The sequence below is a fragment of the Vidua chalybeata genome, chromosome Z (assembly GCF_026979565.1).
Source record: "Vidua chalybeata isolate OUT-0048 chromosome Z, bVidCha1 merged haplotype, whole genome shotgun sequence".
Lineage (NCBI taxonomy): Eukaryota > Metazoa > Chordata > Aves > Passeriformes > Viduidae > Vidua > Vidua chalybeata.
This window is the reverse complement of record NC_071570.1, coordinates 18,842,374-18,901,346: the sequence shown is the minus strand read 5'-3', so window position 1 is coordinate 18,901,346 and position 58,973 is coordinate 18,842,374. Positions and strand designations below refer to the sequence as shown.

General features: G+C 38.4%; 1 protein-coding gene across 1 annotated transcript; it reads right to left on the bottom strand.

Moving 5' to 3' along the window:
• Positions 1 to 204: 204 nt before the first annotated feature.
• Positions 205 to 57,728, bottom strand: FREM1 (FRAS1 related extracellular matrix 1). The gene is made up of 36 exons (XM_053932728.1): positions 57,501 to 57,728; positions 52,318 to 52,412; positions 51,469 to 51,770; positions 50,772 to 50,968; positions 49,812 to 50,135; positions 48,320 to 48,428; positions 46,383 to 46,514; positions 44,504 to 44,848; positions 43,764 to 43,906; positions 43,000 to 43,196; positions 41,817 to 41,907; positions 40,646 to 40,813; positions 39,895 to 40,103; positions 38,999 to 39,092; positions 38,360 to 38,612; positions 36,395 to 36,592; positions 34,993 to 35,178; positions 33,802 to 33,998; positions 32,780 to 33,008; positions 31,066 to 31,210; positions 28,614 to 28,755; positions 27,111 to 27,306; positions 26,119 to 26,383; positions 20,656 to 21,070; positions 19,313 to 19,514; positions 18,717 to 18,861; positions 16,468 to 16,597; positions 14,969 to 15,041; positions 13,928 to 14,077; positions 12,495 to 12,733; positions 11,732 to 11,779; positions 11,312 to 11,470; positions 10,995 to 11,120; positions 10,209 to 10,324; positions 2,909 to 2,994; positions 205 to 1,521 (listed from the first exon to the last, which is right to left on the bottom strand). The coding sequence occupies exons 1-36, from the start codon at positions 57,726 to 57,728 to the stop codon at positions 1,322 to 1,324; spliced, it is 6,534 nt and encodes a 2,177-aa protein (XP_053788703.1). The 3' UTR covers positions 205 to 1,321.
• Positions 57,729 to 58,973: the final 1,245 nt, after the last annotated feature.

Genomic DNA, 58,973 nt, shown 5'->3' with positions numbered 1-58,973 from the left:
TGTTGAGAGGAGCTTTAATTTTTTTTTTTCTAGGAAGCCTGTGCTTGGATCTTAATTTAATTTTTGTTTGGGTTTTTTGGGGTTTTTATTGTTTTGGGGATTTGTTTTATTTTGGGGTTTTTTTATTGTTTATTTCTTTTTGGGTTTTTTCTTTTTTGTTTCTTTTTTTGGTTTTTGTTGTTTTTTTTTTTTTTTCTGGTTGGTTGGTTAGGTTTTTTTTTTTTTTTAATTTTAAGGCTGGCAGTAAAAATGTCCAAAACACACTTTTGACAGGTCAACAAAATGCTTATAGTGCAACTGTATTTTTCTAAAATAATAAGTTCTGGCCAGCTGTTTTTTTCCTATTAATTGCTGAGTTTTAAGCCTTTCTTAGAAATAAATCTGGATTTTTAAAAATTATTTTTAAAAGCCTCAAATCCCTACTAAGGACTTAGATTAATACTTTTCAAAAGCCATAGCTGCTTTACTGCAAAATATGTCCCACGATTACATTGGTTTATGCACACATATAAATCCTATTGATGTTCATGTATCAGTGAATATCCCCAGATAATATCCTAGGATTAAGTTTACATTTTTTTAAATAAATCATCATTTGCTATAACATTTGATTTAGAGATGTCCCATTATTTAATTACACTAAAAATTACAGTACCATCCTGCAGTTCCGGAAAAAAAAAAGAAAAATTTTGCTTAGGAATGTGAAACAGATGCAACTCTGTGTGGGCAGATCCATTAGGTTCCGAAGCTGACCTTGGGAGGTAGAAGAAATACAAGGCTTTGCTCTGTCACTAGGCAATGTCCAGCCATTGGTATTTCTGTAAGATGCTCTAGGGCATCCACCAAAGAAACTCCAGTGCTTACGTGACACCACTCACATCATCACCCAAAAGATCTGGTTTTAGACAACTGTCTACCCTCATTTCCAACCCCAGCAGCATTCCTCTTCTTGTGACTGCAGAGTAAAACTGCAGTTCATAACCCTTCCTTTAAGAGCAAAGCAAATCAACTGGCATGGTACTTTCTTTAAAGAAAAAGTACTTTTACATGGAAGTGTGATGAAAGCCTTGAGACCAGGCTCTTTGGTATAAAAATACATATGGGTAAGTGACAGATCAAACTCTTTGGGGAGATTTCAAAACCTTAACCTGGGCTTAGTTTTTGCGGCTGATCTCTCTATACCTTGATTAGAGGCCAGTGCATCTGCACCTCTGGCAGCATATAAAATAAGCCTTGCTGATAATTAGAACGGTTTTCTAACACAGCTAACAAACTGAAATAGCATGAATGTCCGCATGCTTTCAGAGGTATCCTCCATCTATTACAACTTTCTTGAACATATATAGCTGTTTGGTTTGACCTTCTTGCAGTCAGTTGCTTGCCATTTTCCTCGCTTCTGCACAAATACACAATTTCTTCCCCTCACTGGAAAGTGGTAGGAGCCTCTTCTCCAGTTTATGTAGGTTACAGGTTCTCCTCCATTCCACTCCCAATGTCCGGGATTGACTTGGTCATTCAAACCTGTGTGAAATCAGTAAGACCAAATTAGCGATGTTTATTGTGACTGGAGCCAGATGCCAAGAGAGTCATGCTGTTCTATTAGTTGTTCTTCATTAAAAAATGCATACAGTTGCATGCTGAGAGAAAAAGAAAACATCTGATAGAACACAAGCAAAACACAATTTAGGATTTAATTAGTCCACTTGAATCACAGTTAGTGCCATATGAATAAAGGAAAGTACACTTTTCTGCAATAGTGCGTATCTAAAATGTTTTCTTTCCCTTTCACCTATTACATGTCTATCCCCTCACAGGTTTTGCTTTTGATACTTGAAATAGCAAGGAGTCTCGGCAGCATCAGATGCATTCAGATTTCTTCTGAATATAAAATTCTGCAGATCTTTGTGGACCTGATTTACACTGTTTAAATTAACAGTTGTAGAATTAGTTTGTGTTAATTAGTACAATATAAAACATATCTTTTCCCCTAGCCTCTGAGTTACTGAGACCAATAGGCATGGCATAATTTCAGACATGACCTGCCTTCTTAGGAGAGACCAAAATAAGAAAATTGGCATAACAATCTTGTAGCCTTTATCATTGTCAAACAAGTTTATTTCTTTTAAGTTAACAGAATTATGATACCATTAAACATGATCCAAAACTAACTGTATTTTTTGAAATTAATTTAGTATACCTAGTAGGTCCATCTCAGCAAATTACTAAGAGCTGATAATTGCAGTTCAGAATCAGAGAAAAAGAACACCACTGAGGACAGTATAGCAGAAACAAGAGGGGTTAGAAAAAAAGCAGTAGCACTAGTGTATGAGCTAAGGCTCATTCACAGAAAGGCGGTACTAAGAAGACCCATGCAAATTCTTTCCAGTTCTCATTAAATGTAAAGTGCCTAATAAGAAATAGCTAGATCTGAAATTATATGCTGAAATGTTCTTTAGCTTATCATCTAAATAATTCATAAGATTTCTAACACAAGACGATGCCATTAAATTAGGAATAACCCAAATAATTATCTAAGTTAAAACAAAACAAAAGAAAAAGCTAAATTAGGGATAAATAAAAGAACAGTCAAAAGAAAGATGAGATAAACAAAATTGTAGGAGCTGCACAAGAACTATTTTCATCAGCTTGTTTCAAGAAAGATTTCAAGACAAAAACAACCCAGCAATAGATATCATGATAAACACATCTTTTTGATAAAGACTTATAAAAGTAGCCAGATACATTATGGCTTTTGGTTTATGCCTTGCACTGAAATAATAAAAGCAGCAGAAATTTGAGGACAACACATCGTTTGAAGACTGGGCTTGAACTGCTGCAGCAGTTTCTGCTTTTCAATGTGTACAGGAACTGCAATCTGCAGAGGGGGGCTTGCAGCCAATATACTTGCCTATCCAAAAGGGCATCTTCCCACTGAAGTCCCACAGCCACTGCATGTGTTGTTCATTAGCCACACTTGTTAGACTCCCCAGGTACCTAGGCTCAACAAGAGAGGGCAGAGCAATCAGCATTCCACAGAGTGAGAGACAGCTTCAATCAACTTATCAACAACGGGTGTTGATTCTAGTATAAAGCATATAAATAATGAGACAAAGGAAAACCACAACTTACTGGCATGAAAGAATAATTACATGAAGATGAAGTCCTAAAATTGTGGATTACTGGAGAAAGTCCTAGTCTGGTTTTTCTAACAGAAAAAATTCAATCAACTTGGCAACTGAAGGAAATGTATACAGGAAATATGTGCCTCGTACTCATACTGTGATTTAAACTATTTGCACAATTATTGATACCTTATTTTCCATAAAATAATAAACTTCCTACACTGAAATCCAAGCCACAGAAAGATGGCTACAACTTCATTTGTTTGCTAGTAGGGCAGGAGATATCTTTTTAAAATCATGTTTTGACAATACTGAAGTTTTGAATAATTTATTTAAGTGGTATTGTGGTTCTGAGAAGTAATCATAGAATCACAAAATCGTAGAATGTCCTGAGTAGGAAGAGACCAACAAAAATCATCAAAATCTAACTATTCGCCCTACACAGCGCAACCCCAAGAACCACAAAATAAGCCTGAGAGTACTGTCCAAACACTTCTTGAACTCTGTCAGGTTGGTGCTGTGACCACTTCCCTGGGGAGACTGTTCCAGTGCCTGACCACCCTCTGAGTGAAGAACCTTTTCATAATATCTAATATAAATCTCCCCTGTCACAGTTACACACACATCCTCTAAAATCAACATTCAGGCTGTTAACATCATTCCCCTCCTCCATTTCCTTCCTCTCCTTCTATCCCAGCTCTTTATTTTTTGCATTTTCACCCTTTTCAATTTTGGGGGTCAGCTGAGATGTTCTGGTTCTTCATTCTCCTTTGAACCTGTACTCAGTAAATGCAGGTATCCCATGGATTCCCCCAGTTGCTCATCACAAGAAATTTGGTATCTGAAAAGCAGCGCATTCTTCAGAGGATTGTCTGCAGTGACTAAGCATTTAGTTCAGATTAGAGAGAAGTTGTGGTTTGTATTAAAGCAGACTATTTTTGAATTAAGTCAATGCTCTGCTCTGCATTTGTTCTTATAGTATACCAGCTCCAAAGGAGGATTTGCAAACCCTAGCCACTGAGTGGCCTTGCCACTGACAAGTCTTCCAACCAGTATCAAACATACAAGCACCAGCAGGCTACTCTTAAGCCATTTAGAGATCAGGCTAAATCTTTAGACATTAAGAGATAAATGTCTTTCTTCACATTTGCTGGGAACTGTCAGCCATCAGTGGCTCCACTTTCTTATTTATCCATCTTTGTGTCTGCGTTGATATATCACCTTTTTACATGTCACACCTGGTGTTGCCATCCCTTTGATGCTGAACCTCTGGTGCTGACATTTCTTTTGTCCCGTATTTCTGACTGCCACTCAGTCTAAAAGTGATGCCAACCCCTTCAGCCTCCCAGAATATCCTGGGTGATAGCTGATAGGGCCAGAGCAAACAACATTGTTCATAAAAACATTTTAAGAGAGCAAAAAAACTTTTCTAATATCAGAATAAGTAAATGGTATTGTAAGGATTTTACTAATTATGTTGCTTTTGCCAGATAACAGAGACAGAAGATCACTATTGCTCCAGATGAAATGACAATTGTCTTCTTTAAGAGCTGGGGCAGGAACCAGGCCTGAAGAATGGCATGGCAGACTTGAGCTCACTATGGAGACCACGAACAGATGTTAGAGTGAAAGCCCACCATTAAGCATGCTGCCTAGTTAGAGATCCATGTGTGGAGCTCCGTTCCCGTTATTGCCGTGTATGTCTTCTAAGAGTACTGATCCTATGGATTCCATATGATGCCACACAAAATAGAGAAGCAGGAAAAATTTACATGAGAAGAATTCAAAGTAGTAGTCCACAATATTCTGCACAGTCCCTACTGTACAAAATCTGGACCATTCTTTAGACTGGGCCCACAGGGCCAGGATATGAAATAAATTCATTGTGTTTCTGAAGGGGGATACTTCTGCTGCAAAGTCCTTCTCCATCATCATTGCAGGCCAACCAAAGCAGCAGGGGATGGAGTTGCCCTCTGCTGCAGGCTGGATGGTGGATCTGCCAAGGCCAGCAGGTCAGCTGGGTGTTAGCCCTTGCTGTGCAATCACAGCTGCCCTGGGGCAGGCACTGTGCAGTAACAGCAGGCCCATCAGGGCATTCTGAGTTCCCAGGCCACCAGAGAACAGCGTGGAAAGGGTCACAGTCACACTGACATTTGTGTACACTCTCCTGACCTAGAGGCGTGGCAGAACAGCCTCAGAACTGTCTGGTAAGGATCAGGATTGTGCACCCTGATTGTGTGGTAGAGGCCCCCAAAACTGCACCCAGTGAAGGTGTCTGCAGGGCTTCAGCTGTGCCTCCCATCAGGCTGTATGTCCCAAGGGTGACAGGCTTCCACCCTTCTGGGCCAATCTGCCAGGCACAGAATCTCCAGTGAGCTAGGAAGCTGTTACACTGACAAAGACTGTTGGAAATTTTCATACTCCATTTTCTTCTACAGACAGAGTCCAGGAAAGCAGGCATAGTTAATTCAGGGTGTCCTCCCAGGTTAACTGCTTCAGCAGCTGGATTCCAGTCTGCCTCCCAGTGACTGTGGTTGCACTGACCAAATGGACCTGAGGTTTGCACAGCAGTTTCTGTGGTATCACTATTAGGTGAACAAGAACAAAAATAGAACATTCTTTCTGGCTTCTGCTTAAGGACACTCAAAACCCAGGAACTAAGTAATTTACTTTAGGTGAGCATATCTTCTGATTATTCTTGAAGATGTGAAACCAAAAAGCATCAATATGTGTCAGTAACTGTTCTATCTTTTATGACATACAGGCATAGTCTGAGCAACAGTTTCATACTTCAATCCATGTACCAGGGAGAGACTTCATCACTGTGAAAGCACTACAATAATAATGTAATCTAATCTTTTCTCTATAGGAGTGCTTTCTAAGTACAGCTTCAGAAACACATTACTGAGGAGACAACAACTGTTCTAATTGTTATACCTGTTCAGAGGGGTTATATATTTTAGGGAAATGACAACCATCCTGAAAGAATATAGCACTGAAATAACATAGCACTTCCATGATGTTACTCACTGAAACCTGAGGCATAGGATCAGACACCGGAAATTACAAGATAATGTTATTTATGGAGTGTGCATCTATCACTTCCTAATGTAAATTAGTCAAGATAAGGGGTTATAATGCTTTATTAGGGAAAGAACCCAAACAAAACAAAAACAAACAAACACCAACCAAAAGAAGCCACAACAAACCCACACATCATTTTTTTCTGTGCTAAACCATCAATTTAAAATTGTTCCTGCATGCTTTATAATTTTTGTTATTGATTCGAGAGTATCCTTTATCTTGGAGCAGTTGTACAAATTAAGGAAACATTTTGGGTAGCTATTGACTTTGAAATAATGCACGGAAAATACTTAGCACAAAGACTTTACTGATTTTCCCTTAAATTGTCTGATACATTTAAGAGTCTTGTACCATTTTGGTAAATTTGACATCAGCAAAAGCACACTTGACTAGGTATGAAGGTCTCCATGGAACATAACATTTTATTTGAGCTGCTGTAATAAATCTGTGTCCTATACTGATGTTGAAGGGTGTGGAGGGTGACTGAAAGACTGCGCTTATCTCAGTCTTTTGTTTGGTCACCTAGGGAGTTATTCTGATGCCTTGAAATAGGTGTCTAGTGTTGCTTACAACACCTCCTATCATTCAGAACATTCAGATGAGAGTGGCAGACATGACGCAGAGCTTGCAGGAGCCCTGCACTTCCAGACTGGCAGTTGAAAGCCAGACAGCATACACAAGGCCTTTAAAATTACTCTAGGTACCGGGATCCCTCTGCTGGAGTCACACACAGTAATATGAGTTAAAACTGTCACTTAGAGAACCTGTACTAGAAGAGGGCTGCTGTCCTGTTTTACACTAGGAAACACTGAGCCATCATGAAGGATCTAATCTATTACTTTAGATGTGGTTCTGCCTGTAATTCCCAAGGACTAAGGCCACATGTAGCTGATATAGTACCATCAAACAAAATAACATGTCCTGCCTTACACAGCTAGCAGTAAAGGACCTGAAATTAAATAGTATTTGAGCTTTGATTAAATATTCAACTTCAAAAGAAGATAAATATATAATATGACTAACAAGGCAAACTTCACAACTGTGGGTTCCGTCTATGCAGCTCTTCCATCCCTTCAGTGGCAGCAGTGAAACCATCTCACACACAAGTCAGCCCTGCTGTACTGGCCCTTGGGGAGGACATGTTCCTATTGGATAAACAAGAGCTGTGGCATAAATCATCAAAATTGCTTCTAAATCAGACTGCTGCGGGATCACTCAGCCATAATATCCCCCAGATGCTTCTCTTCACGTTGCCAAGAGTCTCTTCATGCATACAAACAAAGCTAGAGAAATGAGTTCTTAAACCACCTTTCTCTCCTATGAATTAGAGAAGGGTTAGAAATAGTGAAAGATTTTCACAGCAATTAACTGAGATTTTCCTGTCCCCCCATCCCCAGTTTAACACTGATATATAGAAACTTGTGTCAAGACAAGCACATACTTTTGTCTGCTTCTGCCTCTGCACATGGAAACTAAAGAAAAGTTATACCACCTGTAACAGATGGATACAATGTATGTCAACAGAAACTCAAATAGGCCTGCATTAGCCCATGTATATGTAGTTATGTCCAGACAACAGAACACAATAAATTGATAGCATTACTGTGATGGAATAGAATCATAGACTATCATGTTGGAAGGAACTGCAGGGATCATCTGGTTCCAACCTTTCTTGGCAAAAGGACAGTCCAGACAAGATGGGCCAGCACTCTGTCTAGCTAAACCTTAAATGTGTCTGATGTTGGGGAATTTATCATCTCCCTGGGGAGAGTTTTCTAACGGCTGATCTCATGGTGAAAAATATTTCCCTTGTGTGTCCTTGGAATCTTCCCAGGAATAACTTGTTCCTGTAGCTGTTGATCTTTTCTATTGACTCCTTGTAAAAAGGAAGTCTCCATCCTCTTCTTAGCCACCCTCTAAATACCAAAATACAGTGATAAGGGCTCATCTATGCCTTCTTTCTTCACATGGCAGTCTTTACTGTCCTTTGTTCAACTTTGTGGCCCTTTTCCAGACACTTTTCAGCCTGCCTACTTCTGTATACTTTTTGTATAGCCTGTTCCGAAGTTCATCAGCTCAAGATTGCAAGGTTGTCTCAAAAAGGGTAGGGCAGGAGACTGTTAGTGAATCAACTTCAACAATGCTTGGGATCTTTTCCCTGTTCTGCATAATAGAAAAAATCTAGCAAGACAAAGTAATAGGGGCTTAAAATTATGGCATTTTTGTAGTAGTAAAAAAATTATTCTTTTTTTTATGGAAGTTGGCTGACTTACTGAAAGTCAATTCTGATATTTTCATTTAATATCTAGTTTGTTTGAACTATTGAAAATTGAGGACCGACCATGGTAGTTTTATTTCCCTGTTGGAAACATTTTAAATATCAATAGAATCAGTATTAATAACTGAAACACCACAATTAGTGGTGGTGATGATTGTCAGAGGAGCTGGGGAAAAGCAAAAACTAAAATGTAATATGTTCTTGTACCACATTTTAGCATGTTCCTGGAGATGTACTTTTGTAAATCAGTTCCAGATGGAGGCAAGGAGTACTCCATTTACCAGGATAAGTCTTCCTTAGTCTATGCTAGTATGACATCAATTGAATTAGCACTGCCCTAGGATTTATTTCCTTGTGGATTCAGTGATATGCCTTGATTTTCTGTGTAGTTTTTTTAACACTGTCCTTTAGTTACTGTTTTTTACATTTATTTACTTTTATTCAATTTAATATCCATATTGCAAACTATCAAGAACCTACCACCTACAAAAAATATGGGTCACAAGGACCACATTCTTTTAGAAAATGGGAAACACCTCCTGAAAGAGTCACATATGGTTCCAAGAGATCAATTCACTGTTGAAGCCTTCAGGAAAAAAAATATAAAACTATTCACAATTTTTAGCTTTGTTTGTTAACAAGTAGCATAATAAAAGCAGATAATAACAAAAAATTTCAGGAGCTGAAATTGTAAGTAAACCAAGTAATAATATAATATCTGGGGTCAGCTCACAAGAGGACATAACATTTACATTTTAGTAAAGAATATCTTCCATCAGCTGGGAGGTAGTGCTATCAAGACTTTTCTTTTCATGTTACCAAGACAACATAATCTGGCATAACTGAGTGGAATGAATCAGTGCTTGTTTTGCACGCTTGGCCAGGATTCACTGTTCAGCATGTCTTTCCACTACTTATGGAATATATTCTGTTTCTATAATTTCCAACTCTTCCCTGTTTCAATTTTCCTTTGGAGTAATGGAGAGGTCTGGAGTAATGGAGAAGTTTGTTTAAGCCCCTCCTAATTTTCAGATTGGTTTTCAACCTGGTGCTCACAATTCAGGACAAACTACAGAGCATGCCTAGCCTTGGACAAGCTTCATGATACCATGGCTAACATTTTTTCCAGTGCTAATCAAATACCCCTAAAGCCAAAATCTTGAAGCAAGTATCCAGAAAATAAGACTGGCAGGTTTTTTTTATCTCCTACTTTGAGACAACTATTATTATTGTTGTTGTTATTATATCCTTAAAAAGTCAGAAATGCACTGTTAAATTGAATGGAAAAGTTTTCAAATAGTTACAGAATCTTCAAAACTGCATCTTCAGAAAAATACAGTGAGGCACACAGGAGCTGGCAAAGTTTTACTATTGCTATATCAAGAGGAGGTAGTGCCAAGGAAGTGGGTAAGAGAGGATTAAATTCTGAGTCTCTACTTACTCTGAGTTTCTCTTCTCCCACACTAACTCTCCCATTAGGAAGGTATCCTCACTGCAGATATACAGCTTTGGGAATTCATGCTATAATTAAGATAGCATCACCACCTGAAGCATTATGAGACTAATATTTCTATCGTCCACTGTATTTGAATCGCAGGATTTGTGCAATTTTTGGGGGGGCTGTGCAGAACAGCCAAAGCTGGGCTTATCCAAATAAATTTGGTCTCAAGAGCAGCATTTAGCTCAGCTCAGCAGTGCACAGCCAATGCATGATGGTCTCTTACTGTTCTCTGCAAGCCCGAGCAGCAGTGTTCCAGGTGACCTTGTGATTCACTACCAGGAAGTAGCAGCTGCCCTCATGATAAGTCCATCCAGAGGGACATTTCTTCATAGTTACCTCCTAAAATAAAAGAGGAAGAGGTAAAACAGACTTCTGTCTGTGCACAGATAGTCTGTGCACTAGTGTTCAGAATTAAACCAAGCATGAACTTTGGTGTCTATAAATAAAGCGACAGCATTGCTTAAAATATTTAAATAAATGCCTGACAGAGAATCCTACAATTTGTAATTAGTAGCTTTAATGGTGATGGTAGGATTCCGTTCCAAAAATCCCCTAAAGATTTTGTATTAGTTTGGACACCTTTTTCTGTCTCCTGTACTCTGTACAGGGAATGCATTAACAAAATTCAGCATGAATTAAGAGGTGGGAGGGAATGTATGTTTACAGAATACCTAAGTAAGCTTATTTTACTAAATTTCACCTATTCTCCCACAGACTTCCTTCACTGACTGTGTTATGCCCCCATCGTCACAAGCACCACAACACTAGAGCTCATGTAGTTTGTCCAGGAGCATCTGTGGATGACAGAGAGGAAAGGCAACTGCAGCAGTCAAGTCCCCATCATATTCCTGGGAAACCTTTATTTCTGCTGAAAGCAAACCTGAATCTGGATAATATTTATGCCCTGTCCAAGTAAATAACAGTTGCAGGAAGGTCCTCTGCTTTAGGATATCACCAATCACAGACTCCATGCTCTGATGTAGATACCTACACATTGTTACATTTTTACCTTGCTTTGGGAATTCCAGAATTTCCATGATATCCCATCACACTGAAATAACTTCTGTGTGCTTTCTTCATAATGCAAGAGACCCTTTAAATCGGGTGTACAAGCCTTTTGAAAAGAGTAAAAGTCCTGGAAAGAGAAAATGTATTTGAACATTTGAAGGAAAATAATTGCATAAAACAAGTGAAATGAAACAGATTAATTAGGTCTTATATTAAAATTTGATGCCATGAAAACTCTTCTAGGTGTTAAATAGTTTTGGAAAACAACATGACTGAAAACAGATGGTGAAAATGCCCGTGGAAAGAAAGGTTTCACACCTTATGTCTCGATCTTGGTTCAGCTGCAAGTTCTGCCTTATCAGCCAGTGGTATTTCTGTTTTCCTAGAGGAGATGACATTTATCTGTGGTTGTTCCTTCTTGTTGGTTTCAGCTGAGGAGGTGTCATCCTCTATTTTGAGTGATATCTTCCCATGATACTTCATTTTACAGTATCCCACAAGAACAGGAGAGGAAAAGAGAGGGTTAGTACATACAAGCAGCTCTTAAATAAACTAAATTAAAAATAATAAAAATTAATTATTTTACAAATTATCGTAAATCAAGGGAAATTACACCAAAGAAAAAATAGAAAAATAAAATATTAGACATAACAAATCATTTACAGTGATAAAGCCTGGAAAGAGCAGAATCAGAAAGAAATCATGGAAATGTCCAACCAATACCCATAATACTCTTACTTTGAAAACAATATCTGTTTCATTTCTAAACACAGATGAGGGATGAACCTGAAAAATGTAGAACAGCAGAATGAGATGGGTATATTCATGTATTATAAAAACAAGAAGTCTTTATGTAACATTTACTAGTAGATTATACATCATACAGAGCATGTCTTGGTTTAGTTCTTTCTCTTTTAGTATAGAAACATATCATTTATGAAAGGAGCCATTAAAAAGCACAAATTTCAAGTGTAATGCTCAGTGTTCATAAAAACAGATTCCAGTAACTTTTAAAGTCACAGTAGCAGAAAGTTACTAAATACCTAGCTAAATCAATATAGCTTAAGCAGGAGAATCAGTGGGCAAGGTTTAAATAACTACTCCCTGTTTAAGCTAAGAGTATTTTCAGTTTTATAACTTCAATACCATATGTACAGCTTCTATACCTTTGCCTGGTTCCACCAATTTCTAATTTACCCATAATTTTTATAAGATTAGAAGTTTCATAGTTGCTGAAGTCGCTCCATACCTGTTTCCTCCCCCAAGTCTGGATTTTATTCCTCTCTTGCATACATGGATCCTCAAAATGTTTGGTTTGTTTTTGGCTTTTTCCTTACAGTTTTTTTTAAATAGCCCCCAGATCTGACTCAGAGCAAACTCATGTAGCTTATAGTTATTATGTGGTCAGATAGAATTGCTACAAAAATTTCAGTTAAATGAAGATATCACATCACAATAAATTCACAAATCAGTCCATCACTGAACTACAGAAGTGTCTTACTATTCTGCCATTTCCAGTTACTCTCAGCCTGGTCCTTGACCGATTCGCCAAGCTGTGCTCCTGCCACAGATCTCTTCCGTGCTCTCTCATCCCTATGGAAGGAGGCAGTGGGATCCCTTCCAAGGAAACATTGCCAGGCCTGGAAGGTGATGAGGAGCCCGAGGAAACTGGAAACAGTGTGCCTCTCCCCCAGAAGTCATGCTTCCTTTGGCCAGAAGAACGGGAATAGCTACATTGACCTGAAAGTATAAAAAATAGCAGATGGCCAGCTCAAACTGCATGAGCAAATAACTGGTCATGTTGACATGGGCACATAAACAGCTTCTCCTTAAAAGTTTAATGATTATTTCACTTGAAGTAGTTGATTTGCTGTTTGTTCAGTCACCTTTGTTTCTGGGGTTATTGATGACTATAACAGCAACTACTATCTGTATAAGTAAGATTTTATATGTGATGCATCTGTCTACCCACAGGTCAGAATTTCAACCATGTATCTGCTGAAAACACAAGCTTTCATTCTTATACTGGCCTTTAAAGTGCTGGGGGTTTTGGCCATGAATGTACAGGTATCTTTAGCTACCATTGATGATACTTCCGCCATACCCAGAGAAGCTTCTTCTTGGAAATCCAGGATACTGTTGTTTCAATGAAGTCACTGCATCAATTAAGTCCTGATTTACACTATGAATGTTTAGGAGAAAACAAATCTGAAATTTTAAAGGAGCTTTTTGTAACATGAAGCCTAATTCATTGCAATGTGGATATTTTAAATATTGTTTCACTAAACACCAGAAGAAAAAACACTCTTCAGTGGTCTCTTCAGAGGATGCAGCTGCTTTTCTAGTTATTTCTATTTTTCTACAGTTTTCCAATGTTTCTGTTTCTACAGGTGCCTCCTTTTAAGTCTGATTTTAGACACACCACATTTGATCACTGAAAAACATAATGATAATGCAGTCTTCAAAGACTAAACTGTTTGCTGTGAAGTTGTGGACTGTGCTTTTAAGCATTGGAAAATATATTGCTAAGAGATGGGTTAATTTGCTACATTTCTTTTTTGAGAAGAAAGTAAGTCTCTTTTAGAGGGTGTATAACAACTAAATAATAACTGGAAAAAATCTAATGGATCTAAAACAAATTTTTCCCGCTTTAATAAATGTGAACTGAACTCATGTTGTTATGAAAAGTGGTTTCTTTCCTCGCACTTTTCTCATTTTGTACTCGTTGCTTACCTCATGCTGTGTTTCCTAAGAGGATGCATATGATTGTGTGAGAGAATAAAGGGCCTGCAACTGTCAAGCCTGTTTTCTATAAAAATAAATTAGGCCGTATGGTCTAATGGTGAATGTTAGGAACAACTTGTGGTTGAAAATAGGTAGCTACTCAGCCAAGATTGTCCCACCTTCTTAGTCACAAAAATTAAAAGAGAATACCTCCTTTGGAGTCCAAAATTTTCACTATAGCTTTTGTCCGTGTGCCAAGAACAGCATTCACAGGGGAGTTCAGAACCACTTCAAAGACTTTATCATCTTCCTCTAATCCGTCATAGGTAATTGCTATATTCCACACCTTGATTGACACTCCTAACAGAAATAAACATTTTAATTACTCTTTAAGTGCTATTTCATTCAATCAGGATGTCAAAGAAATAGATTAATTAACATGTCTGCAGCTAGAGTGGAGTAGATTGTGTATGCTATTGTGCTCCTACTGACTGACTGGACTCCTGCTGTTCTTCCAAATAACATTAAGTTTGAATTTGTTCCTGGACAATGATGATTCAGCTGAAGTGCATACACTGTAACAAAAAGCTGCTGTAGATGTGCAGAATTGCACTTTAATACATAGATTAAGGACTTCCACTGTGATTTTCAAGAGAAAATGTATCACAGGGTTTGTATCTGAAAAGTTTAACTTTAAAGATGGAACAGTAATTTAAAATACCTGCAAATGGATCAAAAATCATGTTAGATTGAAGTGCAAACTTTTAGGCAAATCTTAAGGAAAACCATAGTTTTTGCTTGTTTCCTTGTCTTTACTGGGTAACTTCAGGATTTTATGTGAATGTAAAAGGGCCTTGGACTATTAGGTTATTTTGAATAACCTAAGTTGTTCTCAGTTTCGTCTAAATTTGACCTGTGTCCAGGGCTTTATCTATAATGACTGAAGTCTTTAAAGCATCCCACAGCTCAACTCAGGGTGAGTCCTATCCAGCCTAGTTGCTGGAGATTAGGAGACATCATTTCAGCATTTTTGATATTTTAACCAAAGTAAAAGACTGTAGGCAATCTCATGCTAAATAATAAGCATACCAATTCACTAAAGAAGCCCACAGCACTTCCAAAAAAGGAACCCAAGTCTTAAATTCTATTCAGCTTCTCTAGCTACAAATAGATTGCACACTCCAAAGCAAGAGGTTACTCTTCTAAAATCAGTGAATTAATTTTAAAGTTACTCAGTGCACTATTTCATACCTGGATCAAACTGAACAAGCTTAGAGGGAGTCACCATGAAGTCCTTTCCCAGCCTAGCAGATATTTCATTGACCTGAGAAGAAATCAAACAGTAAATACTATGCTGTGACCCATTTCACCAAACCACTGCATTCTGCTGCATGCTGAAGGTACTTTGCACGTCTCAAATAGACAGGCCAACCGATACATACACTCAGGCTGGGAAAAAAAGATAAAGACCTGAAGAATAAACCTTCTTATGTGCAACTGTCATTCTGTTCTTGCTTAAAAAAATGCATCATAAAAAAAAATCCCTATCTTATAATTTTGCTCATTCCCCTCTGAGATTGTTATTTGACAACACCAGGTAACACTGCTGTTCACCATGCCTAGGAACCCTGCTATACCTGGCTCCTGGAAAAGTACATCCTGTCATCTCAGAAGAGCAGCAACAACTTGGCCATGTTTTCCTATTTTGGCCTTTGTGATATCTTGAAAGAAGCTTTTTCGCACAGAGCCTTCTGTCACTCCCAAAGACTCTTTACGATAGATGTGAACCCTACATATGTAAATATAGGGATTCCAGCAACTCCCTGAATTTTCATAGAAGGCACCAGAGGACATCAGTTTTCACACTGTGTATATGTTCCAGCTAGAATCAATTTCACTGCTCTGTTTCTGCAAGTGACTGCTGGAGTAGAATCACCCGAGTATGTGAAGAACAGGACAAGATGGCCCCTGATGGCATCATTAGCAAAATTCCCACTAACTTCAGTAGAAAGAAAATCAAAATTATGTTTCTTATTAAGGCTATAATCCTGAGAAGCTGTGAGGGGGGAAAATGGTATTTCTCTAGCAAGGGGAGCTGATAAAATACTGGAATTTCCATTTTATGAGGAAAGATAAAATTTATGAAGGCAAGTTGCACAAAACCTGTTTTACAAAATTATAGCCTGCAGCTTTCAGTCTAGTTTGTTTTTTTGGAGTTTTGTTTGTTTTTTGTTTTGTTTTGTTTTGTTTTGTTTTTACATAAGACAGAGGAAGTCTTTGAAGATATAGGGGGTTTTCCTCAGCTGTGGGCAGTTGGAGGTGAAATGGTGAAGGCTGCCATGGCTGTATAGTTGAAGCACCTATACTTGCTGGGCTCCTCCAGCCTGAGAAGGCAAAACAAAAGCCCCAAGGCCCCAGATTGCCCAAAACTTGGATTTTAAAGTGGCAGATCCCAGAAACCAAGCTTCTGAGTACAGTGCCAGAGGAAACTGCCTGCTCTGTTTTTTCATCAAAACTGAAACACTGCTCCAAAACATTCCAGGTTTGGTTAATTAGCATTTCTACTTAAAACTCAAGAAATTTTGTCAGAAATGTTTCAGCCATTTGTAGTAGCAAGGACAATGTCCCAGTAAGTATGGATTGAATCACATGGACTCTTTGATGAATATTGAATTATATTTACATCTGAGGAATAAAATAACAGGCTGTGCTTCTTATTATTAAGTTAAGTTGTTGGTTTTTGGCTTTACCTTCATGGTTATAAAGGCAGACTCCCCCAAGTGTCCTGCCCTGGTGATTTTCAGTGACACCATTCCTGTGCTTTCACACACCTCATATTCCGTCTGTGGCATTTCAATTCGAGACCACCGTAGCTCCAGCCTGTGGGAGAGAAAGGAATGTGAGTTTAGAGCAAAGCCACCCGGCCAGCCAGCCCCAGCCCCTGCTGTTCTGAGGCTGTGCGAGGAGCCTTCTCTCCCGAATGTTGATTTAGCCAATACACATACTGAGTCTTTGTCTCCAAATCAACATATCTGTGTGTGTGATTTAACTGATTAGGAAGAGGCAGTAATGAATCTTCCAGACCAGCCCTGATGTACCCTGAACCACACTTGAGCTTTGTTTTACAGCCAGAGGGATTTTGCAGTAACTTTGAGAAGAGCAGTTTGTCCATAAAAATAGGCCAAGACAAGTTATCACTGTTTATTCTAGTTCCCTTTAGCCTTGCAGTTTTATTATACTCTCACTCTCCAGTCTGTTCTCAGCAATATCATCCTTTCCACCCATCTGCCTTCATCTATACTCTAACTCTCCTCCTGTAACATACAGAGTATGCTCTAGGACTTTTCTGCCTCTCTGCAAGGGCCTTCTCTCCTTCTCTTACTTTAGTACTCTGCACACTTCACTCTTCAACCTTTCCCCTGTCTGATTCCAGGTGTCTTAGGCACTGAATTTTAGAATTGTTTATGGAGGATGGGGGCAGTGTCTGAACTTCAGAAGACTGTGTGGTGCACAGGATCGTGAATAAAGATTTTTCCTTTTTTAAAGCTGTAATAAAAATTAGTGGGAGTCAGAGAGGGATGGATGAGAGTACAAAGAAGGAAAATAAGCTATTTACAATTTGAACTTTACTAAAACAAACTTCTAGGCCTTTCACAGCTGACTAGCTCTATCACCAGTGGAAGTTTCCTCCTGTCCTCCTCTATCCTCTGATGCTAATTTTGTGGGAAACCCATTTAGAAGCTGATTTGCTTTATTTTTGCTAAAGAAGATGGATGTGCCAGATGTAGTCCAGCAGCATTCAAATAAAATCTGGGGCATGAACAATAAATTGTGTTTTTTGAACCAGTGATTATTAGGTGATAAATACTTTAAATTGAAAAAAATATCTCACAAGCTTTTAAATCCAATATTAAAACACTATTTTTTCACTAAAATTCCCCTTTGGTCTACTAGCAGATAACTTCACTGAAATACCTATTTTCTGCAAAACAGGAGTTTTTTCTTTGCTCTTTTCCTAAAGCTGTGCTATGCACTGCCATTCATTTACAAGGAGTTGCATTTTCCCATGAGAAGTGGCATCACATAATGGTGATTTTTCATCTGCAAGCCAGCACAGAGCAACTGGGCTGTCCATGCTCAGATGTGTTTGTGTATGGGGACATCTTTTGGCACAGCACATAACTGCCTAAATGCTGCCTCCAGCTCAGCTCAGTCCCTCTCTTCTCTCAAGTGTGCAGAGAAGTGCTCTGCCCCTAGGTACAGCTCTTTGCTTCTCTTTCTTCACCATGAGTCCTGGTTTGTGAGTAGCCAGTTTAGCCCAGAAAAAAAGCGCTTTTTTTTTTTTTCCAATTTCTTCTGATTAAATAAGTTGGTTGAACACTTAGCCCTATTTTCAGGAATAAAGAGAAGCATTGCCTCATTCTGATTTTTCTACATGAGGCTTATAGTATGTCACAAGGAGATATTGGATAGTGTGCCTAATACATGCAGTGGATGACAAAGAAGGTGCTGTGTGCTCTCCACCTTCTTTCAGTGCTCTTTTGTAGAAATGTGGCGCTCATAGCTTTGTCATTTGAGAGCATCCCCTCCATTGTCATGTCAAGCTTGTAAAAAATGCACTACCATCAGCTAAGGGCAAGAGTGACCCACAGCTGCAGGACCATGTTAATGAAGCAGTAGTCCTATCCTTCAGCACACAGTATCTGAGATCTCCAAATGCCCAACCCCACTAAATGCATCATGTTTCCCGGTGAAGCCCTGAAGGCCCTTGAGAACTGTGACACAGTCTAACCTGGAGCTCAACCCTTGAGCTTCAAGGCTTCAAGAAGGCTTCATCTTCTTGAGGGGAAGAAACCTTCTCTACTCTAACAAAAGCAATAGCAGGTTGAGTTGTAGCTATGTCCATGTCTGCATGGCTTCAAGCCCAGCACCTGTTCATTTGCCCCAAGGGGTGGCAAGCACAGTGCAGCGCAGCCCATGTCACAAGGCGTGGAGCTACCTTTGGGGTGCCGCAGAGTTTCCACTGGCATCTGTCACTCGAAACTCCAAGTTGTCTGAATTCACTTCTTGTGATTTGTTGATGACATAAAGTATGATTTTGCTGTTTAAATCCTTTTGGCTAAATCCTTCCTGAATTAATCCACCTAGGAAAGACAAGTTATATGTAGGTGAACCAAAAGCCTGCTAATAAGAACCATATAGGTCATATAGACTCTTTTCAACTTTTCTTTTTGTTGAGAATCTGAACTTTGAGAAATGCAGGTTTATAGCTAAACAGCAACATCTGTTCATTATGAGCCCCTGCCTTTATGTGTAACCTGTTTATCAAAAGGCCAAGTTCAATATTAATCTTTTTTTTCTTGATAGAAATAAAAAAGTTTCTCAACAACAGCTATTAGAAATTATCTCAAACTCTTTGAGGATTCATAACAAACTTAAGACTCAGGTTTTATCATTAAAGTTTTGTTATTACAGTCAAACTTTGCCCAAAGTTTGCTAAGAAATTTTGATTCTGTCTATCAAGCAAATATTAACAGGGTAGAGTTTGAAATCTGGTCTGGTATGGCCCAAAATAGAGATTATAAAAGAAATCACCTGTTGTTATATTTTCCAGGTAGCCATAATGAGGACCTCGCAAAATCTTAAAAATTATTTTGTCATCTTCTGTATTGGGGTCAGATGCTCTCAGGGACCTGGCAGTAATATAGATCCCATAATTGCCGTTCTTCAGCAGTTCCACATCAGAAAAACAATGGAGATGAATAATTTTTGGTGCCATTTTGTCCAAATGATTCACCTAAATCAAAGTTAGACATTCATTTTATAACATCAGGATATTCCCTGTCCTGCTTTTGCTAAAAGAGCAGTAGCCAGATCAGGGTGGCAATAGCCACTTTGGCTCACAGTCTGCTGCAGACCTCTGAGTTCTAGTTAAGTTGTATTTCACATGAAAATTTCCAGGCCCAGATTGCCCATCACTTGCTACATGTAGCAGGGTATAGTACACTCAGTACACTCTGGGGGGTGTAACACAAATTCTGTATATCTCTGCCCTAATGTTCCACATTCCCTATAGTCATCATTTTTTTCTATGTAATTTTCTTCACAGCAAAATATAACTGTAGCAAAGGATTGTCACCTCATTTTTATGATAACAATGCCATCTTTCACAAATTCTGGTGAACCTTCTAGCAGTCCACAATGGTTGTTGCTGTTCCCATATCTCACCCTCTGGTGAAATAGTATTCCTCACTCATTGTATAACTTGAAACCTCGTCATCAGGAAACACTAAGAGCCTCTTAATTAGTATCACAGTTTTGAAACACAGAATTTTGACACACAGTGCAACCAGGCATACTTTGTGTACTGAACCATGCCACATAGATACAAAAAATCACAGCAAACAAATACAAGTCTATGATGAAGTACGAAGGACTTGAAAACAGGGGAAATGGGAAGTGAACAGAAAGATTCTAGCAAAGAAAGAAGAATCAGAGCAGGCATCTTACAGAGATTCTCAGAGAGGACAGGATGTCTAGGTGGGGAAGCAAAGTGGCTGTGATGTGGGAAAGCAAAGATTCCTGTGACATGAAGATCAGCAGTCATATTCACACCCCTATACGTGCAAATCACTAGGTCAGGCACCAAGTGGGAAAGCAGAGCAGGAGAAAGTTCAATTCTTCCCATAGTTGAGATTCCTATGTAATTTTTTTTGCATGCAAGTATTAAGTATATAAGTATTTACTTGCTTATCTTTATGCATTTTGGCAAGTAGTTAGTTCCCCAGGTTAATTATTCATGGAACACAGAAGGCTAACATACTAGCTGCACAGTTAAATCAGAGACTGCAGCAAGTACCAGCTGTCATCAAAACTGCTACATTTTTGACCTTATCATACTATTTATCTCTCTTAAGTAGGTTTGTGGTCACACTTGCCTGAATGGTGAACGTCACTGGCTCGCTCTGCACTCTCCCATTCACAATGAAGCCTTGGTTAGTCCTATCTGTGGCAACAAATGTAAATCTGTCAATCTGGGAATTCCCACCTTGGTGCTTGTATGCAACATGCCTGTTGTCCACATCTTGCTGTGTGAAATTGTACTGCAGTAGCATAGCCCCATTATAATAGAGATGACCGTACTGGGGGAGCTGAGCCAAGAGGAAGGTAAGGTTTTCTTTTGCAGTATCTGGGTCTGAAAGCTGCAGTACATCAGGAGTAAGAAGTGCCATAGCTCCTTCAGTTAATCTTAACCCCATATTCCTAGATAGAGTGGGCAAAGCCTGGTCAGCTGCCTCCAAGGAAATCTTGAATGTCCCATTCTTAGTCCTCAGTCCATTGCTGATGATGAATCTGGCAAAGAGAGGCAAGGCAGTCTTCAGCATCTGTTCTTGATTCACCATGTACTGAAATGAAATGATAATGCAGACCTTTACTACAGGACTTGCCTGTGTTGATACTGCAAAAGTAGAAGAGCTGGGTGGAGCGCAAACCCAGACACTAAGTGGATTGGATGTAAAACTTAAAACCATGAAAGCAGACAGCCAGGTATATGACAGGAGTTACAATGCACTGGCAGGGATTGAGCAGATGCCAGAGGAAAGGCCTTGAAGATCAACAGTCATAACGGAGCTGATCTCAGCTTCTAGCTGAGATACAGGTGGAACAGGCTGCCTGGGGGGCTGATTGTAGCTTCTGGCATACATATTTTATACATCCTTAAAATTTATCTTAATTTGGTTACCTAACAGTAGCACCTACAGCTTACAGAAAGAGGTATGTGAAATGCATGACCTGCCTGATTTGGTTTAGTTTGGGTTTCTTTCTGTTCACTGTTACAAATCTTTTATACCCAATGCTCCCAAAACTATCTGAAAAAACAAACTGGAGAAAGATTCAGCCTTATCTCACTTCATGGGTTTATTTAGGCACTAACTGTATCTTTAAATTTTCTTCTATTCAGTGGAATATAATTTCTTTACAAAAGTCAAGTAAAGTTTCACTGAAATGCTAAGATATTGGGCAGAACTGTACAAATTGTATAGGATAATGTTAATAACATACATATCCATAGCATACATTTATCAAATGGTCATATCTGCACAGTTCTTCTTCCATGCTGGGAATTTCTATCAATAGCCACTCTTGTAGTTCTTTCTCAAGTAGTGATGTTTGTTTAGATATACTAAAGATTTGATTATTCACTACAGATAGTTTTTCTTTCAAAACTAAGAGAAAGGTGCCCAAGGCTGTAAAGAAAATCTGTTGGAAGCTCTGCTGGTTTTGACTGGTGTAGAGTTAATTTTCTTCATAGTCACTTGTATGTAGCTGTGGTTTTGATTTGTGCTAAATATAGTTAAATAGTTAAATAGTGTTGATAATATAAGGATGATCTGGTGTCTGCTGAGCAGTGCTTATACAGCATCAAGGCTTTTTCTGCCTCTCACACTGCACAGCCAGTGACTGGGCTGGGAGTAGTGCATAAGGAGTTGGGAGGGGACACAGCCAGGACAGCTGACCCCAGCTGACCCAAAGGATATCCCAGACCATCTGGTGGCATGCTCAGTTTATAGAGCTGGGGGAAGAAGAAGGAGGGAGGAGGAGACGTTTGGAGTGGTGACATTTGTCTTCCCAAGTCACTGTTGTGCATGATGGAACTCTGCTTTACTGGGGATGGCTGAACACCTGCCTGCCCACAGGAAGCAGTGAATGAATTCTTTGTTTTGCTTTGCTTGTGTGCACAGCGTTCAATTTGCCTATTAAACTGTCTTTATCACAAACCATGCATTTTTTTCACTTTCACCTTTCCAATTCTCTCTCCAGTCCTACCAGGTGGGGAGGGAGCAAGCAGCTGCCTGGTTCTTAGTTGCTGGCTGCAGTTAAACCATGACAGAAGCCTACCAGCCGGGCATGGGCTTTTGCCATCCGGCAGCATGGTCTGCAGAAATTTATTATTAAATTTAGTTGTGGAGAAAAATAAGGAGAAAAACAATCTTTTAGCCTTTAAAATTCATCTTTGATTTCATGGGCAAGATCGTTATTTATGTATTTTTCTTCTGAAAATAATTACATGGGACATTTTCATGCCTGTAACAAAAACTTTTGAGGGTATATGAAACTAAAAATTGCTCTGAAAATGTCTTATGATCTTTCATGTCCCATCAATTATAGCATGTATGAGTTACCTGTCTTTCTACATAAATTTCAGTGATTATGCTGCACCATATATGCAAAAACATTTTGTAAGCTGGTTTTCACACAGGTTTGTTCTGCCCGAGTCAGAGCAGAGTCTAGTGTGCAAAGAAATTTGTCTCTTCTAGAGTGGGACAGTTGTTTCAGATAGTATGAGGGCCAGCCTGCTGCTTTCCATGTAACACTCTTCTACCATACTTAAGTGAAATGGGGAGTGGCTGACATTTAGTGGGTTATTTGTTTTCCCTTGGTCTCTTGACTGCAGACCCTGACGAAGTACTTTTAAAATTACAGGGTCAACACCTAGTGTATTGCTGTGTGACTTGAATGTGAGTGACTTTCAGTAGGTCATGGAGCAGCTTACTGTGTCACACAAACTGTCCATCTAAAACTCCTCATTGCCTTCACCAATACTAGATGATTAGAGCTTGATCACTTGTAAACTGGCACTGTGCCATGAAACAGATGGGAATGAGCATAGACAGACCAGGGACTATGTAGCAGTTTGAAATATGTTTACTGAGGATGGTATTCCCAGCTGGGAACGTAGAGACATCTGCCTACACTGACCTAATGCTGTTGTGCCAATGGTAAAAGGGTTGTGCTATTTGTAAACTATCTGAAGTCAAATACAGAACTAGAGTAATGATGATAAATACTGTGTTAGGAGAAAAAAGTCACCTTCAGTCAAGACCTTAACCTTCTCTCAAAGCACCTGGAGCATTGTGGCAGAAGTGAATTTTCTCTCATTCTTTTGATGGTGTAAAAATGTTTGGATGATGTCTCAAATAATACTTAGTGAAAGACTTAGAGAATTCAGTTCATTAATCTGAATATTCATCCAGCCTTCTCCAGAATGTCAGATAGGAACAAAGCTCCTGCATGGATACTTCAGACTAAAATTTACCATTAATTTCATTCACTGCTCAGTTTCACAGCTGATGAAATTGCCTATTCCAAGATATCATTCTGCACTTTGGGAGATTTTGGTTATTTGTTTATTTCTAGTTTATGTCTGCTTTGTAATTTCCTCAGGAATGGAAAGCAGCCAGTATTCTCACTCTGATAAAATTTAGGATATGATTTCCAGGCAAAGTTTGGAGGACATGTTTCATGGTTTGATTTCACAGCTACCAACATTTCATGCTTTCTTCAGTTTGATGGCAATGGAGTTGGCTACAGGACCTACCATCTGTCATGGCATTTAAAAGATAAAAATGGAATCATAAATAGTGCCAACTCATTACAAAATTGAGCCAGCATGTCAAAATGGAGGACATTAGCATGTTCTTTTAGCATTCTACTGCCAGCATCTGATGTCAGGTTGCTAATCACTTGAAGTCATCTGTCCAAACAAGCATTGCCAAATCTTTCTTCCAGGCCAACAGCATCAAACAATACAGGTAAATTTATGTCTGAAGGAAGTACTTCAGTGGGAAGTAAAAATATGGTCAGTTAATTCCTCCTTCTCCCACAATTACCCATATAATTAATTCCTTGTTGAAATAATAATACTCTTCTGCCAGAATATTTATGTCTACACAAAAGCAAATTATGTTCCAAATGATATCATCAAAGAACTTAATTATTTGGATTAAAATAGTTATCAAATATCAATATTTATTAAAGCATCATAACCTTACTTTAATAAGACTGACTCTAGTTTGGTTCTTAGCCATTGGCATAAACATTTGGTTTATCCACATTTCCAAATTGCCTACAATTGTTTGATCTGCTTTCGATAGTGTGATATGGGAAGTCATACTGACACAAGCCACTATACTACACTGCCCAAACTAGGGCTTGCATGACTGCAACTTTACTTGAATAATCTAATCCTAGTTTTTGTGAATGCGTTTCACAATTAAGAAACATAAAACCAGGGAATATTTGCTCACTTTTTCTGTAGTGAGTACAAATGAATCAGAAAAATTTCCTAACTAGAATTTCCACCACACTGAATGCAGTGGAAGGGATGGTTAAATATGTTTCATCTGAGCAAAGTTTCAGAAATACTTCTGGGTTAATTCTGGACAATGATACCTGATCCAGTATCATAGGGAGATTTATTTGATGTCTCCATGCCCCACTTGCTTGACTTGCCTGCAAAAAAGTTCTCAAACTGGATGATGCAACATGGTCTTGAACTTTATCATGCCTCACATTAAAAGCCATTCAGAGCAGAAATCTATTCTAGGGGAGTGTAAAAAGGGGTCTTTTCCGAATTGCAGCTCTTAGGAGCCAACTCTTTCATTTTTCTTAGTCACAAATGAAAAAAAATAAGCTCTTAATTTTGAATCTTAAAGTAAGTCCATCTTCTGTTGAGAGCTGTTTTCAGAGAAAATTACCAATATTAGCAAAAAGTAAGCATTCTTCTTTTAAAAACATTTTCTTTATTTTTGAGCTTTTTCTTTTCCCTGATTTTGATCTTTTTTAGAAAACTGTCCCCAGTACATCTGCTCTTTAACTGATGATAATTCACTCCATCATTCTACTTTATAACCAACAGAGTCTCATTTAAGAACAGAATGGAGGCACCTAGTATAAACTGTTCTAAGTGGAAAATTTCAGACACAGGTGAAAATCATTTTCATTAGGCTGCTGAACTGGGCCTGTAGGTAAACCTATGGATTTACCTGAGAATTTCAAGTGTCTACATGAATTTCCAAGTGTGTCAAAATAGCGTGTCAATGGTAGTGTCAAAATAAATTAAGTGGACTGGTTTTCATTATATTCCAGAATACTTAGGCATTCAAAAACCCATAATCAAATTAATATCATAAATTGTAACAGATAAGAAAACTGTTATTTAATACCTGAATGGACCAGCTTTACCACATCCAGCTGTAGCAAGAAACCAAAGGAAAATTCCACCAAGTATATTCTCAATCCTTCTCTCTCACTTAAATCTTAACAGCTGTGTATGTCTGGGTGCTATAATAATGTTGAAGCTAGTGTCAAGTAAATGTGTCTCTGATTATATTTTCAGATTCAATGAGAAAAATTACCATTGCATTTATTACCAAAGCATTCCCAACTATATTTATTGCAGTAGAAATAGATGTGCTATATAAACATTGGGAATTCACACAGAGCCTCCAGCTCTTTTAATAAATTCTTTTGGGTGTTTTGTATTGTGTAGTGCAGGTTTTTTAAATACTCAAAATATTCAAGGGGAAGAGCTTGGGGGGTGGGGTACTACACCTTACCTGAATGTATCTTCACCAACAACTGCCTTGGCTTTGTGAATGTAGCAGACAATCTGTCGTGCTACATCCATTTGACTGAAGCTCATAATGGGGATGCCAGGATAGCTGACATACTCTATTTGTCCATACTGGGGTGGGGAGGTTATCACATAAAGGAGCTCCTCTGGCTTGTCAGTACCATCCAATGCAAGGAGGACATCAGTTGTAATGTAGCTGTGATCTCCCTTTGTCACTCTAAGACGTTTCGTAAAAACAGCAATGTCTCCTGCAGAATAGACAAAACACTAAAATAGTCATATTGAACTGGATGATGTCTTCTGCATTGTTTAGTCACTGGAAAGCCATCACTGGTAGAAAAGCTATAAGACTTTAATAGTATAGAGAAATTCAGCATGGAAGGGACTTCAGGATATCTTTATTCTGACCTTCTGCTCAAAGCAGGGTCAGCCATGAGATCAGCCATAGCCACATTGCTTGGGGCTTTATCCTGTTGGAACTATTGGAACTGAAAACTATTACCCTTTTGGGGCCAAAGATGAAGAGACCACAGCCTCTTTTGACACATCTTCCAATCTTAGCAGTGTCAGGTAAACCTTTATGTTTCTAATAAAGAAAGACAGATAGTAAGACTATAGAATAACCTGTGAGACAGAGCTATTTCTGAACAGTTTTTTGCCTACCTTTTAATATTCTTCCCATTTTTTCTGTGCTGATTTACTCAGACATAAAGCTAGTTTCAGAAAGATATTTTCAGCTCTATTTGCAAAACAGCTGGGAGTCCTGGGAGGCAAGGTGCAACACACTGTATTTGGCAGAGCCTTTTCAAATCCCAGGACCTGGCCAACAGTGAAATCCAAGCAGTTAAATTTACGGAATCTGCAGGGATACTTGCCAGGACCTATATAGTGCTAAGGAAAGGATCAGGACATGTGCTCAAATATCTTGATTTCAGAAACAGACACTGGAAAACATCAAGTTTAATGGATCTTTACCCTTTTCCAAGTCCTTGATATTTATGTAGAAGTCCACAGCTGGGGATCTGTTGTACCCATCCCAGAGGTAAAATGTGAAGCTGTCTTTTTTCTTGGACCCCACAGTTCCTGTGTGGACATATCTCACAAGGTTCATATCCAGCTCTTCCTGAGTGCACTTCATTCCAGTTAGGAGAGTAACCCAACCTTGTCCTACCTAGAAAGCACAAGCATCATTCAATAACTGATAATCACCCACACATCCTTCTCAGTTAATTGTTTCTTTGTAGTTATATAGACTGTTAGTGGCAGCGACCTGGCCTTCCTTCTCTAGGCTCTTTCCTCATAGTATGTTTTGAAGGACAGCAAATAACTGGAGGTTTTTTCCAGCAGATATAAGGCTGGAGAAGATATAATGATCATTAATAAAATAGAGTAATATTGGGTTTAGCTACTTTTACTCTAGGATATAATTTTCTGCACACTTCTCAGTCAGACACCAAAATGAAAATTAGATAGTTCCTGACCCAGCTTATGTTTTCTATTTCTTAATTTCACAAATCTGCTCTTGGTTCTATCTGAAATCATAGCTAAAATAGTATCAGAAATAACTTCAGGGAAGCATGGAAATTTAAAGCCCCAGAGGTCCTCAGCTGCAAAAAAAAAAAAAAAAAAAAAAAAAAAAAAAAAAAAAAAAAAGAACCAAAAAAAACAAACAAGCAAACAAACAAAACCAACAAAGCCAACAAACAAACAAACCCCTACAAAGCAAAACAAACAAAACAAACAAACAAAACAAACAAACAAAAAGAAACCCTGAATTGCACCATAAAATTTCTTGCCTTTCTGAAGATAGTCTAGTACCCTAAATTGAATTGATCCATGAAGTTGACATTCAGCAGCATCACTAGGTTTAAAGCAAAGGTTGTTGAGGACAACACATATGCACGCCATTTAAAAGAGACATTTTTTTCTATTTTTGTTCCTTTTTCTTATTTTAGGTCAACAGATTATCATCTTGCCTTCCATTTCTAATCTTATTTTTTGTAATTCCTCTTGACACATCCTTTCTATCATCTTCCTTTTCCCTGTTTTCCACCTGTGCTTTTCTTTTAGTTGATGAGGTATTACTCACTCTTTAACATGCAACTCCTTCCACGCTTTCTGAACCCTGAAGTCACTGAAGTAAAGGTTTTTTTTTTTTTAAACCAAGGACTTTCCCCCATTCTCCCCAGCTAGATTTTCCCCCTTTGCTGGATGATTATCCCAGAATCTCTCTCAAATTCACCTCACATGATATGCCATATTTTTTATCTTCCATCTTCTCCTGTCCAGGATCTGGGTTTTAGTGCCAAAGCCTCTGGGACAGCATCATTGTTGTTGCTTCTGCAACAATTAAACTGGCCAAGCTGTCTACTTCAAAATATGACAGGCAGTTGGGAGAATAGGCAAATTAACTTCATTTTGCCCTAAAAAGAGAGAGTTGTTTGCATGCCTGCTTTTTGTTGAAGTGCAAAGACTAACCTTGAGCTGAAGCTGACCATTTTCTGGAAGTCTTTCAAATAAGTAGTAAATTCTCTCCCTGGGGGTATCTTTATCTTCTGCTGACAGAACAGTGCTAGAAATTATTTGAGTTTCACCTCTGTTCACCTCTATATCGTTCTTCCTGAAAAAATTAGAAGTCATGTATTGATGCAATAAAGGAACCTTTTCAACATGTAATTTCTCTGCCAGAAATATGGATTAACCAAATGCTGACAGAAATGACAATTTCAGAGAGAATAGAAGAAGGATGCCTATTTCAGTTTAAAAGAGTAAAAAAAGCAAGCAGTGCAGACAATCTTCTCCTTACGATGGTGAGAAACAACAAAGATACCTAAAGCAAACTGATTAAACACATCTCTTTTATTCCCCTGTACCCTATTCTGCTTACGTTCATACAATTTATAGGAAGAAGACAATGTAAACCAGTAGATTGCATTATTATTGCTAGTACAGAGCACAGAAATACTGGCTCTAATGACCTGATTGTTTATTTAGGAAATGAGTGTCTTTCAAACAACTAGTCTTCAAGGCTCACCTTTATCTGTAAGAGACACAACCATATCTAACTGGCTTCTCTATGCTCCTTCTAGCACCCACATCTCATTTTGGGAAGAAGCTCTCAAGTGGAATGTGTGAAGGCTTTACATTCCCCAAGGGCACTCTCTGCTACAGGATGCAATCCAAGAGGTGACAGATTGAGGTTTTGGCAATCACTCTGAATAAGAGGCACTGTTGCCAGCCAAAAACATCCGATCACAGGTTCTTCAGTCTGTTGACCATAACTAATGGGGATGAGAGCTGAAAATCCCTGGGGTGGAAAGTACCCCAAGATCAAAATAAGAAAAGCTTTCAAGTACTGCCCAATATTCACCTGTAAAACTGCACTAGCATAAGGAACTCTGTACCCTACAGTGAAGATGTAGTAACTGAATGTGGCAGCTAAATCACCTCAGTGCCAAACTGAAGATTCTCTTAAAGCACTACTGCTTAAATACTGGCAGCACACTTCATCTAAGTGGAGGGGAAACAACTTCGTATAAAGGAATAGCTATTTTGGGAGTAAATGTCTCAGTCTATGAAATTGTTCACCACAGGAATGGCAAGTGGTGAGACCTAGTATTGCCAGACAAGGAAGCAATATTCTGGATCTAGCTGGGCTAGAAAGCCCAGCTAAAAAGCTGGGGTTTAAAGCTAAAAACACTTGACTTCTTGCACTTCATCATCTTCTTTCACAGAGAGGGGTTGGAAAATGGCAGATCAAGCTATAGCATGTGAGGAATAAATAGGCAATTATCAGTAATTATCTGTACATGATATATGCATACATAAATTATACTCTATTCTAACTGAAAATTGACATTATCTCATGTTAGCATTATGTGGTCATTGAAAATATTTTAACTAAGAAACTGACATTTGTTATTGCAGGAAGCTCTATCTGGTAAAAAATAATAACTCTGATCTGAAAGTAGGCCAAATACCCTGAGGGATCAGAAATTCCCTCCTCAGTGGCAGTCGCTTAACAGGTTGTGAGTCTGAAATGCAAACTTTCAGAGCTATACTCACAAAACCTTTGGACTCTTGGCTTCCTGTCTGTCAGTCTGGGGCTGGAAAACAAGTGTGGAGGTCCTGATGCTCTGTGACAAGTCATCAGAAATGATGGAGATCCCAAGGGATGAGCCCCTTTTTAAAATGCCCAGGAGGTTTGGCTCTCTTGCAGCCAGCTGTCTATCTATAAGTGGTCTGCCAGGCAATTTCTGATCATGTCTAATTCATTTATGACTCCTAGCTTTGAAGTGTAAGGGAAGTTAGTTTGTGCTTTTGCAACAATTGAATTATGGCAGAGAAAAAGAATTTTAAACTATAAAAGAAGAGAATTATAATTGGAAAGCCTTCTTCTGCTTCAGCCTTGTGGATCTTCTCATTACAAAATCCAGCGCTGCTTTCAAAGAGGTGTTTTAGGCAGGTGTTTGTCTTAGGGAAGAGAAAAGCAGTTCCACGGTAGTCAGTGTTCAGCAGAGGTACAACACCTGGCAAAAACCTTGAAGCAACTTATGAAAGAAACAATAAAAACTTTCTCCACACACTTTTATTTTTCCTATATTTGCTTAATATAGAGCAATACTAAGCATGCTCTCCTTTCAGTAATTTTTTTTTTTTTAATGGGCTGATAGAGAGAGACCTATATAGAAACAATTTTACTGACATTAGTCTGTTACTAGTTAAGGCTTGCTTCCTCTTTGCATCAGACACCAAAGACAGGGTTTAATGGTAAACATGGTGGGATGCTACACCATGGTTGGATTTGATTATCTTAAAGACCTTTTCCAACCTTAATAATGATATGATTCAATGATTTGGTGTTTTGTGCTCTTTTCCATCACTTTGTCTAAACACATTCCAATGTCAGGAACAGGAACAAGTGACTTACTTGCTCAGCACTGGTTTCTCATCATTAACTGGAATGACCTTTACTGAAATGGTTCTGAAGACTTTATGTTTTCCATCTGATAGCTGGATTTTAAAGCTGTCAGTGAGATTTTCAGAGTTGTCATGCATGTACATCAGCTTCATTCCTATGTGGGGCAGAAAGGGGAGAAAAATAAGAGAGAAAAAGAGGGAGAGGGAGAATGGGTGAGAGAAATGGAAAGAACAACTTAATCTGACTCCTGCAAAATCCCTCTCATCATTTCATTCTGCTTCAATCACCTTTCTTCCATCTCCCCTCCCCATATGCTAGGGTAACAGTAAACTTGCCTTAGCTATCAGAAGATGAGTTTGATGAGCCACTGCTGGTCAGTGATCTAGCAGCATACTATTGTCTCAAGGTCACCAGCCTGACCTAAGCAAGGAGTGACTCTCCAAAAAAAGAGTCTCTGTCAATCTGAAAAAGGTACATTTCTTCTTCTCTCCTTATTCCAAATCACTTTGATGGAAACCATAGAGAGGATGAGACTGTCAGCAATACTTTCCTGTGCTTTAAATAATCCTCAGGAAACTTTAAAGAAGCCTTTGGAAGGACAGCTGGCCTTGTATCTATGACCATGGTCAATCAGAATTTCTAGGCCAAAGGTGGCTTGCTCACCATTGTGGATAACAGGAAAAAAAAAGAAAGAAAGTCAAAACCAAGACTTGGGAAGGCAGAAGAATTTGGGGTGGACACCTGATATTTCTGGAGGTTCATATTAGACAGGCAGAGAGACAAAAAATTTTTCTTCGGTTTTTGAGGGCTGAACTGAAATTCGAGTGACAGTATGGAATTCATGCCCCTCTTTATACTGATAGATTCCATGTTTTACTAAATAGCCACAGTCAGGAGGGATCCACCGGATTTCTTGCACTATTAAATATACATTTTTATTCCATGTACTTGAAACAGATTTGCTGCTTTAAAGCAGGCTGACTGCTCATGTTAAGCTGTGGAGTCCCACTTTGGTATATGGCCACATAGACATATATATATATAGATATATATAGACATATGGTATATTGCTGCCTTTCAATGCCTAACGAAGGTTTATAGGAGAGATAGAGAGATTTTTTGCCAATGCCTGTAGTGACATAACAAGGGGCAAGATTAGGTTTAGGTTGGACATAAGGACGAAACATTTTACAGTAAGACTGGTGACACACTGGAACAGTTTGTCCAGAGTGGTTGTGGAACGCTGGAAGTGTTCAAGGTCAGGTTGAAAGGGGCTTTAGGCAACTTGGTCCAGTTCAAGTTGTGCCTGCCCATGGCAGGGGAGGTGGTCTAGTTGAACCCTAAAGGTCCCTTGCAACCCAAAACGTTTTACAATTCTGCAATCATTTGAAGAAATATTTAACCCCATGATCAGTTAATATGTTTTTAAATCAGTCTTGTTGTCTCTCTAGTCTAGTTTCCCCTTTATTTTTTTTCAGGACAGATGATTTTCCTACTCATTTTACTACCCTTTTTGATACAGAGGTCTCTCAGGATGATTTTATAGACCGTTCCTAAAATCAAAAGATAAGAATAGCATTAAATAGGACAACTTCCATTCCTAAACATTGTCTTGAAAATAAACATAAGGCAAGTGAATAAATAAATGATGAAGATTTCTTTAGTGTGCCACTTGTTTCATTAAAATAATGAAAAACCATTATCAGAAGAATGCTGCACCTACCATTCCTCAGTAGCTCCATGGAAAAGCCATGAACAAGCAACCCATGGCTGTGGTGATCATGGTTAATTAACTCTTTATAGTGTCGAACATCATGGCCATGAACACCATTAATAAGGAACCCATATGAAGGCCTCTGCACAACCCCAAATACCAGAGGGTCTTGAGGCACATCCAGATCGACTGCATTGATAACAGACAGATCGAGCTCTTTCATGTCCCCTTCTTGAACCTAAATGTGAAAGAAAAAACATCCAATTCTTTTACATAAAAAGAAATAATAGAATTCTACCATGGCTTCATGAGTATTTTTGTGCACAAGTGTATCTCTTGATTCATCCACCCCTTACCGAGCAGCTTTTTAACCAGCTACTGATTTCAACCAGTTTAAGAGACAGAGAAAGTAAGTGGTTACAGTGATGAAGAGAGAAGTTGTGATAAGGAGTTCATATTTGCCCAAATTAATAGAAAATGTGTTAAGTAAGTCAATGCCAAATCTAGTGCTCAGAAATGCACAAAGGAGAAAGCCTTTTATAAAGGTATCCAAAGGGATAAAGGTATCCAAAAATGTGGAAGCATATAAATTTATACATCTACTTTTTACTTTACAGTAAGTTTACACCCTGCTCATGGAGTTATTTATATTAAAAACAGTCTACAGAGAGGAGAGAAGCAATGCTAGAAATATAAAAAGATACTCTATTAAAAATGTGAAAGCTCTTAGGAATGCAGAAGGAGACAAAAGATCTCTCTGCTTTCTATATCACATATTTGTTTAAAGATTTGATCCCTTCTTTTTACTTAAGTGCTAATTTCCAGGAACTATGCACTGCTCCTATCCCGCTGAAGTTCTGTCTTATATGTTTACATGGGATTTCACTGGGCTGTTTCCTGAAGTAGGCTAAATTACACAAAGTAAGGGAAATATGCAAAGGAACAGGTATCAGGACAATGTTCTTATTTATATTAAAGAGTAGTTTGTGGTTAAAGTAGTTCTATGACAGGCATTTTGCTTATTTCCTTACAGTAATATTCTTGGCTATGAATTCTGGAGCTTCATCATTGGTTGGGCTGATTAGCACAAAAAATGGAGTCTCTGCTGAGTGATGCATCCCATCAGTGACATAAAGTACAAACTTGTCTTCTGTTGGCTCCATTCGCAAGTGCCTGGCTTGAACATAGTTTATACTCATGGCTTTCAGGTGCTTCAGTTGAAATGAACCTATAGATTTTAAAGAGAAAATGAGTTAGCACAATACTTTCATGCCTTCTAGTCTTATCCATTATTTTAAAAATTGAAACTATGTCTTTTTTCAAAGAATTAATTCCTTGAATTTTTTAAGTTCTTTGTCATTTTTTTAATGTAAGAGTTACATTGCACATGTTGCTGCAGCACACAAGCCCTTTACCCCCCAGAAATGCAACATTATGCTTCAGGTGGGACTCTGAAGCTTCTCACTTTTCAGTTCAGACTGCAAAACTGAGCCCACATAAAACCAATTCAAATAACAGGTAGGAAAATATCTGAGGTCCGAGATTCCTTGATAGTGCTAGGTTAATTGCTGGACTTGATGTTTTTTCCATGCTAAATGATACTATGATTATATTATTATAATTACACTTTGACTTACAGACCCCAAAAATGAGAATTTAAAGATTCAGTGATTACAGGTTTGCAGATGAAGATGCTGGTGAAAGCTGGTAGCATTACAAAGCATGTCACAATCTGTTCTGCTGAGGGTGAAACTGCCTTACACAGTTTGAAAATGGACAAGGGAAGTCACCATTTAAGTTAAACACCACTTCTATCACTTTTGTAACTTTGCCTTGGAAACTAATGTGGGACCCAGGCTACTGCATTTAATTGACAGATGTGTAGGTGAAGGGATACACTGGAGCTTTTCATGGGGGACTGAAGAGGAAGGCAGGGAGAGCAAATATCTCATATAGTGACTTCTAATAGATCTCAGCTGGATGCATAAAACAAGGATTGCCTTGTTTGCTTCAAGGGCCAATTCTTCACATTTGCATTGCTTCAGTCTCCCTTTGAACTCCTCCACAAAGTCTCAATGCCCTTCATTTGTCAGCACCTGCGATCCTCAATAAGCCCGTATTAATGCTCACACCTGTATCTGCACCACCAGAGTCCACTGCAGAGCTTTCCACAAGCCCTCCAGATCTAATCTGCTTGATTATCCTAAATTGTTAAGACTTACCTATGCTTATTCCAATGTTGCTCTTCTCAAACCCAGGAGAAGGAAGTACGTTTTCAATGTAACCAAACTGGGGAGGAGAAACCAACACAAACTCTAAGTCATCTGCAGTGGTGTCAGGGTCAGTGGCAAACAAATGTTTGATAGTAAGGGCTGCTGAGGAGCCCTCCTCCACCACAAAGCTTGCACCTGTGCACAAAAAACATGTTAAGCACTATTGGTCATGAGCTGATTTTACTGTTGTTTGTTTTAATAACAATGGAAATAATAACTAAAGGGGGAAATGCAACAAATACTGAATTACTGAGGGGTTTTGGTTTAACATTTTCTTCTTTGCTTTCACCAATATCTCTGCTTTTTCCATCACAGAAGTAGAGAAGAAGGGGATAATGAAATTGTTTTACTGGTTTTGTTATTAGCTAAGGTTTATATACTGCTCAGAAACAGTTGTTACCTCTGTTTGTCAGAGAATTAATCACATGAGAGCTGTTAAGAACTGCTCATAATGAACAATTTTTCATGCACCACTGCTTAATTTCCCTGATGGCACAATGCTTCATTTCCAGAACATTACTTGGGTGAGCGCCTGCAAATTACAAAACTACTCATACATATGCTTAAATATTCTCTGAGATACATAACATATACCTGATACTTACAAACAAATAACATTGAAAGACACAAGCATATAGAAAACATACTTTTAATATGTTTACCACAAACCACACTAAAAAGCCCAGGAAATTTCACATAACAGGCTGCAGTTGGACTAGATGTACATTATGAACTCTATTTCCATTTCAACTTAATTTCTTAGATTCTGAAGAGACTCTTAGATTCACAAGAGTTACTTGTGAAAATGTGGCTTCACATCTATTAATGTATGGCTTTTATCTTTATTTTCTAAAGTAATTAAATATAATGATTCTGTCCTTTCATGTAAGCCCCAAATTTCTGTTTTATGCTCTACACACAAAGATAAATAAATATATCAATTTATGTTTATGCTTTTGCCCTGTATAAACCTGATACCTGTTGGGCCATGAGTTCAGGGACAAGATATAGATCACTTTCACCTAGACATAGCATACATATGCAGCAATCAGCATGTAGGCATGGTGGGGGGGCAGATCTGAGTGCTCTCATCTCTAACTGCATGCTTTAAACATGCAGCTGAAGAGCAACAAATTCATACTTGCACTAGCAGCTAGATTGGGTGTTTGCACTGTACAAGCAAATGAAAATAAAATTGACAAAAAATCTGATACAAATCATTTGTATGCTGATCTCAAGTAACTATTTCTAATGTTAAAAATCAAACAACAAAAAAAGCCACCCTGAGTCTTTAGCCATTACAGTACTGGGTAGCCCACTTTGTACTGCTATAGTAAGAGGAAGCTTTCACCGGTTACAATAGATGGAGACTGGTTATCCACTGGAAGTACAGTGATGTTAAGGTCATAGACAGGAAATGGATCATCACGTGAAAGTGGGGGAGAAGGAGGTCCATCGTAGCAGCAGACTTTCACATCTAGGCCAGCCTCACCATCAGAAACAATCAAGGTTAAGATCTCAATTGAAGGAGTCAGGCCAATCTCACCACCTAGGAAAAAATATTTAGAAGAAATTATTTACCAATCTCACCACCTAGGAAAAAATATTTAGAAGAAATTATTTACCAAAACTTCATGATGACTAATTTTTATCCTGCAAGGACAGTCTTCAATATCAAGTCAGAAGAAAAAGAAAGCAGCAGTAAAATTACTGGAATTCTTAATTCTGACTGGTGGAGTGATGCTTGGTTAGAGATTTGGTTTGTTGTTCATAATTAATTTTAACCAGCTCACTTTTATGATATAATAAGAGAGTATAGAAAAGAGTCTTAGTATTGTTATAATAATTGTAATGTTATAATTATAATGTTATGATATTATGTTACGTTATAATAAAACGTTTAATAGTCCTCAAGATTCTGTTCTTTGTGCACTAATGTATGTACAAAATCTATATTGTGTGGAAAAAGTGTTTTTTCTGCACTCTTTCTCAAGGAATGTAGGAAAATCTTTCTTTTATATATGTGCTCCTCTATGACAAATGGTAATATCCATTCTCTTTCAAAAGAAAACTTTTTAGTATAGCAAGTAATGTATCTATTCCTATATGCTTCTTATCCTTACAAAATGGACTATAACAAGGGCTGTATTTTATTGCTGTACTTTATTACTGTACTTTATATTATGCCTATAGGCAATCACATTTAAAATGTCGGCTGATACAGGACTGGGAACAGCCACCCCTTGCAAGAAGCATCTGTGGGCTCAGAGTATTCCAGCTGTCAGTCAGCATTTCTGGAAGCCTGTGTCTTGCATTGCTGCAAGATATCATTAATAAGCAACCTGCAAAGGAAAGGCAGCGACATAAGACTTCTCTTATGATACCTACTGACAGCACATTTAATATTAGAAATTTGGAAATGAAAACCACAAACGCTACACCCTTGAAAGTAAAACTTCATTGCCCCTGCAAAATATTGTCATTGAAATACAGTTTGTGATATCTTTAGAATGCAGAAGAAAAGTCTGTTGTTGGTGGCCACAATTAAGTACTTCCTTTTCAAATACCAGCTGTTCATTTTAGACAGTGCCAAGCTTGAAAATATCACATCTATTCTCCATGCTAACACAGAATTACAGAATAATTAAACAGAAAACCAGGATGTTTGGGGAGAAAACTAAACACTAAAGCAATTATTCAGAGATGTAGAAAGATAACCTCTTTCATCCAAATGAAAGGATCAATTTAAGTAAGAAAGGGAGTTAACCAGCCCTTGATTTCTGCCAGTAATTAAAAAAAAAAAGTACTAACAATAAATCTACAAAATAAAGCCTTTTTAAACACTTTGTTTCTCATTAAGAAAGTCAGAACTTCCTTTATCTTGTGGTATGGAAAGACTATGAGCTGTCCAAAGTAGATAGCCTTCTATCTGGAGAGGCAAGCAAGAAGTAAAAATGAGGTTTTTTACTGTCATAAAACACACCAAAATACTCTAGTTTCTACTTAATTTTGTCCAAAAAGCCCAAGATATTTTGTCAGCAACAGTGAAAGAGTTCCTCCTGGATTATGATGCTTTCATATACTTGTTCGAATATAATTTTCAGTTCAAGCCGGGATTTGGAGAACATATTAAAACATTTAGTAGCTGTCTATCAGACAACTCTCTTTTAAAGACAGTTTATCTATTTCCCTAGTCACAACACAGGGTTTCTAAGAAGTTCCTACTGGAATTCTGCAAAGGCATGGATTCAGGTTAAGATTTTTTTTACTAATACTTGTCTGACTTTCATTCTAATTCTGTCCTTAGCTCACTTACTAGTGTGCTTGTACGTGACTAAACCAGCAATGACATCAGCTTGGGAGAAACGATCCACGACAACGCCAGCTTTCCTCACTACCCCGTGATGGGGCTGGCGGGCCAGCATGAACATCAGTTCCATGTCATCGCTGTCCACATCTGTGGCATAAATGTACTCTGAGGAGAGGATTACTTCTTCACCCTCTAGGCAGTGGAGCACAGGAACAAGGCCTGTTTGCATAACAGGTAGCTCATCATTCACAGGCAACACCTAATCAGAAAAATAATTTAAGATTTTCTTACTGTTCATTTCAGTGGAAGCCAGGTGTTTCAGTACACTGCTTTGCAGCTCAAACTAGCAGTTTGATGCCACTGTCAGAGTACACTGAGCTTTCTCTATGAGCAAAAAGAAACCAGCTGAATTAAGAATAAAAGACGTACGTAAACCAAACTAGATAATTATAGCTTAAGTACAAAGTGCAAGTCAAAGCTCCTCTTAAATTCACCACATGAACCTGAAACCTAGGGTTGAAATGGAAGCCTAACATATCCATTATCCTCCTGTTTCCAAGGTAATGCAAGGACTTTCATAAGCCAAGCTTTGAACCATTTGCCTCCACACAGACAGCTGCTCTCAGAAACACTCAACACACTGACCTTGACCTGCAGGATGAACTCTACAAAATGGATACCATCTGTGGCTGCAAAGAAAACATCATCAGTGAGAGTCTCAGAGCCGTCATGACGATATCTGTGGAAAAAAAGATTTTAGAGCTATACAAATTTTTCACAGATAGAAAGAATCCATGATTTCTGATCATGCCCTACAATGTGTATCCCTCCCAGTATAAAAAGCTGCTCCCTGTGTAAGGATGCACACCTATCACTGCTGATTCTAAATCAGAGTTTCTCCAAAGGGCTTTTGGGGTCTCCTACAAGAAGAAAACTCCCAAAGTAAACCCTTTATCCGTCAGGAAAAAGGTTTCCCTAAGGATTTGTCATCTACATCCTGGATGGTTGTGAGGTGTTTACTAAACATGTATTTCAGGACTGTGGTAAATGCCTACTTTCTACCAGATGGAAAAAGAGCCAGGAAGCTCTAACCCTGCATGCGTGTGTCATGTCTTGTTCTTGCCACAAATAAAGAAGCAAAATTTTCTTCTCGACATTCCTTAATGTTAACAAAAGTTTTCTTGTAAACAAACCAAGTTCAATACATACACAACTTCCTTAAAAGAAAAAAGCTGGCACCAGTGTCTTCTTCACAGGAAATGCATGGCTGAATATAGAATTTGCCTCCTCACCTGCATGGAGCAGCACTTTTATAGAGAAATCTATTTACAGCAGGCATGCTGACTCCCATTTCCTGGCCACTCAACAGTTCATTTCATGGTGACATTGCAATCCCAAGGTTCAGCCAGCAATCTTGTCCTGGAGCAGCTCTGCCAGAGCTACGGTGAGCATTGCTAGCCTCTGCACCTCTGCACTTCAGGCTTTAGCTCATTCAACTGAGAGCCTCAGCCACTGCAAAAGACAGCCACCACTCTTCTAACCTGACTGCCAGGGTACGCAGGTCCTCACAGGAAAGCCTGTCACCTCCATTCATGGGAACGTTATCCAGCTCCACTACCCCATGCTGTGGCTGCCTCTGCAGGAGCAGGAAGAGATGCTCTCGTTTCGTGTCTGTATCAGAGATGAGAATGTGTCCCTCTGTAATAGGGGTCATTCCACCCTCTTGCACTCTCACATGGGTTGTAAAAACCTGCAGGGAGGAGAAATGCTGAGCTTTCTGTGCTGCTGTACCTCTAAACACACACCAAACAGAGTTCTTCCCATTTGCTGTGCTATAAGGATGTATGACATATTAAGAAAAAATATTACAAAGGATATACTTCTTTCTGCTGTTTTAGAAAAAGCTAAGGAAATCACCAACAGTGGGCTATAATATATGCATCCTAATTCTCATTCCATTCCTGAAGTCTTCTGACCTCCATAGGCAATAAGCAACACAAAATATAGGAATGCAGTTTTGCTAACCAAGATGCAACATATATGTTTTTGTACAGATATAGAGATGCTAAAGGTCATCCTCAGCTTAGCACAAGAAATGACATTGCATACTCACCAGATTTTACTTTCTACTTCTATCCCAATGCAAGCTGTGTGCAAGACTCTGAAACCCTGATCCCATGGAAAGTTCATTTTTTATCTCAGTAAAATCAGAACATTTCTCTGATTTTGTTTCTACCCAAAGCAATTTCCAAGTCCTTCCTTCTCATGCTCCTACCCTAACTACCACCCTACCTCTGGGGCTTGATTGTCCACAGGAAGAATTGTAATATTGAAACAGATCCCATGCAAAGTGCCTCCATGCTGATTGGTGACAGAAAAAATAAACTGGACTTGCTGAGGTTCAGGTCCGATGTCCTGCAGGGGTGGCATGTAAGCAACTTTCATATAGTTCACAGCATGCTACAAAAAGAGAAGAGGGGTGCATGTAAGAGGAGTTAATGGGGGTATACGTAATTCATGACATTAGGGATCTTTATCATCCTGTCTTTAGGTGATATCCAGCCATCAAAATAAATTTTAGAAATTTTGCATGTACTCTTTAGCTACTAGCCATACCTTGATTAAATGCATCTTTAGGTACAAATTAGGTAAGTACAGGTTGGAGTACTCAAACCCGTAGCAAAAAAATACAGATACGGTTTAGAAGCGATAGCAGAGGTGATGGCCTGAACTTCTTTATGGATCCCTTTCAAAATGCTGGTCCAAGGACCTTTTCTAACTGTGACTTTAAAATAAACAATTCATAAAAGCTAACACCTCCCATAGCAGCTGACATTTGCTCTCATTAGTATGAATAGTAACTGCATGACCTGTATTGAATGGCAAGGACAGGCCTGTGATAGGAACATCAAAATCTTGTATCCAGATACTCATATTAGGCACATGGTTTAGGATCTGTAGGGTCAGAGCTCTCACTATGGTACTGCAATGATCATTATGCAGCTTTAACCATACAAGCAGGACATAAAATAGGACACTTTAGTGATAATTATTTGTCAAACTACAAAAGCATGAAAATTGAACTACAAAATCCTACAGTCTCTTCCAGCCTGTTCTATCATGGTCTACGTCTACTGGTGGAGACACTGAGATGAAGCAAAAAACTGTTCAAGATCTCATTTCCACATTTTGCATACTTTTTCATTCCTCTTTCATCATGTGAAGCCAAATTCAGCCTACCCAAGCTCCTGGTTTTTAGGACATATTGCAAAACTGAAACATTATAGAAATTTGTTTTTAAATCTGGTATTGGAATAGTAGAGTTTTGAGCTTCTTAAGCAGAGATTGTGATAGTACTGTTCCTCAGTTTTCACCTTTTGTTTTCCTGTCAAATAAAAGCTGCGCACTTGTAACTTTTGAAAATTTTTTAGAACTCATTATGGTATCAGGTAACATAACACACCTGAGTAAATGACTGCAGTGCAAGAGCAGCAGGATCCTTGACCAGTCTGGGGATGGTGTCCACCATAAACAGCTTCCCAGCATCTGAGTAGCTACAAAAAAATATGTATGTCACATCTTGGTTAGCAATACCAAAGAACAAGAAAAGTAGCTCAGTCTTGCATTTCAAATTAGCTTCACACTTCCAAATGCATTGAAAGGAAAAATATTTTCCTTTCTTCCATCCTCGTTATCCATTTTAACATTACCACAAAAAACTGACCAAAAGAAATACTTTTCAGGATGATCATGAAAAATCATCTTATAAGCAAGCTCTGGAATTATTGCAAGTGTCTCTATACACCCCAGATACTATTTACACCACCTGCAAGTCTAGTCCATCACAGTTTTATTATTACTCGCACACCTGCATTTATCCTTAAGTGGAAAAATTAATTATTTCTAATTTCATGCATCTTATAAACTCTGAAATTAACCAGTTTCCAGCAACCCAGTAAAACAGCAGTAACCAGCAAACTGGATAACCATGTGGCTATTTGACTGATTAGGAAAACAGCCTTCTTCCCCAGCTACATAATGATCCTTTGCTGCTTAAGGTCCAAGTTGAAAGTGTTGATCTTCAGCTTAAACCATGCAGTTTCTGGATTTAAAACTTTTCATTTAGCAAATTGTTGCTGATACTCTGAGATTACAGCACCAGTGATGTAAACTGCTACTGCACCCTTGTTCCCACAGTGTGTTTTGCCTGTTTTTGTGCTCCACATCTTCCTAGTCCACAATCAGGAGTGTCTGATACATATTCTTGAAAAAGCTGCAGCACCTCCTGGTCCCAGTTTGGGGCAGGCACAGGTAAGGCCCATTCTAATGGGAAAGGTGCTGTTGTGCTTGAGGCTGTACAGGATCCCACAAGTCAGTGTAAAATTCATATGAAACAAAAGTACAGGAAGTTTTTCACAAGATTTACTGCTTCTTATTTCTTGCTCAACTATGAATTACCTGTTTTTTATTACTCTGTGTATTACTCTGTTGCTTCAGGCTCTAGCTTACCCTTAATCATCAACAGGAGAGCTGCATCCAGCTATTGTCACCTGCACTTTCAACAAACAGAGGCTGCCACTGAGGCTGCTCCTCTTACATGGGTTATTCCCCTGTCCCATGTGAGAGGTATGTCAGGTTGCACCTACCCATGGGTGCAAGAGAAAAAAGGGGAAGTGGTTATGGTATATGTGAGCTCCCTGTCTTGCTCTTCCACATCTATGAAGTGGAGATGTTTCTTAGTTAGGTGAGAAATCTCAGTCTCCTTAACAAGCAGGTGACGGGTCACTCCTGGAGCTTCTCTGGGTAGCTGATCATCCACAGGGATAATGTGAACCATCATCACCTGGAATTGGGGAGACAGTAGAATCATCAGCCATTGCTCTCAGTAAGAGAGTGTCCCAAGTAGCTGTTTACCAACATGTGTGTGCAGATGTGGATCACTGGACTGTAAGATACAGACTGTTGTGCCATATCATCAACACATGAGTAATGTAATTATATAACAGTTAAAGGCAAAGCTTTTGAATCTTAGAGGTTTCCCTTTAAATTAAATGCACAGTTAAATTCAGTATGTTGGGCTCTTGCATGAAAAAAAGTAGTCTATTCTCAGTTGACTTCGGTGGGTTGTTTAATTTGTTTGTCCTGTAGCCAAATACGATTTGTTTTCAACATTTCGTTTTATAGCATAGGAAGAAGATTTTTCGATGAATTTGTCTCTATTCAGCCAAGAAGAGAATTACCCCATTGAAAGCAAGAACAAGAAATAACCCTGAAGAACATAGTTTGTGGTGATTACTGTCATCAGAAAAAAATCTATACCAGTTTTATTTGAAAGCCTGTCAGAACATGTAAGATATCATCCATTTGAAGAAAAAATTCAGGAGACTGCAAAGCTGCTTCCATTCTGTACCTGTGGCTCTGAGAGATTTGGAGGATCATGGCTATCACATAGCACAAACTCAAGGGAATCTTCAAACACTTCTCCTCCCAAATGATGATAATAAATCATTCCATTAAATAGATCCCTCTGAAGAAAACTGTTGACAGAATACCCTGTTGAAATGAAGAATTCATCTTCTATTGAACACTCCATGATTTTAATACTACATTGAAGTTATGCATTAGCTGTACAAGTAACTGGGGAAGTATAATGTCCTCTTTTTCACCCTAACTGGAGCAAGTCCTTTGAAATATTCTCCCACTGTATTCCATGTTCTCTGAACATCACCATCAACTTCTTTTCAGTGTCACTTAAAGATCATTTGAAGAATGAAGCAACACAGCAAACAGGCTGAAAGCCCTGTTCAAAAGTCAGAAGAGAATTTGCAGGACTAGCAGCCTCTACAGCCTAGCACAGGAATTTCTGTGTTGTTACATGGAAGAAGAGTTTTCTCATCATTTAGCATAATTAGGATCATGTCTTAGCTCTGAGTTTGTCACAGATCCTTGTATGTAAACTAACTCCTGATTAGCCAAATACTTTTTACAGATTAAAGTACTGCAGGAAAATGGACTCAGAATGGAAGAATTACAGGATAAATTGTGTACACAGGGACAGTTATGCCAGTACAGAGACCAACATTAATTAGCATTGCATTTTTTAAAGGAAGGGACAAAGAAAAGTGTGCTTTTGTGAATGTGCTTCATTACCTATCAAGTTTGGTCCTGGGTTCTTCAAGACTTCTCCAGCCTGTGGTGGTTTGGTAATATTGAATAGTATGTAGTCATCACTGGAATCCATGTCCGAAGCATGAAGCATGGAGCGCTGAATCAGGATTGTCTGTCCCTCGTGAACTTCAATGACCACATTGCTGATCAGAAATGGAGGGCTATCATCTTTAGGGAGGATATTTACTGGAAACTTGTGGCGAATACTGTGGGAGCCATCAAAAATTCTAAATACCACAAAGTCCTTAGTAGAATCACTGTCATCATGATGGTAGTGGACAACTCCAGCCTGAATGTCAGAGACGGTGAACATGAATCCTTTCCCTCCTGTCAAAACAGTGGAAGAAAACACATCAAAAATGTGTGGTTCAGCCCAGAAAAGTATCTTTCCACTAATATGAAGATTATTGAGGGAGAGAGATGAACAACTATTACTAACTACAAAAATCAAATGTAACTTCACCTACCAAAAAAAAAGTTTGTAAGAGTTGGAATAGCTGATAAGAATGCAAATTTTGTAACTGTGAGAGCAAAGAAAATCCTCCAAATGTCACTAAAGGTAACTGACTGAAGACATCAAGGATTTTTAACTGTGATTGTTTCCATTTTAATTTCAACCTCTACTTTCTTATCAGAACATTTTACAGGCATTTTAAGCATCAAAGAATATATTAAAAATATCTTTATAATTAAAGATCAGGATTTCATTTCAAGTAAAATATAATGATGTAGGGATTTTGGCATATTGAGGTTATGATCTGTAATAAGACAGTTTTATACCTCTGCTTCACCAGAAATGTTATGCATATAGAAAAATATTCAGGCAAGCTAAAGAATTCAAGAACTACAAGCTGGCACTAAAAAGGTATGATCTTCCCAGGGCCACTAAGAAAAGAAGCTAAGCATTCATCTAAGGTTTAAAAAAAAAAAAAAGATAATTGCAAAAAATTGTGGTGATGTTTTCCTTAGTATGAGGAGAGACAGAAGAGAATAAGGCATAGTCACTGGAGATAAAATACCCACCTCTGACTGGTGCATGGTAGCCTGAGAAACCCTGAGATGCAGTAGCAAGGGCAGGACTGCCACCAGGAGATGGGCCCTGACTGGCTGCACAGTCTTCCTAACACTGTCTCTGGGGCTGAACCCACCCAGTACTGCTGACAACACACAGTTCCTCTCTGTAGCTTTGCAGGAGGATGATCTTGCAGATACTGAACTACTTGTCAGGAGTTTCCAGGAGTTAAGTTTACTTCTGAATAGTTTCTATGTTTGCTCTATTCAAAACACCACCTTTCTTTTTCTTTAAATAGTTTCTCTATGTCTTTAGATTATGCATTTTACATGAATGCATTCAACTATCAAAAAAACTCAGCATTGATAGTGGAAATATGTTCTCACCCTGCCAAGAGCAGAGTGATTTCCATTACATAACCTTTTTCTGATATGCTGGAGAGCAAAACTAGTAATATTGATAATGCAGAAGGCTAATGAGTTAGAAGTCTTATTTAATTTCAACTTTTTAAAATAAACCTTAAAGCTGCCAGTAACAACTATATCCAAATGTTGTCTGTATTTGCCAACAAAACAAAATCACTTGATACTCCTTAACATCTGCAAGCAAAAAGGTAAGAACTGAAATCATGTTTCTCAATGAAAGCATAGCTGATTTCTTTAAAATTTTGCATTTGGAGTGTAAACATATGTTAGGAAATTAAAGATTTAAATACTTAATTTCTTGACCATTCCTGTTTTAATACCCATGCCTAGCATGGTTGTAGCAGGGGAAGGTGGTCAGCAGAGGGAGCAGAACTGTTGTTTTATCATAGAGATTTTTCCAGTCTCTGCAGTTGAAATTACCTACCTCTGACTGACAGTCGCCCGTGCTGTAAGCCATCAACTGTGACCAAGCGAACATTTTGGATGTCATCGTTGTCTACAATTTGGAAGTGCTGCCATGTGATGGGTCGGGATTGCCCCTCTAGGAGGTTGAGGCCTGCAAAGAGCAGAGAGTTATGTCATTGTCAGCATTTAACTCTTCTAAAGGTGTTTCCAACCAGGGAAAAAACCCAGAATATTTAATTCTATCTATACATTTATGTGTGAAAGGCATTCCAGTGGAGGTTTAGATATTAGGGAAAATTTCTACACTGAAAGAGTAATTTAGCTTTGCAACAAGCTCCCCAGGGCAGTAGTGGAGTCGCTATAACTGGAAGTGCTCAAAAAACAAGCAGACACAGCACTTCATAATATAGTTTAGTGGGCATGATGACCTTCAGATGAAGATAATTTTAGAGGTTCTTTTCAACCTTAACTTCTATAATGCTATTATTCTAAGGCCACCTAAAAGTATGATAACAGCTTCTGACATACTTGAATTTTTTCATTGTCCTTAAGGAATCTTTTTCAGAGAAATAACCAATTCTGATGTTGCAGAATGCACCTAGTTTCACATTGTGCCCTGGGTGTGGGGGAAATATCTGGAGCCCCAGGCAAAGAACTATCAATGGGCCCTTTGTCTAAAAGAGGGCACGGGGGGGTGGGGGGGGGGGTGGCTGCTCACCCAGAGACTGCAACAAGAACAAATATCACCAGTGAAACAAGTATACACAGATTGTGGGGGTACAAAAGTCAGGAATTCCTTTGTTCAGGGTCCATCCCTGGAGACACCCAGTTTGAGCTAATTTTGTGGTTTTGAACCACAGTTAAATTACATGGAGGAAACAGACAGCTAGGATTCTGATATGAGAAATCCAAATTGAGCCAGTAACAGAAAGATGTCTGTATGTATGTGTGTGGTGAGTGTAGGAAGTCAAGGAGGACATCCATCAGGTCACTGGAGCCACCTGCTGTGAATGGCTTCAGTCCTAGCAGTGAAAGTCTTGGGTAGTGCATTTGTAGCTCACAGAGAGGGATATCTGAAAGGTAAGCAGGAAATTTCCTTGACATATGGTTTCTAATTATCTGATAATCTAAGGATGCACATTTCTGGACATTGGCACTTGAAATTCCACAATGTCTGAAACTGGGCATTTAGATTCTTTAGTGAGTCTGCAGTTAAAAACATACGTTGATCTTCCTGTCAGAGGACAGTGTTCCTTCTTAATTAGATAGTCATTTCAGGTGAGTTTTCTCTGGAAGACATGAGGTACCTTCTTCTCAGCTCCTTCCCTTTTCTACCATAGGAAAACTGCACTTTCCCTGGTGTTAACTTCTAGACATGTTTGATCTTATATATTTTCCTTTTGATGATTAAATATCAATGCACTCTAGATGAGAGTCTCTGTTCCTTTTCCAGTGCAGGCATTATAAATATTTTTGAATTAGACCTAACCCTGTAAGGTTTCCAGGCTTTAAATGGCTGGTGGTATATCATGCCCTTTTCCTTAGATGTTAATTTTTGCACTTCCACTTTAAACAACACCAACAAGCCTTGGTCTTTCCCACATGCTACCCCACTCTTCCTATTCCATCATATATTTGCCCTTAATATTCATACTTTTTTATGTACAATTCATTCCCCAAGAAGATGCTGTATAAATAAATCACAGTTTTCCTGTAACTCCATTTTTTTCTTTATTTTTCATCCCAGTTAAGACATTAGATCTTATTCAAGTTGTGGTAACATGTTGCCTCCAAAATGGATATAGGGGAAAATAGATTACTTCTTCTTCAGTTTAAAGATCCATAGATTCCAGGTGTAAATCTGATTTTTAGAGCTTTGTCAAATATGTGTGTCAAAATGTTATTAAGTCTGAAGCAAAATTAACTTAGCAAAATTAACTTAGCATGCGATCCCACCTGTATTCCATGAAACTCGAGGGGCATTTGTATCTGTTGTTCTGATAGAAAGATGCACAGTGATTGGTAAACTCCTTTCAAAGTAGAAGTCATGCACCTCAAACTCCACCTGTTGTGAAAACAGATAATCTGCTTATTGAAAACTGGAAACCAAGTGTACTCCAAAACACATATAGTGCATTCTCTCCCAAGATCTTACAGACATCTGATAATAAACAAAATTTGATTTAGCTTCTAAACAGAACCATGGAAGTTATGCACAAAACTAAGTATCTGCCTTCTTTGCTTTTTGCAGTGAATTCTGTGAAACTTAGTTTGTAGCGTGTGTAATTTTCCTTTTGGGGTACAGTTCAATCATCGGTTAACGTAGAGCTTTGTTTTAACTAGTAGTAATAAAAAGTGGAGGAGACATTTCCTGCTCTTTTAAGATGTGTAGGACCAGAAAGAGATATGACAGAAAATATATGCACTAGTACAGAAAAAATAAAATTAAAAAAAAAAATCAAACTCTTGAGTTTTCAGGCTCCAGAACTGTCAAATTTTTGAACCTGCAATCAGACAATGCTGAAAGCAGAACAGAGATGAGGCATTTAAGGAGCAGATGTTTTTGGTAGAATGTCTGGTCCTCACATTAAGGAAACAGGGAAAGAAGGTTCCTGTGACAGCCAAGGGAAGAAAAAAGTGAGACCAGTCTTGTCAACATCAATTGCCAGTTTCTGTTGCTGTTGCTCTGCTTTCCAGGCAACCATGGTCTTTCTCACTCACCTTGCTCAGCTTACCTTGCTCTGATTTCCTGTTTATTCAGTTTTATTACTTTAGTACCAACCATTTTGCTTGGATTGGATAATTCCTTAAGTGACTTATTAGATAGTTATTTCATAACTTACTCAAGAACCTGCAGACAGAAGCCTGGTCTCATTCATCATTTGCATCATGCTCTCTGTGTTAGTGATATGCTTTTACTACTCCCAGCAGGAACTGTTGGGAGCCCCTTTTTGTTTTCCCTAAACCACCATTATCACAGCAGGTAGGCTGTAAGGCCAAAGAGCAATCCTGGTCTATCTTTCATGACTTTAAATATGTCACCTTTAAATAGGTCACAGGGATCAGTAAAATCATGCAGGGATAAGAGCTGTGTGTAAAAGGCACCACTGATCTTTCCAAGGACTCTTGGGTAGATGTACAAGCGCTTCACTATTCCTCTTACTAAAAAGAAAAACCTGTTTAGATATTTCTCAGTCAGAGAGGATAAAAGGTTTTCAGTACAAAGAAATTCTTATGAAGTGAGCAATAAACATCTATTTTGTGATAGTTAAGATGACGTGTCATAGGAGAAAGTGGTAAAAGATTTTGCCTCTGCTCCTGTATTGCATATAGTTTTGAAAACCTTTTTTCCCTGAAAAATATCCATTACATACAATTGCATTTATTTCTATTTTATTTAATCTTAAGGAGGTGAAAACTAGCAAATGTTCACACATCCCACTGTTACCTCATAATTCCTCCTCTCTGTGTGGCTGTTATTTGGAGGCTGATAAGCAATGAGCATGTCACTGAGATCCTTCCATGTGAAGGAGCCAATAGGTTTTGTGTGGTCAGAGAGGTGAGTGATAAAGCCTTGTGGAGGTGGCTTGGTAATGTTGAATATAAGCAGGGACTTTGGAGTTTCATTGTCTTCAGCATCAATGGTTGTGGTTGTAATAGGGGTTAAAATAAATTGATCTACTTCCAGGATGAACTTTGCTATTGGGGCAGCTTTGGGTATTTGGTTGGGAACAGCACCTCTAATCTGAACAGGCAGCCATGCATACTCCGTCTACAACAGGAAAAAATGAGACAACTGAAAAGGCAAAGTAAAGTGAAAAAATAAATCAAATTTCTTCTAGCTTCACATAGCAAATCAGGCTACATGTTAAAGCAATAATTAATTTTAAAAGAAAAACTGAAATATTTTAATTAGAAAATGCCTAGACTAAATATTGAGACTCCATATGAATATGACTTTCAGGTTACGACTTACTTAATTTGATGTGAGTTTAATGAATAACTTTATCTGACAGAAACATGCACAAGCTATTAATTATTATTAACTGAATATGTTCACAGAGCTCTTAACTTATAATTATTGTGTATGCTGAAGTCAGTGCAGATCACGCTGTATAAAAGTTGTGGAATTATGCCAGAATTAATTCTTCTCTCAGGATAAACTATTTATGTCTGACAATAATCAGCCAGAGGTGTTTCTCTGTGGCCATAATGGTCTAATCATAGAGGCATGGAGATAATGCCTTTCATTAGCTTAGCTGGTAAATTTCTAAGAACTGAAAAAATTTACAGACTCCCTATCTCTCTTCAAATGTGACAAGGAGTAAAAAAATTATTACAAAAGAAACAACAAAGACAAAAACCACAGGATGGCAATCAGACATTATAAACTTGCATAAAAACCTACCTTGTGCAGAGTTTTGCTTCTGCTGTCTGAGAGATCCAACCTCACAGGAATATAATCAGTGTCAGGTGAGGGGGGGTCAAGGTGTCGATACTGAATTCCCATCCTCAGAAATTCTTCACAACTCATCTTTTTGTTGTTAATGTCTCCTAGGCCCAGTGTACAGCTCCCATTTCTGCACTGTGGGCCCAGGCTGTGCTCTGTAACCCAAAAGCAATAGTGAAAGTTACCAGAGCAGAAACCACCATGGGGAACCTGCCCATGTAGCTAAAGTAACCATGAGAGAGACAGTGTGATGAGAAGTAGGGCTCCTTTCCTGACTTAATTTCTCCTAGAGGATTTTGTTTTCATCTGGTGTCTTCCAAACCCATCCTACCTTGGTGTTTTGGTTAGGTGCTGCCTCCAGCAACTACTTGTGCTGTTTCTACTGAGTCTTGGCACACACAAAGCTGTCACATTGGCCCACATATCTATGGGCCAGAAACAGAATACAGTCAAGGAATTATTGACTCAGGTCTGTGATCTGCAGGGTGCCTCACAAAAACTTCATGTCCCTTTCATGCCCACAATAGCTCAAGCTGTTCATTAAACTTCATACGACCCACTGTTACACAGCACATCTGAAACAACCCACTGCTGCAGACTTAATCTGCTGCGTCTCTTTGGAGGTGCTAATGCAAACAACAAAAGCACGTCATACTAGTGCCAGGGAAGAAGCTCCTTGACTGATCTCCACGAAACTGCCCTTGCTGCACTTTCCTGTAGATAAGCTGGCCGTGAGCAGGCAGGTGAGTTTCTGAAGAGATTATGGAAATGGTGCAATCCAGGTTTATCTTCCTGTCATAATCAAAGGTGATGACGTTCTTGTCAATCACCCTAGACAGACCGTAGTATTCGGGGACCTCCAAAGCATGGGAGCGCATTTTTATGATGTTACAGTCTGGCTCAAGTAGCTGCACACGAAAGGTGAATGTTTCTACAAACGTTTCTGTTTCTGTAAACCTGCAAGGGACAGAAGAATATTAGTTATGCTTCATGCCATCTTCTGTTGCTTTGTGATTTGGGCATTGTCGTCATCTTCAAAATGGTATTGCTTGAACTGATTTCTTTCATGTGCTCAAGCCTTGAATCACCATAATCTAGATCCTGCTGCCCAAATTCCCTTACTTATAACAGTGTGTGTGTGAAGGAAGAGATTACTTTCTATGTGTATACGAGAGTGTCTGTCCCTATCAGCAGGACAGCAGAGAACATGCAGTACTCTGAAAGTGCTATTGCCACTTTCTATAGCATAATGAAAAATCACTGGTTTTGTGTAATAAGCCAGCAATACATAATACACGTTAAATGAGCATATCTGCAATACATGATGAGAAATATTTCTGCAAACAGATGGTCACTTCTTGACTAATGATGCAGCTACTGAATCTAAGTAGTTACAACATGTACAGCAGAACATGTTTTAACTGTAAAAAATGGACTGCTTACTCTTCCTAAGGTCATCTGTGCTCCTGGTAACAGTGAAGTGTGATCTGCTGCTGCTGCTTACCTGTACAGCCTAAGCATGACCATGTCTTCATCTAAAATTGGACATCCATTGTGGGTATATTTAACTTCATTAGGAAGGAAGTGACAGTCAAAAACCTGTGAAGGAGAAATAATAGACTGGCACCACATTGTCAAAGATGTTAATTTCACAGTCCCTGTTCCACTTCTCTCTGAGTGCCTGGAATACATCCGACTGACAAAGTGTTTAATATGTAGTTCATTTTTATGAATAGGTATTCACCTATACTGTAATCTCCCAGTGAGAGTTAGAGTAACCACTTAACATGGGGCTGCCTGCACTCCACAATTAGAAGGGCAAAGGTCATATGTGATTGTTTCAGACTGCCAAGTCCCTCCCCAGTACAACAAATAATTTGACCTCACCTTCTTTACCACTGCAGCCTGTGGAGTGAAGGGTGTAGATATATCCAGCAGTACATACAACTGCAGTGGTACTGAAAAGCCAGCAGTTCCAGCATTAGAATTTGTGATTTATTGACTTTTAAACTTGCTCATGACAATAGCTTGATTATATAGTAAATCCTGCTTTATGTCCACTACAATTATACCACAAAAGTACGACCCAATGAATTTTCTGTTAGAAACTTCGCTAACTTAGAGTTGCTCCCATTTTTTGTGATACTGACTTTGTACCAGTATCTCTTTTCTAGATCAGACATCATTTATGTGCCGTACAAACATCCAGCCCCAAAATCAGTGTAATCCACAGCACAAAAGCAAGCAGATACCTATGTTTTCCTACCAGCTAATTCAAAACAGACTAATTCTTACAACATACCTGATTCAGTCAAAATTTGTGAGTCTGTCTGGCCATAGTTTAACCATCTAAAGCAGACACTTCTTTCGGGCAGATTGATTTATTTAATGGCTGGTTGGCTTGTGAAAGCAAGGCAATGAGGAAACATGCCTGACACAAATAGAAAAAAGATTGCTTTGACACACTGGTTCTTTGGAAAAGGGATTTGGATTCTGAGGAATACAATTTTCATGTTCTCAAATACTGCAACTGGCAAGACTGACAATTTATAATTCCCATGCAGTATTGTTTCTTTACAGAAACACTGGCTGAAAGCTCCTAGCATTGATAAGACTATGTCTATGTTAACCTTGTGATAACAGGGAATCCCTACGCAGTCCATGGAGGATGGAAGATGCTCATGTTTCACATCTACAGAGAGAAAAGGCATATTCTAGCCAGCAAGAAACCAAATCACTGCATTTCCTAAGCATTTCACTGTGAATCTAAATGTAGTTTTCATTGCATTTTTCCAGGGCAGTATTCACAAATGGTTATATGACTTCTACAGACTAAAGAGAAATCTGTTCAACACTCACTAACAGACATAATGAGACCATAACTAATAGCAATTAATATATGTATATGGCTGACTGATTAGCCACTTTTTTTTTTTTCAAAAAAAGAAGAGGTAATTTCTTAATGACAGTAATTTTTTAAAATATGACAAAAGAATCATGAAAATTAAGTGCCTTGCATGAATTGTCATTTCCCCAACCACTTTAGATGATGGTGAAATGACTGAGGGACTTTAGTAAGGTTCTAAAATTTTGACTGAAAGTGTAGCTCATAGAGAAAATGTTTGGATGCTCTGACTTTCAGTGTAAAATTGATATAATAATTTAATTCTAATATAATTGTTAATATATATTTAACTGAAGCACCTCATGACCATCTTGTGGATTGACATTAAAGATTTTAAGAATTATTGAACTTTATTTCTTTCTCACGATTACACAGAATAGAACTTACATTCTTCTATAATGGAAGAATAGTTAGAGTGTCTCAGTTTTCATTATTAGTGAAGGGGTCTACTTCCACTGAAGCCATTCTCAGGTGCTCAAGCAATGTGATAATTTTTCTATATTCCAAGCAGTTTTAAAATTAATTTATTGTCTGCTTTTAGCTTTCATCAAGATGTGCATTGTACAAAGTCTTTCCTTTATTTGGTTATTTTGGGGTTTTTTTTAAGTGATGAGATAGTTCATTTTTAAACATATATACGTGGATTAACCTCTTGGAATAATCTGTGGTGTTATGGAAAGCATACTTGGTTTTATTTGTTGGGACTGCATAGAAAGGAAGGACAAGAACAATATGCGGAAAACAAAATTACTCTCATATGATGAAAGTTTTGACTGTGTTCTGGCTGTTCTGTTGTGCATTATTTTCAAATGCCATAGAAATATGTGCTCTGCTTTTTTTTTCAAACAAAATCAAAAAATGTCTTTGTCTTTTCTATGTCTTTTTCTTACTTAATGTCCCTTCTTTCTTAGTACAAACTAACATAAAGGAACATGATATTTAAGTAATAAATTGGATTACTTATGTGATAGTCTACAAAAACAAAATAAAATTAAGTAGTTATGTGGTATGCTATCTTAAAGAAAATAAATAAGTATATTTTATACAAAATCCACTCATATTGTAGCTTCAGAAGTTTAATGTTGTACACTGAAAGTAAGATTCTTCAGTGATGTAAATCGGTGTAGAGCCCTCAGAGTCAACAGGATTTTGGTTACATAAGGGTGTTGTGGGGGACAAGGCCAAAGGGATTACAGAAGTCCAGATAAAAGACATCCGAGCCCTTCCCTTGCCCACTGATGGAGTCACTCCATCACAGAAAGCCAATGGGTTGATCAGGCAGGATTTGCCCTTGGTGCAGCCATGCTGGCTGTCTCAAATCAGCTCCTTGTCCTCCATGTGCCTTAGCACAGCTTCTAGGAGGATCCATTCCATGATTTTCCCAGGCACAGAGCAGAGGCTGACAGGTCAATAATTCCCAGGAAATATCTACCCTTTTAAAGGATGGGTACTGTATGTCCCTTTTCCAGTCTGGAAACTGGGATTTCACCTGAGTGCCATGACTTTTCCAATATCATGGAATAGCTACATCAACCAGTTCCCTAAGGACTCTGGGATGCATCTCACTGGGTCCAATCATATCAAAGAATTAATGTCCCTATTTTTAAGACATCATTAGTTCCACATCTTAATTGGTAACAAGATATTGGAAAATTTAGAGTGTTTCCACAAAGATTTGTCACCACTGACAGACAGTCAGTTTATATGTGTATAGAGACACAATCTGCTTTGCAGAAAGAAACATCTGGTTTATGTTTCCTGACATGTTTTCCTTTTGTATGAACAGGCAACTCTAATTGTCTATCAATTCACTGAGTAAGACAAAGGAAATCTAAATATTTTCCTAATTACTGTTGAGCTTTGGATTTTTCCACTTCAACTGCTTTTCAATTACAATTTATAATTAAATTGTCATACATTCCTAGAACATTACTCAATTTAATGGAAGTAAACCAGATTATACTAGAGATGTTTTCTGGCTGCAGAATTTCCTGTAGAAAGCTCATGAGTGGCACAAGGAGATACGGACTCTGGCACCTTTTTTCAGGAATGCTGAAAGCTTAGGCACCACTAGCAGGCACAGCCTTTGTCCAGCCTGGTGCCCTAGGGCCACCTGCCCAGCAGAGTTCTTCCCTCTACATGTGTGCCTGCAGCTTTCACACTCAACTGCCTGGGCACATATTCAGGACCATGAAAGAACAGGTGCTTAACAGAAGTGGGGCTCGGAGAGGAGAGGTAGTTTGGAAAAGAAAGTGCAGTGAATGCACATCTCCTGGGATCTCTTGAAAAGGGCCTCTAGCTATGTGCTTCAAACATGTTGGGTTACACAGGACAAAGTGGCTATTTCAAAACACCTTGGTCCTGCTGCACATAGAAGCTGAGGCAGAAATTAAAAGCAAAATTACTCCTCAGACAGACAGATTGCCTACAGAAGACATTCACCATAGGCTTCACATGTAAGTCCCTCTTTTCCTCCTCTCCTGAAAAATTTCTTTACTGAAAGGTTGGTCAGGCATTAAAACAGGTTCACCAAGGAAATGGTGGAATCACCATACTTGGAAACATTCAAAAATTATATATAGGTAGATCTTAGGGACATGGTTTGTAGTGCACCTGGCAGTGCTGGGTTAATGGTTAGACTCAGTGTTCTTCAAGGTCTTTCAGACTTAATGATTCTATGTTTGTATGAGTCAAGGGCCAACCTATACTGGGAAAGTAGAGGTGGAGCACTATGGTCAGTGTCCCTGTGCTGGCAGAAAACAAGCCCTGGATAGTTTCAGCAGACGCACTACACTACTTAAGGCCAGTCTCTAAAGATCACACATTGTCCTGTCCATCACCTTCTGTTTTCCCTGGTATTTCTCTGCTCCTTAGGAGTGCTGATTCAGCTGAAGTACTTTTCAGTGGTTTGCAAAAATAATACTGATGACTAAGCCAGAAGTTTTGAAAAATCTATTGAGATTGGTGGTTCTTCAACTGTCTTCACAGAACCCACCAAGAACCCTGGAAAGGAGGTTAAAATCTATATTCATATACAATCACATGAAAATATATGCTGTGACCAGAATTTTTCAAACACCAAAATCTGCTTGGTTATGAACCATTAAAACCATTTATCTTCTGTCTATAACATTACATCTTCATGACAACTGTGTTCAACTCCTTCCTGCTATAACTCAGGTGGGCAATTTGTAAAGCAGATGAGTAGCCAAATGGTAATATGTGAAATATATTTCATTATTCCTACAAGCTCAATATTTGAACAGAAAACAGGGGAGTTTTAATGTATTTGCCATCTGCTAACAGTTTGGCTGTTGCTGAGCAGAACAAATAAAGCTGCACACAATGTGCTTATTGTATGTGATTATTTTTTTCTTAATTGCTCCTTATGTAGTGGCTCCATGACTAAAATTCAAAATGCTGTAGTGGGCTATGCATTATTCAAGGGGCACTAGTTACCCTCATGGGAGAAAAATAAGCAGCTGAGAGACTAGAGGATATTTCCTAACTGGAAGTTTTGAAATATCCATTCTTCACTTGTGAAAGGAGACTCTGACCACACTCCTGTGCAGTTGTGCTACTGACCTCAGCTTTTGGATTTCAGGGTTGAAGTTCTCTGCCAGCTACCTACTTAAGCAAAAGGCTGAATCCCACACACCATTCAGTTCATACCTTTTAGTCACTACCCAAAGAAGAACAAAAATCAATCAAGCAACTCCTTTTAGTTTTTCCCAGGCCTGCACATACTAACACTCAATATAGAGCAAAATAGAGCCAAATACCTGTGGAGTAAGTTTCCCAACCCTCTGTGTTACTGGTTCATTGATCACTTCCACTTTGCAGACATCTTTCTCTCTGGGAATGGAAAAGTTGAGGTCTTCTTCTGACAGAAAGACAGACTGTCCCTTCATCACTTTCACCCCAAGGTTCACACTAATAAAGGAGGAGCACACAACTCTTAACATGACAGGCAACAGTAGAAACAGCCAGCTTTTCTCAAAGGGCTTCATATTATAAGGGACTGCCAGTCTTTTTCACCAGTGAAAAAATTTCTTAACAAAAGGAGTCTTCTTCCTCCACCAGCAGAGTTTCACCATGTGATGAAGGCATTATTAGTCACAGATAAAAAATGTATGACATGTTTATTTTAATAGGCTCTCCTTGACTGAAATTTGGGCAGTTATTGGGCAGATATTTTCAAAATATCCTTAGGTTTTTATAAAATCCATTGATCAAGCCTGACAAGATGATGAATGTGTTCTCAGAGTCCTTTCAAGGTTTGTTAATCCTGAAAAAAAACAAGAGAAAGAAAGTTGCTATAAGGCATTGGGCAACTATAGGGATAAAAACAAAACAACTAACACATAAAATACTTCCACCATTTCTGACAAATGCAGCTCATTTCAATACCATTCAGTGCACACATGATCAGAAAATAGAAGACAACCCCAAAGTCTAAGAAAAATTCAATGGAAATAAAGAAGACAAGATAATATGGAAAATAAATTACACAAGTTTCTCATGCCCCTAATTACAGTGAATCTTCATCTTTCGTGTTTATAACCTCATAAGAAAAGATTTTTTTTTCTGACATTAAACAAGCACTATTGAAATCCTTTTAAAAGCCTAATTTCTACAATCCTCCAAAGTAACTGAAGTTACAGCCCAAAGAATAGGAAGTGATATTGATTTAATTAAATTTGAGAAGATCATAAGAATTCCAAGACAGTAAAGTATCAACATTCCTTTAGTTTTTATAAATTTTTAATGCCCTGACTACTTATTTGCCACAACTTTACAACCAACAGTGAAGTTTCGTGAAAGTGAATTAAAAAACAAATCCTTGTATGTCTTTGTTTTCTTTGTTATTAATAGGTAAGTGTTCACTCCACTGTTTCTGGCAAAATGACTTTCTGAGCAGCCTGTAACTGAATGCATGTATCCACCCAGTTTTAAATTTCACTGAAAAATAACTGGCAGTTCAGAACCTCTGTAAAATTATTCACTTCCAAAAGTTAAACAAGACAGATCCACTCACTTTATCCCATATTTAAGATTGAAGACAATGAGTCTCACATACATGTAAAGTTAGATGTATGTTGACTATGCAGCTGAAATGCAAATTTTTACTCTAGTTTTCTAGGTATTTATCTAAAAGTCTTTCCATTTTGGTTTAAAATATTGAAACCATACCAGTCTGAAGAAAATCTGAGAGAACGTGTAGAATTCTAGCCAATGGAAAAGGAACGAAATCC

Coding starts and splice junctions, on each gene's coding strand:
- FREM1 (XM_053932728.1), bottom strand. CDS start 57,728: ATGAAGCCCTTTGAGAAAAGCTGGCTGTTTCTACTGTTGCCTGTCATG. Junction 50,136..50,771: donor GAAGCAAAACTCTGCACAAG/GTAGGTTTTTAT, acceptor TTCCTGTTGTAG/ACGGAGTATGCATGGCTGCC. Junction 12,734..13,927: donor AATTTTGGACTCCAAAGGAG/GTATTCTCTTTT, acceptor TTATACTTTCAG/GTCAATGTAGCTATTCCCGT.